Source organism: Podarcis erhardii, assembly GCF_964252035.2.
Source record: "Podarcis erhardii genome assembly, chromosome: 2".
Lineage (NCBI taxonomy): Eukaryota > Metazoa > Chordata > Lepidosauria > Squamata > Lacertidae > Podarcis > Podarcis erhardii.
In genome coordinates this window covers 3137959-3203622 of record NC_138498.1, presented here as the reverse complement: position 1 = coordinate 3203622, position 65664 = coordinate 3137959, and the positions used below count along the sequence as shown (strand labels likewise).

The 65664-nt window shown below is 46.1% G+C and overlaps 1 protein-coding gene and 1 long non-coding RNA gene across 2 annotated transcripts; both read right to left on the bottom strand.

The window, feature by feature from the left end:
- Positions 1 to 14746: 14746 nt before the first annotated feature.
- Positions 14747 to 24050, bottom strand: KRT18 (keratin 18). The gene is made up of 7 exons (XM_081851174.1): positions 23586 to 24050; positions 18906 to 18988; positions 17164 to 17320; positions 16825 to 16989; positions 16553 to 16678; positions 15786 to 16009; positions 14747 to 15000 (listed from the first exon to the last, which is right to left on the bottom strand). Exons 1-7 carry the CDS (start codon positions 24006 to 24008, stop codon positions 14883 to 14885), a joined length of 1296 nt encoding a protein of 431 aa, XP_081707300.1. The 5' UTR covers positions 24009 to 24050; the 3' UTR covers positions 14747 to 14882.
- Positions 24051 to 34816: 10766 nt separating this feature from the next.
- LOC309335258 lies at positions 34817 to 37731 on the bottom strand. The gene is made up of 3 exons (XR_014153428.1): positions 37387 to 37731; positions 36880 to 37003; positions 34817 to 34970 (listed from the first exon to the last, which is right to left on the bottom strand). It is a non-coding gene; the product is annotated as an uncharacterized lncRNA (long non-coding RNA).
- Positions 37732 to 65664: the final 27933 nt, after the last annotated feature.

The following is a 65664-nucleotide window of genomic DNA, read 5'->3' as shown; positions in this document are numbered from 1 at the left end:
ATACCGCCTTTCACCGAATGATCTCAGAGCAGCTCACAACAGAAAAACAACAAAGTACATAATACCCCTCCCCTCCCACAAACACATTTAAAAGGATATGCTTCGTTGGAGCTGGTGACCCCCCCTCCCCAGACCCCCGCAATTTCCCCATTCAAGATGACGGAAGTAGCAGTGGCACCCTGCAAGGAGAAAACTAGCATGCGGGGGGGGGGGGACTTTCTCGCTGATGATGTGCTGATTTTGTATTCAGTGCCAGTGGGAGGTTTTTAATTTGTTTTAAATGTTCTGTAAAGTTCTCTGTTAAGTTTCAGGGCTCTTGCTGAAAACTCAAGTCTCCCCTGCCATATTTGGAAAAGTTATTTTTAAAAGTGGAGGAAATGTTGAATTTTATGTTGTTTTATGTAATCTGTGTTGTCCACTTCATATTTTGTGCCACATAAATTGCATAGAATCCTACGATTGTAGGGTTGGAAGGGACATCAACGGTCATCTAGTTCAATCCCCTGCAATGCAGGAACCACAACTATCTCAGTTCTTTCAGCTTTAATCAACAGCATGAGAACTGCTAAATAGATTAGCTATGTGGTGTGGAAAAGATGGTCGTCCCTATGTTTCTAGTGATAAAAAAACCAGAGCAGCCTCCACAGACCTGGAGGGGAAGAGGAGCCTTCTCTCAAGCAGTGTACGGACTGGGGCCAATGAGAATTGTAGTACAGAATATCTGAAAGGCACTAGGTTGGAAAGGATTAATTTGAATGATCTTAAGGTTGGTGTCCAGAAGCAAGAGATAATACTCATGTACTATCAGGGTCCACCCAGATAAACAGTCAGCATGTCAGCCTCTTTCCCCCTGCAAGAGGCTACTGTTCTTCATCTCTGCGTCATCAAGATCTGCTCCAGCTCTCTGCCAGCAAAGTCTGAAGATCTGACATGTGAGAGCGGATGGGAATCTGCGTTTTGTACCTGCGTATCTGTCTCTGCATGTGTGTGCAGCTACAGCCAGTACAGTATCTCTCGGAACCCACAAGATAAGGGATGGGGAGCCTGTTCTCCTCCAGATGTTGTTGGACAACAACTCCCATCATCAGTGACTCTTGGCTGAGGATTACGGGAATTGGAGTCAACCTCTGGGGTGGCACAGGACTCCCATCCCGGTCCCAGTTATTTCACTTCTAGAAACCTAAAATCTCCCCCAAAAGCAGTAATGGGACAATGTTTTACAGGTGCTAGCTAGAAAAAACGAACCCTTCCTGGAAAATGTTGCATTAGTTAATTTTTATGCCATCTTTCTACACAATGGTATTCAAAGTGGTTAAAATACAATATAAAACACAACAGAAAAATGAAATACAACATAAAACAATCCTATAGAATATAACAAAACAGATAACAAAACAGATCAAGGATAAAACAATCCAATATTGACATTATACTGGGGCTAGAGATACGCCACTGAACAGATGCTGAATTCAGTAAGTGGCTCAGCCTGGGAGAGGCGGGGGGGAAACAGTCAGAAAATAAAAATATGCTGTGAAAAGGGCACATACACCCTGTTCTGTGCCTTTGGAAGCACTGCCATAGCCCACCAATCAGGAATTGTGTCAGCAATGACACCCACAGTTCTTGGAGTAGGGTTTATGTACTAACAACGTAACACTAGGCATAAAATTCATAACTAGCACAACTATCTTAATCACAAGCCAACAACTATAGAAGTCTGTTCAGCCTTCCAGAAAAGCCTCTAAATTGGAGCTGAGCATAATACAAGCTAATTGTCCCTAAATGGGTCGAGCAATCCTATACTCCACTTATGGGGCAGCCGGCAAAGTCTGATGGGAGTCTTAGAATCATAGAATCATAGAGTTGGAAGAGACCACAAGGGCCATCGAGTCCAACCCCCTGCCAAGCAGGAAACACCATCAGAGCACTCCTGACATATGGTTGTCAAGCCTCTGCTTAAAGACCTCCAAAGAAGGAGACTCGACCACACTCCTTGGCAGCAAATTCCACTGTCGAACAGCTCTTACTGTCAGGAAGTTCTTCCTAATGTTTAGGTGGAATCTTTTTTCTTGTAGTTTGGAACCATTGCTCCGTGTCCGCTTCTCTGGAGCAGCAGAAAACAACCTTTCTCCCTCCTCTATGTGACATCCTTTTATATATTTGAACATGGCTATCATATCACCCCTTAACCTCCTCTTCTCCAGGCTAAACATGCCCAGCTCCCTTAGCCGTTCTTCATAAGGCATCGTTTCCAGGCCTTTGACCATTTTGGTTGCCCTCCTCTGGACACGTTCCAGTTTGTCAGTGTCCTCCTTGAACTGTGGTGCCCAGAACTGGACACAGTACTCCAGGTGAGGTCTGACCAGAGCAGAATACAGTGGCACTATTACTTCCCTTGATCTAGATGCAATACTCCTATTGATGCAGCCCAGAATTGCATTGGCTTTTTTAGCTGCCGCGTCACACTGTTGGCTCATGTCAAGTTTGTGGTCAACCAAGACTCCTAGATCCTTTTCACATGTACTGCTCTCAAGCCAGGTGTCGCCCATCTTGTATTTGTGCCTCTCATTTTTTTTGCCCAAGTGCAATACTTTACATTTCTCCCTATTAAAATTCATCTTGTTTGTTTTGGCCCAGTTCTCTAATCTGTCAAGGTCGTTTTGAAGTGTGATCCTGTCCTCTGGGGTGTTAGCCACCCCTCCCAGTTTGGTGTCATCTGCAAATTTGATCAGGATGCCCTTGAGTCCATCATCCAAGTCGTTGATAAAGATGTTGAATAAGACCGGGCCCAAGACAGAACCCTGTGGCACCCCACTAGTCACTCTTCTCCAGGATGAAGAGGAACCATTGATGAGCACCCTTTGGGTTCGGTCAGTCAGCCAGTTACAAATCCACTGAGTGGTAGCATAGTCAAGACCGCATTTTACCAGCTTCTTTACAAGAATATCATGGGGCACCTTGTCAAATGCCTTGCTGAAATCAAGGTAGGCTACATCCACTGCGTTCCCTTAATCTACCAGGCTTGTAATTCTGTCAAAAAACGAGATCAGGTTAGTCTGACATGACTTATTTTTCAGAAATCCATGCTGACTATTGGTGATCACAGCATTCCTTTCTAGGTGCTCACAGACTGTTTGCTTAATGATCTGCTCCAGAATCTTCCCTGGTATTGATGTCAGACTGACTGGGCGGTAATTATTTGGGTCCTCTCTTTCCCCCTTTTTGAAAATAGGGACAACATTTGCCCTCCTCCAGTCTGCCGGGACTTCGCCTGTTCTCCAGGAATTCTCGAAGATGACTGCCAGTGGTTCTGAGATCACATCTGCCAGTTCTTTTAATACTCTTGGATGCAGCTCATCTGGCCCTGGAGACTTGAATACATCTAAACTAGCCAAGTATTCTTGTACTATCTCCTTAGTTATTCTGGGCTGTGTTTCCTCTGCTGAATCATTTGCTCCAAATTCTTCAGGTCGGGCATTGTTTTCTTTATCGGAGAAGACTGAGGCAAAGAAGGCATTGAGGAGTTCAGCCCTTTCTGTGTCCCCTGTTTGCATTACACCATCTTCTCCTCTGAGTGACCCCACTGTTTCTTTGTTCTTCCTTTTGCTACGAACATACCCATAAAAGTGTTGCTTTTAACCTCTCTAGCAAGCCTGAGTTCATTCTGTGCTTTAGCTTTTCTGACTTTGTGTCTACACGTGCTGGCTATTTGTTTGAATTCCTCTTTGGTGGTTTCCCCCCTTTTCCATTTTTTGTACACATCCTTTTTTAATCTTAACTCAGTTAAAAGTTCTTTAGATAGCCACCCTGGCTTCTTTAGGCACCTTCCATGTTTCGGTCTCATTGGTATTGCCTGAAGTTGTGCTTTTACTATCTCCCTCTTAACAAACTCCCAGCCATCATGAACTCCCTTTCCTTTTAATATTACTGTCCATGGGATCTCACCCAGCACTTCCCTAAGTTTTATAAAGTCGGCTTTCTTAAAGTCAAGAAATTGAGTCCTAGTATGCTTGGCTGCTCCTTTCCGCTGTATAGTAAACTTCAGAAGAGCATGATCACTCGCGCCTAATGATCCTTCCACTTCTACCCCACTAACCAGGTCATCAACATTGGTTAGGACCAGATCTAAAATGGCTGTTCCTCTTGTTGCTTCTCCCACTTTCTGGACAATGAAGTTGTCTGCAAGGCCAGTGAGGAATCTGTTTGACCTTATGCTCTTGGCTGAGTTTGACATCCAGCAAATATCCGGGTAATTGAAGTCCCCCATTACTACTATCTCCCTTCCTTTTGCATGCTTGGCCATCTGTTCCAGGAAGGCATCATCTATGTCCTCCGTTTGGCTTGGGGATCTATAGTAAACTCCCACAATGAGGTCCCTGTTATTCTTTTCTCCCTTAATTTTGACCCAAATGCTCTCACTTTGGCTTTGAGGTTCTAAATCTTGGATCTCTTCACAGGTATACACATCCCTGACATATAACGCCACTCCTCCTCCTTTCTTGTCTGGTCTGTTTCTCTGAAATAGATTGTAACCCTCCATTATTACATTCCAGTCGTGGGACTTATCCCACCAGGTTTCAGTGATGCCTATTATGTCATATTTAGTTTGCTGTACCAAGAGCTCAAGCTCATCTTGTTTATTACCCATGCTTTGCGCATTAGTGTACAGACATTGAAGTCCATTAATCATTCCCCCGTGTCTCTTATTTAAGGATTTTTTCCTCCCACCACTGGGTCTGCGTGCTGTTTGCTCCATTTGGTCTATGACATTTGGATGATCATCTTCATCAATTGATAGAATCCTACCTTCAGGAGCACTGTCTTCCTCCCCCACATTAGTCAGTTTAAAGCCCTCCTGATGAGGTTTCTGAGATTTTTGGCAAAAACATTCCTCCCAACCGTTGTGAGGTGCAGCCCATCTCTTGCCAGAAGTCCATCTTCAAGAAACTGCAGTCCGTGATCTAAGAATCCAAACCGTTCCTGTTTACACCATTTGCGAAGCCAGCTGTTCACTTCCACTATTTTTCTCTCTCTCCCTGGGCCACGTCGTTCAACTGGGAGGACAGATGAGATGACAATTTGTGCATTTAATTGCTTCAATTTCCTGCCCAGAGCCTCATAGTCTCTTTTGATCTTCTGGAGGCTATTGCTTGCAGTGTCATTGGTTCCCACATGAACCAAGAGGAAGGGGTATTTGTCAGTGGGTTTTATGATTCCTTGCAGTCGTTCAGTTACATCTTGGATCTTAGCCCCGGGGAGACAGCACACTTCCCGAGACATCTTGTCAGGCCCACAGATCACTGCTTCTGTTCCCCTCAGTAGGGAATCCCCTATCACCACTACACGCCTCCTCTTAGGTTTGGTCGGGGTTCTTCCGTGATCTGTCCGTTCCAAGGTCGCCTGCACATTCCCTGAGGACTGACTTTGCTGCTCGTCTTCATATACCTGATCGACTGTAACGAGGGAGAGATCCTCAAATGGAGTCTGCTCTTCGTCTTCCATTCTAGGGGAGAGGACCTCAAAGCGATTGTGTATTTCTAAACAATCAGAGCGAACCCTCCGCCTCCTACTTCTTTGAGTCACGTTTCTCCATATATCTGGCTCCTGTGTTGGTGAACCAGCCTCCTTCTCAGGGGAGTCCCCTGTCTCCTCCTTGGTGGAGACGGTGTGCTCTGTTGCTTCCAAGAAGAGCTCCAGCTCTCTAATTCTTTGGAGCGTAGCTACACGTTCCTCTAGTTGCTGGACTTTGTCTTTTAAGAGGGCAATCAACATGCAATTGCTGCAGGTAAAGCTGCCTGCAACCTTTGGCAAGATGGCAAACATTGTGCAGGAACCGCAGGCGACTGCAGCTGTTCCCTCACTCTCCATCTTGAGAACGTGTCGTTGGGGCTGGCTACAGTGGTCCTCCATCATAAGAAGCATGCAGACAGGACAAGTAACTCCCCCCCAAAAAACCCTAGGTCTCCCCCAAGAAACGTTTGAGACTAGCTCCTCCAAATCTAAAGATAGATCAAATTGCGCGCGCCACTAGGCGCGCGCCGCTGCCCTACAAGCTCTGATAAGCTCCTCCCACAGCTAATCACCTACCTCAACAGAAACCCTGCCCCCTCTGACCTTTGCACAGGGAGAGCAGCTAATCAGCCACAAGAAACACACACAGGAGAAAACCCTTTTTGCTCCTTCTTCAGCCGCTGCCCTACAAGCTCTCTTCTTCATTATTCTTAAGGAAATTCTTATACATGTGGAGGGGAGAAAAATCATAGTTTAATCAATGCATGAATGAAATGGGCATATGCTTCTGAAAGTGATACATCCATAGAAATCATTGCCTTCTGATGTGATTGTCTGCCCTTAGAGAAAAAAAATGGTACATGGGCTTAGAAAGCAGAGTTCAGGCAAATAGGCAGCTGACATTATTTCAGCAAATAATAACAGAAGAAACAAATACATCTGAAGGAGAAACATCAAAATTACATGAAATATAGATTAGGAGGTGGGCATAACAAAAATGTATGAGATTCTGATCTTAAATGTGAACATTGATATGAATACATGAAATATCACATGAAGTATAAAAAACCTCTTAAAGGTGGAAATAATTCAATAAAATTTGTTTGCTGATGATATAACACAGCAGTTAAGTAAATGGAACTCAACCCCCTTTCTTCTGGAGAAGGTGTATAAAGGTGTATAGTAAGGTAAAGGACCCCTGAACAGTTAAGGCGACTATGGGGTCATGTTGCCAGCATGACTAAACTGCTTTTGGTGCAACGGAACATCGTGATGGAAGCCAGAGTGCACAGAAACACTGTTTACCTTCCCATCGTAGCAGTACCTATTTAGCTACTTACACTTGTATGCTTTCAAACTGCTAGGTTGGCAAGAGCTGGGACAGAGCAATGGGAGCTCACCCCGTCACACAGATTCGAAGCGATAACCTTCTAACCGGCAAGCCCCAAAGGCCCAGTGGTTTATAGGATGGACATATCCAACAGTAATTTTATTTTGGGAAGCAATTTTCAAGAAGTAGAAAAATACGATGCCAAACTAATACAAAAAAGAAAACTAAGAACTTAAAAGTAAAGAGCTAATAAGGGTTCATACCAAAATTCCTATAACTAAACAATTACCATAACTGGGTTTAAAAGGAGCTAACCTAAAAGATCACACAGAAAAGATCCTCTCACTTCTTATATACTCTACATATCACTATACTCTGCAGGAGACAGTTTACTGAAGATACCAGTTGGGCTGTTTGTGTGGTGGTACCTATTCTTTGAAGACAGGTGCTGTCTCAATTATCTTTTCAGTGCCTATCAAAGACCTTCCTTTTTCAACAAGCCTTTTAAGTGGAGAGTTTTTTCGCAAACTGTAACTGTATTGGATTTGAAGTTGATTTTTATATATGTCTCTGTTGTTAAACCACTTCGGGATTTTCATGAGAATAGATGCAATAAATTAATTAATAAAAGGACAATGTAGAAACAACACCTTGGTCACATGGCACAAATTCATTTTGTGTTCAAACAGGAAAAGAAGGCAGGGGTCCATCATCTTACAACTCTAAAATACTTGAGGAATAAGCAGTGTAATACAAATTAGAGACACAAACCCAACCTGTTGAAGGCAGTTTTCTGGAACCAAATAAAGCTGTGAACTCTGTAGCTCTGTCTAGCATTGCATTTGAAAACCATGTATATAATAATGAGTTGAATACCTGGAAAGTAATACAGAAAATATTATGCATGTTTTTAATTTTATTGTGAGCATATTATTATCTATCTAACAAATTAGGAAACAGTAGCATTGAAAAATATCCTGTTTATGTTTGGCCTCCATTGTGTATTGTCTTATTTAGATATTATATTATATTTAATACTGTTGTTGAATTATATTCCTAGGGAAACTCACTTTGTTTGTTTGTTTTCTGGACTTTCAATGGGTCCTACTCTGAGTAGGAGTAGGATTGGATACAGCCCTTATTCCTGAGTGGACAGCATTTCTAATTTGTTTTATTTATTTAAAGCGGATTGTGCTTTTACATGTCTGTGCTGCTGCTTTTAGATTGTTAGTGTTTTTATGAGATGGGGGGTGGGGCACTATGCTGGAAAATAATAAATAAATAGAGCACATACTTCATGATCCATCTGCTGCACCCAGAGGCTGCTTATAGCTCTGCAATCTGAGGTCATCCTGTCACTTTGACATTGAAGCAGTGTAAAACAATAGGAACTCTCGGTGCTTCGGTCTCCAGACTATTGTGAAATGGTTCTTTACGGGTCAGGAAGATGTATTGGTCAAACAAACAGAGTGTTAGATTTGGTCATGCTCTGTCTACCCACTGAAGTTTAGAACTACGAATACCTGCAGTGGGTCTTGCAGCTGCTTGGAATTGCACTTCAGATTAATCCTGAGCTGTTCCACAGTTTGGGCATTTCCTACTGAGTCACTCCGGAACTGTCCACAATGCCATGCATCAGGGGGTGACAGTGACAAAGCTGAAGCAAAGGAGAGGATTGCATTCTCTCTTCCAGAACGTTGCAACACAGGAGTACACAATAGCTGTCATGGTGGAGAAGGCACGATGGGAAAGAGATCCTCCTGCAGAGGGCTGGCCCAAGACATTTTGACACCTCAGGCGGACCCCAAAATGGCACCAGGGAAAATCTACATTGAGATCTTCTGCCCATGCAGATCCTGTCGTTTGAGGCAGTTGCCTCACTTTGCCCTATGGGTGGGTCGGCCCTGTTCCTGCTCCTGTGCCAAAGCTTCCTTCTCCCCACCCTAGGCAATTGTCTAGGGCAGAATATAGTGCTAGCACCGCTGAATCTAGCAGTACTTTTATCACTAAGAGGAGACACAGACAGGTCTCTTTTCCTAACTGGAGAAAGTGACTACAGAGAAGTCTGTGTGCTCACCTGGTTCTGAAATGGCCACTGCAGTGCTTGATCTTAATCTGACACGAGAGGGCAGCAACATGTTGCTGCTCCTGTCTGGTTGCCTTTGCCAGTTTTGCCCTGTTGGAATACATTTGCAGTTCTCGCTCCCATTTTTAAGAACTCCCATCTACATACACACTCTGTAGCTTCTGCAAATGTCAAGCATCTTTAGGAACATAGGAAGATGCCTTATACTAAGCTAGACCATTGGTCCATCTAGCTCAGCAAAGTCTGTGACCCTCCAGGGTTTCAGACAGAGACCTTCCTGCAGATGCCAGGGGTTGAACCTGGGACCTTCTGCGTGCAAAGCACATACGCCACCACTGTGCCCTTCCCTGAGCAGAGGGGCGTGATCCTTATTCATCATATTGTTACACGCCACCCCAATCTCCATAAGCAGGGCAAGATTCCATGAGTTGTAGGCGTGCTTTCCAGGTGTGTTCTCTTTTGGGACAATGAAACACAGCGGAGTCTGTGTTGTCTTTATGGTATATGATTTACTTAAAAGGTAAAGGTACCCCTGACCATTTGGTCCAGTCGCGGACGACTCGGGTTGCACACTCATCTCACTCTATAGGTCGAGGGAGCCGGTGTTTGTCCTCAGACAGCTTCTGGGTCATGCGGCCAGCATGACTAAGCCGCTTCTGGCGAACCAGAGCAGCGCACGGAAACACCGTTTACCTTCCCCCTATTTATCTACTTGCACTTGATGAGCTTTCAAACTGCTAGGTTGGCAGGAGTTGGGACCGAACAATGGGAGCTCACCCCATTGTGGGGATTCGAACCACCAACCTTCTGATCGGCAAGCCCTAGGCTCTGTGGCACCCATGTCCCTATATGATTTACTACCACATACTGTATATACAACCTGTGTCTGGGTGGAGAGGGCATTCAGATCCCAAGAGTGTCCTGTTTCTCCCATTGCTGCAGCCTTAGATTCCAAGAAAACCCAAATGTGTCTGATCCTGTCTGCAGCATAAAACAGACTGCCTGCCTCCTCCTCTGGGCCCCCCTCTCCAGCTTGCAAAAGTGACACTTTTTTCCTGCTTGCTTACCACATCAGCCACTTCCATTCTGTCCCTCCTGAAATTAAATTTTGGCCTTTTCTCTCCACAATCTCCCACCACAGGGTGGGGCTCTCCCATTTTCTGTGAGCCCAAAAAGTCTCTGTCAATGGCCTACTTAAAAGGTTAATGGTGGGTCACCTTTGTTCTTCCATGACCCCCATCCATAAACTAAATGCAGGGGTTTCCATGTCTGGCCCAGTTTAGTCAAATCGTGATTAATTCTAACTTACTAAATCCAAGAATTATGGGTTGTCTGGCACCCAGATCCTATAACCATATAAATGTCCTCCATATGCAGAGGCATAGCAGTGTTCATTTGCAAGCTGTTCATGTGGTGCTATAGTGCTGTTAGGGCACCAGCACTATAGCAGAGCCTACAGATGACACCTGCCCCAGGTTTCCCTTAAAAAACAAACAAGCACGCTCTCTCCGGCACTTTCAGCAGTGCTGGCAACATCAGTGGAGTGTGTCTCCCTGGCGCCGCAGGTGGGCAGGCACAGAAGGCGACGTGAGCAAGTTGCAGCAGGGCAGGCTAACGCCCTTCCGTTCAATCCCATTGGGCTGATTGGTAGGGCGATGCTGCCGCCACTTCTCCTCCTCTCCCACCCCAGGTCAGGCTTGGCTCGGGAGCGAAGCTCCGGCAAGGCGGTGCTGGGTTGTTGCCAAGAAAGCTGCTTCTGCAGCTCCCTTGTTCTCCCGAGCCCAGCGGAAAGGCTGATGGGGTGGGGGTGGCAGCAGCGCTCTCCCCTTCCCTCTCGGCCAGCCCAAGGGCACACGGGCATCCCTTGGAAATTGTGTTAATTACAATCAGAATATTTGTGACAGTCACCTGGCTGAGCTGATTAGCATTAACTCTCTCCAAAAGTGAGGCTTATGCTGGTGTGAAGGTCAGCAAGAGTCATAGAATTGAGAATTGGTTGCTCCTCTCCAGGTGATGTGGCAGAGATCTTTAAACAGAACACACAGGTGACAGAAAAAGTGCATGTCCATTGAAGTAGAATTGCAAATCTGTCTTCCTCCATGGGCCTTAATTTTCTGCCTTTTTAAATCTGTATTGCAGCCATTCATGTATGTGTCAGATAGCTCATACGAAAGGCTTGGGCCCAAGGTATATGACACCACATGTTGTTGAATTCCATTCCCATCAGCTTCAGCCAGCATGGCAAGTGGCCAGGGATGACCATGGCACCCTGTGTGAGGCCAAAATTTGGCACTTCCAAATTGATCTTCTCAATTATGGATCTTCCCGGTTTTGCGCCTCCTTGGTTCAGAGCCCTGTGTGGGGTAAGTGCCTGTACCACCCTAAATCTGGCACTGGATGATGGTAGTTGTAGTCCAACAACATCTGAAGTGCCACAGGTTCCCCATTCCTGTTATATGTGATAATGGTAGACCCATCCTTTTAAATATTGACACAGATTTTCAGAGAAAAAGAGGCATGTGGGTGTGAGTTGTTGAAGCTTCCAGGGTCTACTACTTAGCTCCCCGAAGCCTCTGGGCTGGCCCCGGGGCTGCACAAAGCCAGAGTTTGGATGGGCCCCAAGTATGAGTTGGTTGTTAAAGGGTTGTGTCATTATCCTCCAGGGTCATTCTAATCTCCAAATAGTGTCCAGAATGTGCACTGCTAAATGTTCCTGGAGCCAGTAAAGAGCGGTGAAACTTTATCTAAGGGATATTAGTTGTATCTCCACAAAGATTGCTTTGTTTAAGTAATCCTTTGGCCCTTGGCATGTGTATGCCTGGTAGCAGCCGCTTCTACAAAATTTATCCTCCCAAAAATGCAGAACTCAGAAGTAAGGCGTCAAGAGAGCCAGGTTAAGTTATTTAGCGGGCTCCCAGGGCAATAATTTCCCCCCACACTCAGATGCAATGATCTTTGTGTCTTTTGTAGCATAGAGAAGCCATTAAGTCAAACAAATATTATTCTTCAATGTAGGGTGGGCAATATTAGGTCTGATCCTCACTTCTGTTTGTCCCGTTACTTTCCCCCAGAAAAGCCGACCTTTATGCCTGAGTTGGAGCAGAGGTCAATTGCGTTTACTCTGGATTAATGTTTGCTCCAATTTAGTGCTAAAAAGTTGGTTTTCCAGGAGAAAGCAGTGGAGCAAAGGCAAAACCTTTTGGACCCACGCCTAGAAAGGATAGGGCAGGTGGAAGTGTGGGTGAGGCCCTAGTCTGTTACAGAACAAGATAAAACGATTAGAGTGCTATGGAACACATTTATTATAGTGAAAGCCAGTTGTGGGGAAGCTGTGGCCCTCTAGCAGTTGCCAGAGTCCAACTCCCACCATCCCTAACCACTGGCCATGCTGGTTGGGCTGATGAGAGTCCAACAGTATCTGGAGGGCCACAGGCTCCCCAGCCCTGGCTGGGGAGGGCGGGGTATAAATCATCATCATCATCATCATCATCATCATCATCATCATCAGCTTTCCTGAACTATACGAGGTTTTTTTGAGCTTTTTATCACTGAATCAGGACTGGACATGCAGCACCAGTGAGCTGCTGTAAGCATCAGTCACCTCTTGGAGGACAGAGGGAGAACATGTCACAAAATAGGTGACTTGTGGAGCCACACTGATAGTGCTAGCCATCTGTTGGGTCCCCAAGCAAGCACAGTTGCACAATGTGCTCCACTGCTGCAGGTTCAGATCTCTGGGTTGGGCTGTTTTTTGTAGTGAGATGAACTAGCAAGTTACCCAAAGACATCCAAGCGGTGGGAGTTAATCCATTTCTCCACACAGACTTCCTCTTATCTGTGTCTGGGTTGCAAACAGCCCCAGGCTTGTATTTAAAGATAAGGCAGCAACAAGGGGCTTTTGCTTATATATGCATTTTCCATGGCAATCTGAGTTACTAATCTTCTCTACTCAAGGCTATCTCCCAGGTGATTTCCTTTTGTTGTCACACACACATAGCTGTAGGGTGATCTCGGTTCTGTCCAACTGGCTTCAAGCTCCTCCCTCTACCTTGGAAGCTTGGGGCACCCAATTCCCTATTTGGCAAGAGTCTGCCTGAGCCTTGCACATTTCGCAGTAATCGGACACTCTGCCAACATACACATTTCTCCAGATAGTCCCTCCATTCCAGACAATAAAATTCAAAGTCCACCTTGTTTCAAAAACATTCCATACAGTGAACTCATGCAGGAAAAGCTGTTGCCCTTGATGCTGAGGAATACAAGGGTAATGTTAGAGGGGCTGACTAACAGCAATATTGTCCATTCCTAGCAAATGATTCAGCTCTATGCCTTGGGGCATTGATTGCCTATAGATTGTAGATTTCTGTAAGAATCCAATACCTGAGAACTTGTGAAGTACCATTTCTTCCAAGACTGAAGATGACACACCCAGGAGCCAGTGTTGGTATAGTGGTTTGCATGTTGAAGGATTATCTGGGAAACCAGGGTTTGGAATGAGGTATGGCAGAGTCTGCAGCGTCTTTAAGAAATATGGTTGATTTACATCTGATTTTTGATGGTGGAAGCACAGAACATTACACCCAGAGTGTCTCTTGTTGCTTCTCCCTGAACTTCAGCAAGCTTGGGTCCAGAGCAAAAGCCAGCCTCTCCCAGGCAGCTCTGCACTTTCCTCCAAACGTCAGTTTTAAAAGGACACTTTTTTCCTGTGTGACATCACACCCCCTGTAACCTGGGCCCCCCTCCTCCCAGCTTCCATTATGGAACACGGAAAGCCTAAACCTGGCTTTTGTCTCTGCTCACCAGCCCCTCATGGGAGGAGGTACTGTTTGTGCCAATGGGCCATTACCTTCCTTTGTACTACATGGTGGTTCTTCTTCCCAAGCAGTTCCTTGCCAGGGAGCAGATTCAGCCTGCATTTTTACACTGCTAAGTGGTCTCTGGTGCCCAGGACTTCCCCCCAGCCCACAAATTCCTAACAGTACTTAAAGCACTTGGGACACAGGCCTGTGACATGAAAGAGTTTCTTAAAACATAGGTTTGGGAATAAATTAAAATGGTGGTTGTCTGGAGTCTCAACACTTCACTTTGCAGTACTATATAGTGGTTGGTTTTTTATAAGGGATGAAGGACAGGTGAGCCAAGGTTCAGCACAAGACCCAGGACTTGGATCCCCGTCTCTCTTGCTATAGAAATCCCCTAGTAATGAACAGGGGTGGGTAACACTTCAGCTTCCTTGGGTGGGGCAGCCTCAAAGGTAATTCATGGTAGGGGCTTGGCAGGCAAGTTGCGCAATCTTTTATGGCTGGATCCCTTTCCTGGAAATGGCCCTCTCCCTGCAAACAAATATTTGCAAAGGAGTGTTTTGCTCCCAGTAAGTAAACCGATATTCCATTCATCAGAGGGCCTGACACTGCCTTCCTGGGCGTGCTGGCAACCAAGGGTCACTTAATGCGGCTGCTGTAGATTGCTTATTACAACATAAGCTTTTATGGGCTGCAAAAACTTATGGCGTGCATCCATGCATTGTCATGGTCATTCTTTAAACATTTAAACCAGATTTCCCCTTATTCTAGAAAATCCATTTGTGTTAAGATGCATTTTCTGTCTCACAAGTGGCAAAAAGCCCAACAGGCATCAGAATGAGCATCTTAGAACATGCCTCAGTATCCACTGCAAGGCACAGGGGTGTCCTGTTCCAAGGCACACCATGTGCAAAGCCACTGAATACGGAAACCACGTGCAGGAGGATTCCCAGGGTCAGGACCAAGGGAGGGAGGGGGCTCTGCAAAATAGACGAATAGGCCTACAAACCACACCACTTCTTTTAATAACATTTCTTTATTGAATTCCATTAAGACCCACCCCAGTCCCTCCCCGGAACCCTCCAGCTCTGGAACAAAAGGTGCACAACATTAGCTGCACCGGGTGGCTATCCTTGCCACACAGCAGGTGGGATCAACGCTTCATCACTTTGCTTTCGCTCGTCTCCGACACCACTTTGCCATCAATGATCTTGGTGGTGTGGATCTTCTGAGTAGTTTGCATGGTGCTTTCCAGTAATGCATCTTTCAGGCTGAAGAGAGACAGAAGACACTGACAATGAACATGAGACACTGCTGCCAGTTCCTTGTTACCTCCTGGGGAAATCCAATCATCTTAAGCCAATTTAAGGTGGTTTAAGCAGCCCAACCTGAAGCCTCATGGGCCTAGGGGTCGCAAGGCCAGGACCAGTGACAATCCATTTCGGCAAGTGTACTTGGGAGTCTAGAATTTGTCCATCATGAAAGGGTGTCCTAGAACTTAAGAATAGAACTGTGCACAAGGTTCATCTCAAGTTGCTAAGACTGACCTGTGGCTTCCACTTAACAGGTCTACTCTTAAGTACTGTAAAAGTAAATCTCCTCTGGCATTAGTGAGCATCACACCTTCTATCCTAATTCAGTCAAGATACACACTTTAAAAGAACATTAAGAGCCCTGCTGAAGCAGACCCAAGGCTTATCAAGTCCAGCATCCTCTCTCATCCTCATTGGCCAACCAGGTACCTACAGGAAGCCCCAAAGCAAGACAGAGTACAATAGCCCTCTCCTGCCATTGTTCCCCCATGCCTGGCAGCTGGAGGCATCGAGGGGGGGGGGTGTTTCTGATCCCGAAGGTAGCATATAGCCATTGTGACTAGAAGCAGTTTCCCCTCCAAGATTGGGAAATGATGTTCCAGAGCTTACAGAGAAAGAGCAGGGAAAGGGCCACACACACCAGAGCTATGGTGATCTATAGAACATCTGTGTCTAGCTTGGGAGAGCCCAGATGACCAGTCCTGTGTTTTTGCCCCAGAAAGATGAAAGAATGAAAAGCTCACCTGAACTCATCTCCGCCCTCCAGCAGGGTTCTGTAGGTATTGATCTCAGCCTCCAGCTTGTCTTTGATGTTCAGCAGAGCCTGATATTCCTCTGCCTGGCGCTGGACATCGCTCCGCATCTGTGCCAGTTCGGCCTCGGTCCGCAGCAATAGCCCATTGAGGTGCTCCATCTGCATGCCGTAGCGGTTCTCCACTTCAAGGAGGTTTCCTTCCAGGTTGGCTTTCTGTAGAGAGAATAAAAAAGGGGACAGGATTGGGGATCAGGGTCATTGCTTGCTAAGCCAACAACACTTTTATTGTTCTTAGGTGGTATTTCCATCCCATACACTCCATATATTGCCTCCGTTTCAGGGACAGGCTGCACCTTTGCTTTACGAAATAATTCCATGCAGAGTGCCTCTCTCTCTCAATACAGAACTTAAAACACTAACAAGGCACCACAAACAAGCAAGCGCTACATTACTATATTACTGTGCTCAGGAACGGGGCCCCCTTTCAGCCCAAAGGCCATATTCCTTTCTGGGCAACCTTCCAAGGTGGTCACATCTGGGGGTTTGGCCAGACACCCCCCCCCCCGCCACCCAGGCAAGGAGCAGCTATTATCACACATTCCAGCCTGGTAAATATCACTAGAGGAGGGCAAGGTGAGGGGGCTTGGTCTGGGCAGATTCCCGAGAGCCAGGCAGAGAGGTCCAAAGGGCCACATAGCTCCCTGGACTGAGGCTCCCTACCCCTGCAATATTTGGAATGATAGGTGAAGATCATACCAGGTTGCGCAGAGACTCCAGCTCAATTTCCAGTGTTTGGACGTTGCGGCGCAACTCAGTGACAGTAGCACGGCCGGTCTCAATCTCCTTGGTATTCTGGGTGATCATGACGGTGCTCTCAGTGATCTAATGGAAAGGTGGGAAGAAATATTATTCTTCATGAGGACAGTCAGGGTTATAGTTCTGGGGACAGTAACCTCTCTCTTATTGTAAAAACCCTGAAATGCTATGGGGGCATGTCAGGATCAAGCTGCAAAAGTTATTCTGCTCACCTGCTGGCTCCAGTACTTGTCCAAATCCTCAAGGTTCTTCTGAGCCAAGGTGTCATACTGTGCCCGGATTTCAGCCATTATCTTGCCCAGATCCTGTGACTTGGGAGCATCTACTTCTACTGTCAGTCCTGAGTTGGCGATCTGGGACTGTAGCGCATTGACTTCCTAGCAAGGGAAGAGGAGGCATAAAATGAGCACAGACTCTGAAGCTGTTGTGTGTCCCAAATGTGCAAAGCCATTGATTCCATTCATGACAGGCCCCAGTCAGTATCTCCCATCAAACTATTGCTCCTGCCACCTCCATCTTGTCTCTGCCCAGTGACCACAGTAGAGACTTACATCTTGGTGGTTCTTCTTCAGGAAGATCAGTTCTTCTTTGAGGGCCTCAATGTCACCTTCCAGCTGAAGGCGGCTCATATTGGTATCATCAATGACTTTGCGGAGGCCATTAATGTCACTCTCCACAGACTGACGAATGGCCAGCTCAGCCTCAAACCTGGGTGACAGGGAAGAAGGAATGAGGTCTTCACAATAATCAGTTTGCAAACAGATGTGCACACTGGTGATGGGGGGATTAATTCAGAGTGTAAGAAGCAGGGGTGTGCACATGCCGTGAATGATCCTAGGTAAATGCACAAAAAGTGCAGGTGAATGAAGAATTCGGCTTCTTGATTTTTATTTTGAAGTTTCTAGCCCTTATTGACTCTAAACATACGCTTGAAAACATGTAATGCCTGCTGACAGTTTAGAGGCCAAAGAGGTTGCTGGGTAAGATCTCCATTGGTTAAAGGTGGATCTTTGGTGCTTTATACTGCTCCTTGTCCCTCTTCTGGGATTAGCAAAACCAGAATAAATTCATGCATGCAAAATGCTAAATAAAATAGTGAACAAATTTTGCAGAATTGAGAGAAATTGTGCAAATTTGTTGAATGTGCATAACATATGCAGGTTGGGGGATTAATCTATTCTTGGCGCAAAATTTACAGATTTTTTTTTTAAAGCACTCTGGAATACTTGTGGGTCACGAGTGGGGCCTTCCAGATATTGCTGGATTACAGTGCCCATCGAGAACATTGGTTATGCTTTTGGGGGCTGGCGGGGTGGGAGTCCAACAACAGTTCTCCCACCCACTCAGTGCCTGGTTCCTTTAAACCCTGACTTTACAGGATTACCCAAAGTCTTCTCAGCCCAGTGAATGAGTTTATGCCTTCCTTTGTCTGGACAGATGCATGGCTAGCCATTGAAACTCCAGTGTCATCCAACGACTGTATGGATTTAGGCCTTCCCCACTTAAATGCCCTCCATTGTTTTTTGGCAGCTATGGACGGTTAAGAGGGAACGCATAGAAAGGGCCTAGCAGGTGACCCCCATCTGCCTGATATTGCTCGCCCCTCAAATGGCCTCCTTCCACTGGAGACAGAAATTACCACTGGAACCAGGACTCACTGAGATTGAATGCAAGGTGCTCTGGAAGCAAACCAGAGTCCTGCACAACATCACGTAGGCAGGGATGGAGGAGACCCACTGGCCTTTGTGTTCCTCCCTTTCCGATATCTGTAGGCTTTATACATGCCTGCCACCCCATGGAAAAAGAAGAGTTAGAGGCTGCTGCTTTTGCTCTAACTACGGATACCATCATCATTAATTAAATTAATATACTGCCCTTCATCCAAAGATCACAGGGCAGTTTACAACATAAAAATATGAAATGACACACATAGAGAGATAGTGATACTTTACACCCCAAGGCAGTCTTTCTCAGCCTTGGGTCCCCAGATGTGGGACCACAATTCACCTTATCCCTGACCATCGACCTTACTGAATTTGGATGATGAAAATTGTAGACCAACATCTGGGGAAAGGTGTTGGGAAAGATGGCTCTAAGGTCCCAAAATGATAAAATCATAGAATCAGAGTTGGAAGGGAACACGGGGGTCATCTAGTCCAACTCCCTGCAATGCAGCAATATTTTGCCCAATGTGGGACTTGAACCCATAACCCTGAGTCTCATGTTCTACAGATACGGGCTTCTGGAGGGATCCCAGGACCAAACAGGACCAACAAGAAGAAAATCCACTCACTTTACACGGAAGTCATCAGCAGCCAACCTGGCATTGTCAATCTGCAGAACAATGCGAGCGTTATCCACTGTCTGGTCAAAGATCTGAGGACAGAAAGGAAGCACAAAACTTAGTAATTAATGCAGTGTGTGAAAGACATATACCAGCCTTTAGAAGAGTTGTCAACTGTCCAGAAAAAAGGGCACAACCAGTCATTGCTCCTCCAACAGCAGCTTGAGCTGAATAAACTTTCAAGTTTCATCATCAAGGCAAACATCACCTGCTAAGATCTGCAAACTGGAGTGCTGTTCAAAGGAAGAGGAGCAGGGGCTGAAATAAAAGTTGGCAACCCTCATCCTTAAGCCAACTGATCTTGGAGTAAGTTGGTGTCACTCAAAAATTATTTTCCCAGCCTTATGCCAAGGACTGCCAACTTCCTCTTTGTTTCTGGTCTAGTGAAGGCTAATGCAACCTGAATCTACTGATTTCCTGCCAGCCTACACAGATCCTATTGTTTGCTTAAGCCAACACAGGTGCAATTCACCTTCCCAGTTCCCAAGGCAACAAGAGGAGGAGCGATTCTTAAAGGGACACCTCTCAAGTTAAGAAAGTGGGTGAGACAACCACCTTCTTTCCTTTGCAAGTAGAAGCACAAGGACAAAATGGTTTCCTTGCCTTCCCAACATGATGCATCCTAGCCCACCTGTAATCTCGGATGTTGATGGATCCCCAAAGCATATTCTACTTCACTGCAGTTCTGTGACTGATTCTTTAAATTCAATGACTCTTGGCCTTTCCCTCTCTGCCTCTCATGTGAAAAGGGCCCTGCTTCTTCTCTGTAGGAAATCCTGCTTGTTTAAAGAAGCCCTTTGTTCTTAGCAGGAACAGGTAACAGGGAAGGTTGTGAGGATAAGCTCTCTGGCCATTGGCTGTGCTCCAGGCAACCATACCTTAAGGTGTAAACTATGAGGGACTTAAATGTGCTTTGGTTTCACCACCATCCTGTCAGCAGCTGCCTGGAGAACATGTAAGGCTGCAAGTGTCCCATGGTGGCCTCACAAATGCAAATGCTGCCCATGCCTGCCATAGAAGCCTGGTTTTGATTTTGTTTTTTTAAGGAAACTTTCTCTCTCCTTGTGTTTTGGGGAAGGGGCATTGCTTCTGGAAATGCATCCCTCCCCCTTGAGCTTTCCCAGGAGACCTTCCCTGCACCTCTTTCATCTTCTGCACCTGTGGCCTCTAACCCAGCCCCTTTCCCTTTTGTCCCATTCACCTGCTCTCACCAGCTGCTAAAGTCGTTTCCACTGTTATCCTTTTGTGTGCACACTTTGTTTGCTGATTGACTATACATGACTCACGAGAACAAACACATTTTTAAAATAATTAATCTACCCTCAGTCATTCTTCCCAGCACACAATTGTCCTTTGAACCCAACTGCTATAGCCTCTGGGTGTTGGTTTCCCGCCTCACAAGGTTCCAGTTTCCCAGAAGTCACAGGGCGTGAAGGAAATTGAAAGGTTCAGAAGGCTTTTCCCCCACTGCTATGTGTGCATGTTAGGATGACGCTTTGCATGTGGAATTTGCATGTTCATGCAGCGGTGGGGACCAGAACAAGATCTGTACATTTCAGTGCTCCCCTTATCTATAAACTGCTTATTCAAAGGATCCGCAGGTGCTAGACAACAACAGCACAAACAGGTGCTGCCACACTGAAAGTGCCACTCCCCACAGACTTGGAGTGTATATCCTATGTGTGGTACTTGCAGGAGGGCACGCTTTGCACATTGAAGAGGCAAGGCAGGCATATGGGGCAGGTGGGCAAGTAAACTGCTCCCAAGCTGTAGTTTAAAATGGGAATTTCGGATGGTGTGTTGCCTGCATGACAAACTACACCTACTAAGGCTGTGTAGACATCATGCATTTAAAGCTCCCCCCAAAAAATCCTGGGAATTGTAGCTTAAGGGGGCTGGGAATCGTAACTCTGTGAAGGATTCTCTGGGGGAAACATGCTTTAACTATATGGGGCACAGGCAATTCCTTCTTCTAACTGGTGTTTTAAAAGGCACAGGAGCTCTGTCCTCTATTGCATTTGGCCACCCCTGAGAAACCCACTGAGGTGGCTTCTTGTCCGTGTCACATTCAAGTCCTCATTTTTGGAGTGGAGCCTCAGCTCTCAGTTTTAACTAGAACCAGGGCAGTTTTAACTAGAGCCTTAGACCCTAAACCTGTTTCGTGTTTGAAAAATGTGTATTGACCTTGGTAGCTTAGTCAGTCAAGCATGAGACTCTTGATTTCAGGGTTGTGGGTTCCAGCCCCAGGTTGGGCAAAAAGGTTCCTGCATTGCAGGGGGTTGGACTAGATGACCCTCATGGTCCCTTCCAACACTACAATTCTATGATTCGATGCCTTTTCTCGCAGTGGCAGTAAAACATGACATATTAATTACTTGTTCACTTTGTACAGCACTGTCTCATCCGGATGCTGTTGCTGGACTCCCAGCCAGCCAGCATGGCCAATGGCAATTGATGATGGGATCTGTATTCTGGCAACAGCTGGAGGGTCACAAGTTCCCCTCCCCTGGTACTTCCTTGTTATGACCTATGACTAAATATAAATTGTTTGACTTGTATTGGGGGGGGGGGGAGGTTAGAGTGTCTTTTCCTCCTGAGTAAGCCAGACTGACACTTACTATTGGTTACCTGTTTCTTTCCTCCCTCCTTAATAAGCTTTTTGTGCCTTTACAGATGCACAACCGCCTGGATTTCTGCAGACTTTCCCTGTCCCTCTCTTCTTGCTTCTCCATGTTAGAAGAAAAGCTTCAGTTGCTTTCTATGTAGTGCACAACTGATCTCAGTGCAAGGGAGCATAGGCAGAGGAAAAGAAGTGGATAACTCTAGCCCCACAGACAGAAAGACAATGGGGTTTACAGGAATGAATGGGGGGGGGAGAGTGAATCCCGCACACCCAACCTTCTTGGAAAGGACGTGCTGCAGCTGCCTGCACTTGCCAACGTGGCAATGATTAGCCCATAGTCTGGTTCATGATTGACCTGTGTGTGCACATGCAGCTACTGAACCAGGAATCTCTCTTGGTCGTGAAACTCTTAGGAAGGAACAAGAGCTAGGTTTATGATAGGAGCAAGTGGAGTGGTTTTCTGCCTCTTTGTATGGGTTCTCTGCTACCTTCCCCTGACCTCCTGCTTCCACATGGGTCCTGTGCAGAAATTCAAAACGTGAAGCTACATTATTGGAAACACTTCACCTGTTGAACTGTCAGGAAGCAGTTAAACAGAATACAAGAGCAGCAAATCTAGACCCGTAACAGGATACCACTGGGAATGGAGTGCTTTCCTGATGTAGAAGTGTGTTCTCCTATCCAAGGATTAATTTCAAAAATTAAAATCACTGGAACTCACACTTCCATGGTACCACACTCTTAAGTTATTGAGATCTTAAATCCTATCCAAAGACCTACACGTATTGACTGAGCATACTTGGGGGCGAGAAGGGCAATCCTCACATGCCCCAAAGCACCCTTTCTGCTATTATGACAACCTGGTTTCAAGGGCTACTGAGCTCCGGTTCATATCAAGACTGATACATACAATAGTTTCCCTATACATTCCATACAATAATATCCTCAAATTTTTTTAAAAGAAAAAACCCAAAATGGTTAACTGTTTGCACCTAGCATACCTGGTATATGAACAAGAAGGTGGGGCTTGGGATACAGAGAGGTTTCAAGGGAAGCTACCAGCTGAATTAGCAGAAAATAAATACTTTGGTGGATGAATAGCACTGCTGACCTCATGAATGGAAACAAATTAGTGATTATCATTTCAGACTTGCTGAACCCAGAGCAAAACTATCGGCTAAGTTGCAGGCATTCTCTCTTCTCCACCATCAATTTGTGCCAATGTGGGTTTTTTTGCAGTTTGGGTTGCCAACTTTTCAAATAGTTTCTGTAGCTATGCCTTGATATGCACGAATTAGCAGCGGATATGGTTTCTCTCTATGGTTTGCTCTCTCTCGGTATATTCAAACCACTGTTAAAAGCTGAGTTTCAGGGATGGTTTGAAAATCTGGCAACACAGTTTGTGGTTAACACTAGGTGGCCTCTTAGTGGCTGTCTAAAGAAAACACAGTAAGCTAGTGGGAGGGAGCTGAAGCCGAAAGCTAATGGCCTCTGGCCACATCAGACAAAGCGGGGCTTCTATATTCCATGGAGCAAAGATCCATTACTGTACGGGCCAGGAAGATGCATGTGCAAAGGGCAAATTCTAATGGGGATCAAACGATGTCACTTCTGGAGAGGCACTGACTTCTCCTTGACCTTCTCTGAACCTGACACCGACTGGGTTTAAACCCTACATTCTTTTCAAGGTTGGAGCTCAGCTCTGGAACATATAAAGTTATGTTATGTACGGAGAAGAAAGTGCATCGGGGCATGTGCAAGGTGCCTCCCACCCCCGGAACAGTTCCGGCTACTTTTAACTACTCCTTGATTGTTGTTTTCTACTGAGCTACTAAGCTTGCATCTTTTAGTTTTGCAAACCTCCTCGCCGTAAACTTGGCTCACGGGCTGTGGCCTTGGCGGGGATTAAGGGCGGCGAGGGGTTCTCAGCTGCATGTACGCTCGGAGCCCCCGGCCTCTCCGGTACCGGAGGCAGGCTGCTCTCGGCGCCCCCCCCCCCCGCTCACCTGATTCTTCAGGTCCTCGATGATCTCGAAGTAGCGGCTCCAGTCGCGGGTGCTGGGCCCTTTCTTCTCCAGGTGCTCTCGGATCTGGATCTCCAGCCGGCGGTTCTCGGCCTCCAGGCTGCGCACCTTCTCCAGGTAGCTGGCCAGGCGGTCGTTCAGGTCCTGCATGGTCTCCTTCTCGTTGTGGACCACGCCGGAGCCCGAGAGGGAGAGCGAGAAGCCGCTGCCTCCATAGCCGCCGCCGCCGCCGCCGCCCCCGACGTAGCTGGAGCCGAGGCTGGACGACCGCGAGACGGAGATCCTCGAACCCGAGCCGCCGGCCCCGGCGTAGACGCTGGCCGCGCTGGCCACCGGCCCGAATCGCACCGAGCCCCCGACGGGCCGGTACGAGCTGGAGTAGACGCTGGACTTGGAGTAACTCATGGCGGCGACGGGGCGAGAGGAGGCCGACTGCGCTGCGGGCTGCAAGGGGCGAACGGCGGCGCCCGCCTCCCCTCGCGCTTTATAGTGCCGGCGGCCGCGAGGGCGGGCCTGGCCGGCGCCCACACGCCCCACCTCCGCCGGGCGCTGCGCGGAAGGGGCGGCCGGCAACCGACGCCCCCAATTCGCTTCCAAGGAGGAGCGACGGCGCGACCACTCCGGTTTTCGCAGGAAGGCACCGAGGTGTGTCCGCGCCTTCGAAAGGCTTCGGCCATCGCATCCAAGGGCTTCTTGCTGCAAGCCGAAGACGCTGGGCCAGGTGTTAAGAAGCGTCCCTTACTCCTCCGCCTCCTTACTCCCTCTCCAAAACTTACGAACCCCGAAATTTGGGACACCCTCCAAACCTTTCGTGGGGCGAACCCCGCGTTTTGTAGGACCACCCACTGAATAATTGATACATCAAACCGGGGGTCGTAGTATCAATTACTCAGGGGTTTTTTTTTGGGGGGGGGAGGATCTACCACGGGTGCCAACCTGAATAAAATATTGGAGGGGGGCACATCACATGACACGCTGCACGCACACAGTTTGAATGGTAATGCCCATCAACTTTGGGGGCCAGTGCCCCCTCAGATGTTTTATTGGGGGACTGAAGACCCCTCAGCCCCAGAAGCTGGCTCCAACCTACAGAGTGCAGGGTTTTCACTACAAAACCATACAAAACTTTGGCACAAGTTTGGAGTGAATGGGACAATGTTGGGTTTCTGGGAGATACCTATGACCCCCAGTCTGTGTGTCAATTACCCATATGGGGGGCCCTACAAAACATGGGATTTGCCCTACAAAAGGTTTGGAGGGGGTCCCAAAGTTCAGGGTTCATAGTTAATGGAGCTGCATTTATTTGGTGGTCCGAATGTGTCTCCTCAGATTCAGCGCCTGGTTTAGCCTTGCTTACGGGGGAGTAAGCCTCATTAAATGCAGTAGGACATGCTTCTGAGTAGACCTGGTTAGGTATCTGCAGCTAAGGAGTAAACCCTACCCGAATCCAGAGTGGAGTCCCTAAGGCGGTTGGAAGGTGCCTTGTTCACCTCTTTCCAGCAGCTCCTTCTGCCAAGCTGGTGCCAAACATCTCGCTCTGTTTTCCTTTGGGCCACATCAGGGTAGGCAGGGAAGAAAAGAAGGATGGAAGGAACATAGGATCATACAATGGGAAGGGATCCTGAGGGTCATCTAGTCCAACCCCCTGCAATGCAGAATCTCAACTAAGCCATACCAAAAAAAAAAAGCAAAAAAAAAAAGCTCCTTTATAGCTTATAAAGATAGACCATTGGTCTATCTAGCTTAGTACTAACTGACTGGCAGCAGCTCTCCAGGGTTTCACTCCAGCCCCACCCGGAGACGCTGGGGCTTGAACCAGGGGCCTTCTGCACACAAGACAGGTGCTCTACCGCTGATCCATGACCCTGAAAGAGAGGAATTGCTGTTTGGAAGGATCTGTGGTGATACATTGTGGCAACATTTCACAATCCTGTAAAAGCCTTTGCTGTGGGTGAGGGTGGGGCTAGGTCTGGCTGCTTCCTCCAGCGTTATCAGAGCCCCACGAGGCAGCATGGATTTCATAACCCTAAAGCTACGTTGGACTTTGTAAGGGCGTTTCTGCCCAGAAACACCCTGTGCTCTCCTGTGTTGGTTTCTTTAGCATTAAACCACCAGACCTGCCACCTGGTGTCCTCCCAAAGGCTTTCTCACTGAGTGGCCTTCAGCTGTTTGTTCTACAACAGTGATCCATGCGACGGTCATCTCCAGGCTTAACTACTGTAATTCGCTCTACGCGGGGCTGCCCTTGAAGCTGTCCCAGAAACTGCAGCGGGTGCAGAATGCTGCAGCGAGGCTCCTCGCGGGGTCTCTGCCATGGGAGCATAATCACCCAGTGCTTTTCAAGCTGCACTGGCTCCCGGTGGAGTACAGGGTCAGATTTAAGGTGCTGCTTTTGACCTTTAAAGCCCTTCATGGCCTAGGACCCTTGTACCTATGGGACCACCTCTCCCGGTATGCCCCACAGAGAGCCTCAAGGTCCATAAATACCTAGTGGTCCCGGGCCCTAAGGAAGTTAGATTAGCTTCAACCAGAGCCAGGGCCTTTTCAACTCTGGCTCCGGCCTGGTGGAACGCTCTGCCTCATGAGACCAGGGCCCTGCAGGATCTGATTTCTTTTCACAGGGCCTTTAAGACAGAGTTGTTCTGCCTGGCCTTTGGCTTGGAGCCAATTTGATTCCCTCCCCCTCTTTCTTTTTTCTTTTCCTTTCTCCTCCTGTGATGAGGCTACATTTTAATATTTTAATGTTTCAATATTTTAATTGTTGTATTTTAATCTTGTTTTTAAATTGCATTCATTCAACTTGTTTTTATTATTGCTTGTTAGCAGCCCTGAGCCTGGCCTTGGCTGGGGAGGGCGGGGTATAAATAAAAATTATTGTTATTATTGTTATTATTACAACTCCCACCATCCCCAACCATTGACCATGCTGGCTGTGATGGAAGGTAGTTGCTGTCCAGAACCTCTGGAGGGCACCAGGTTGGAGGAGGCCGTTGTAGATTCTTCATCAGCAGACCTGACTTGGTGGTGAAGCAAGATTTCCCCCCTCTTGTTAGTACAGCAAATTCAGTTGTGAAGGCTGAGGTCACACATCTTCAAGCCTCCTCCAAATCTCTCCATAGAGTCTATGTAACACAAAACAGTTACAGTGGTACCTCCGGTTGCAGACAGGATCTGTTCCGGAGCTCCAGTCGGATCCTGAGGTCTTTGCAACCAGAGGTGCTTGTTCTGCACATGTGCGCATGGTGCGGTAGAGCACTTCTGTGCATGCGTGCACGACGAAACCCAGGAAAATACTTCCAGGTTTGCCGCATGCGTATCCTGAAGGATACATAACCAGAGGTGCTCGTAAGTAGAGGTACCACTGTATTTCCCATTTTGATTCAACTCTCATCTCCAGATTCACTGGATCACTCTCAGATGCATCTCCCAGTACCTAATTTTGAGGACAAATCCTGCATTCTATACTGCAGCTCAGTTAATACAGAAAAAGAATGTGAACTAATTCCTTTGAGCATACGCAGAGTGCTTTTCCCAAGGAGGGCTTCAGGCTTTTGTGGACTTGTGAGCAGGATACTACTGTATGTAGACCCCCTCAAGCCCGCATTCACTCTGCCCACCCATGGTGGGACTTTCACCTGGGCATCTCGAAAAAGGAGGACCAAAGAAGGTACAGATTGATGAAACTTTTTAAGGAACAATTACTATAATTAAGTAAAATTATCGTTGGGAAGACTGTGGCTAGATGATGTGTAGGCCGTTTCCGAGCACAATTCAAAGTGTTGGTGCTGACCTTTAAAGCCCTAAACAGCCTCAGCCCAGTATTCCTGAAGGAGCATCTCCACCCCCATCATTCAGCCCGGACACTGAGGTCCAGCTCCGAGGGTCTTCTGGTGGTTCCCTCACTGCAAGAAGTGAAATTACAGGGAACCAGGCAGAGGGCCTTCTCAGTGGTGGCGCCCGCCCTGTGGAATGCCCTCCCAGCAGATGTCAAGGAAATAAACAACTATCTGATGTTTAGAAGACACTTTAATTGTATTTTTAATCTTTTGTTGGAAGCCACCCAGAGTGGCTTTATTATTATTATTATTATTATTATTATTATTATTATTATTATAGGCCTGCTCAGCCTTCTCTCCAGGTGCAATGCTAGCTGTTGATGGGCAAGTGCAAATGCCACACATCTGATCTTTCCCTTGATCTTTACAGGTTTCTTTATTTTTGAACCGGTCTTGGATCAGATTGCCCTTCAAACACTGCCATATGTAAAGCATTATTCTCATTTATTACATTTTCAGTACTGCCCTTTCTCCAGAAGGAGCCCAAGGCCACCTAAGCTCATGGTAGGGCTACCAGGGCAGAGGGAGAGGAGGAGGTGGGCGGGGCAGCAGGGGGTACTCCAGGCAGTGTACTTGGGGCTGATGCGAATTGTAATCTGAAGCAACTGGAGAATGCTGGGCTGGCAAAGCTAAGAACAAAGACATGAGAGGAGCCTGCTGGATCAGGCCAGTGGCCCCTCCAGGCCAGCATCCTGCTCTCACCCTGGCCAACCAGATGCCAGTGGGACACCTACAAGCAGGATCCAAGCACCAGAGCCCTCTCCCCTCCTGTGGTTTCCAGTGACTGGTACTCAAAAGAATTGCTGCCTCCAGCTGTGGGGGCAGAGCAGAACCATTGTGGCTGGTAGCCATGAATTTGTCTAGTCTTCTTTTAAAGCCCTCTAATTGGGTGGCCCTCACTACCTCCTGTGGGAGGGAGTTCCATAGTTTAATGATATGCGTGTGGAGAAGCACTATCCCTTAGCACTGCCTATGATTAGGAGATGCCAGTAGGTTTTTTTAAAATAATGTGTACAGTTGTTGGCAGCTAGCCAAATGCTTCTGGGAAGCCTGTGAGCGCAGTAGGAGAGCATCTCGCTGCCCCATCATTGTCCCCATCACCTGATGTTCAAAGGTGTGCTGCCTCTGAAGGTGGGGATTCCATCCAGCAGTCAAGGGGCCCGTCCAGAGGACAGATTTATTGTGCATTCTTCCCCACTTGCTTGTACAAAGTTTACGTGGAGGTTAGATTATATCTGGCCTTTGTCGAGCATTTCTTCCGGTCCGTTTGTTGGGAGACTATGTTGGGAGTCCCTTTTTCCAAGAAAGTGCACTTGTCATGCTAGGGTGGCAGAGCACTTTAATCCACTTTAATTGCACTAATTAAATTTCCCGGTATGTGCTTGAATCCCTTCTGCAAAATGCTGATAATCTGGAGGTGCCCATAGCCAGATATCTTCATACATGGGCAGCCACTGGGGCAAGCACTGTCCCAGAAAGAGGTGACAGCTGAGTGCCATTTTGATGGTAGTTTGCCATTTTCTCCCTACCCCCCCTTTAAACTCCCTGACTCTTTTTGTCTTGTGGAACTTTCTCATTGGCTCTTCCATTGTGGCATGTCAGCCTATGAGAACCTGAATGGGGAGTTTCTCTGACTGGAAACTTCATCTGCCCACTGTTTATAGATTCCAGTGAGGACTGAATGTACAGATTGAGAGAGGCCTTATAATTGCTCCTGAATTTATGGCACTGCACAAAGCCATAACACATCACAACTAGGGATCTTAAATGGGCCATTGACAACATACCTGTCTTTGTTAAGCCAGTGAATTTTCTTAATTTTCTGCTACGTACCCAGTTCAGTATTTTCTTGTGTAACAAACCTATTTTCATGCTTTTGGCTATGAAATGCTCTTGTTACCTACCAGAACCATTACATATACTCAGCATCGCACAGGATTATATTGTCTGTGCCCTCTAGGTTTTTTTTGTGTGTGTTTTGCTTCTAGTTCTTAATGCATGTCAACCTGTTGGTGCACCTAATGCTCTGGACAGGAATTCTTTTTGCCATGGACTATTTTTAACTGTCCCTTCTACACCTGTGCATTAACAAACAGCTTCACCTGCAGGCAATAGAATGTATCTCCATGTTGCAAAAAGCTTCAGCTGCCAATTACTGTAGCTCAGGCTGTTCTTAAAGGCACAGGAGCAGGGTGGTCCATCTTTTTTCCTGGTCAGTTGGCAACCGTATTTGAGAAAAGACTCCAATCATATGCTTCTTTAAAATGGCCTGCTGTCAGGTCCCATTCATATAAATGTAATTCCTCCCCCACATCCTACAGTTGGCAATTGGGATGTGGGTGGAGAGATGTAAAGAATCTGTGGACCAGATTTGCCCCAAGGACCACTGTTGCTGATTCCTTATCAAATAGGAAAAAAATGTTATTATTCGGGTATTGTAAGAAAAGAAGGTTCTGTGCAACCAGCGGAAGGGAGGGATTGAAGGCACCAAGGGAATTTAAATTATTTAAAGCTTTGAATATTTATTTAAGTAAAATTAAAATAAGGGAAGACCCTTACCTAAGCTCTTGGAGGAGAGCAGATGACTCAGTGGCCTGACTCTGTTTAAGCATCATCATATGCGCAAGTCTCTTTTTCGAATGGTATCAGTATTAATGGAGAGGCCAGAAGCAATGTTGGTTTGCAGTCCCTCAATAAAGAACTACTTTGCTACTATGCATTGGTCACTACTACCCATTGGCAACCTGAGTCTCTCGAGATGTCCTTGGACTCCAGCTCCCCAAAGCCCAAGCCAGCATGTGGTCCAGGATCATGGGAACTGTAGTCTGATAACATCAGCGCCACAAGTTCTCTATCCCTGGGACAAGACAAGTTTAACTATTAGTCGGTCTTAATAGCTGACCCAAATGTTAGGCCAATGATGACTATGGGTGACCAATAGGAGGATGGTTGATCCTGCCTCTTGGCTTCAACACTTGCCGGCCATTTTTGTTGTGCAATCGGAAGAGAAATTGGGAAGGAAGATTCTCCCAAGGTCTGCCAAGTGGGCAGCTAGGCATAAGTGGGCAGGACATTGTGAGAGGTATGTGAGAGGTATGTGAGAGGTACAGTGGTACCTTGGGTTACAGACGCTTCAGGATGAGAACAGAAATTGTGCGGGGGGCCACTAGGGGCGCATTGGAAGATGGCCGACAATACCATCTCTCCAACCCACACGGGGTAATTAAGAGGCTGTTATGGGAGTAGGCGGCCTCCCTTGTTGCCCCAAGGAAATGGGGTACACTGCCCTTGCCTGCTGTGCCCATAAATCACCCCCTAATTCGAAAGAAGGGGGTGAGGGCCCTAGGCAGAATGCCCCCGTGTGGATCTCGGCTCTCCTGGACGCTGTCTCTGATCGCGCACTAGCTGCAGCAATTTGGAATAATTAATTGCAAAAGAAGCAAATGCACATATTTCAAGTGAAGAAGGGGAGTGAAGTCTGCTAATTTAAGTGACCTCTGCGAAAGAAGACGACGGGTTGGAGAAACAGGAATATTTTACGATGAAGATACACCAAAGGCTGGGTATGTTGACAACGGGACTGAATGGGGGGGGGGAACCTTTTTTTACTTTCCTTCTATGTGATTTACAAGAATCCCTCCTCATTAGAATCGTCGGTTGAACTGACCCAAGCAGGATGATTAAGGTCTGTGTGGAGATAAACTTTAACCAAAAGTATGCTTTATGGAGACCGAGAAGCAATAAGAGCTTTTGGAATGGCGCAGCCATTAATTCGGAGTCACCATCTTGCCAAAGGATTTATAGCCGGGAGGAGGAACGGACCTGTTTTCAGACTGCATTCCTGGTGAATCTCCTCAGAGGTTTTGAGAAAGGAGGCAGATTGGTGAAGATTAATGACACTAAGACTGTTTTGATGTATGGAAGTGATGTTATATGGAAAACGTCTGGATATGGCTACTGGATAAAAAAAATAATATCCACGCAGCATTACAAACTGTTCTAACCAGCTTGTGGAGACTATCAGAGGTCACAAAGAGAAAGAAAAAATATATGAAAATAACAACAAGAGATGTGGAAAAACAATAAGAAAGGACTGGATAGTACTGTGAACATCATAAGGTTAGATTTGTGGACATTAAAACAGCAGTAAGAAGCAAGAAGTTGATTGGATCACCTTCGGAACTTGAAATATGGGTACCACCAACAAAAATTTAAAATTCGGCTATGTAATTTGGAATTTATGTAATTTGGTTTGATTTGATGTGATTGGTCGGTTAATAAAAAATTATTCTTAAAAAAAGAGAACAGAAATTGTGCTCCGGCAGCGTGGCAGCAGCGGGAGGCCCCATTAGCTGAAGTGGTACCTCACTGGTTAAGAACAGTTTCAGGTTAAGAATGGACCTCCAGAATGAATTAAGTTCTTAACCCGAGGTACCATTGTATATTTTTTATCAGCCAACTTGTTAAGTGTAGGTGACTAGTAATTTTACAAACCTTTATCATGTCTACTCAGAACTACTAGTTGCAACCTTGCAAGTCTTGCTTCATGAGGAAAATGTTCCACATGCTATCTCACCTCTCTGATCACCCCTCGGGAAGTCAGCAAGAAAGTGGTTGAGCACAAACCTTGAAGATGGGGAAACACGAAACCCTGTCCTTATTCTGAGAAGGTTAATGTTCTTGTAAACCATTGTGAGATTTACTTGACATACAGATAAGGCCTGAGAGTTTTAAACAATGTAGAAAATTCATTAGTCAAAGATTGAGATGGGAGATGGGGATCCACTTACACCTGATCCCTAGTGGAAATGTATCCTCTTCTGATAACATTGTAGTGAATAGTTGAAGAGGATTCCCCAAACAATAGATAATTCTACTGGTGTCTTTTAATCTGGGGAACCCCATACCGTCATTAAATAAAGGCCATAGCCATAAAATTGGTTAACAGCAGGGAAGTTAACTGATTGTGTCAGATGTTGGCAATGAGGACCCCTGTATCTGGCTTCTCAAGGCTCCCCCCCCCCAAGTGGTGGCACGTGGATCAGTTGTCACGGAGAATGGGCCAATCTGTCCATTCCAGTTCTCTGTCTTTCTCATTTCCCCCATTCTTAAATTCAGTTCTCCAAAAATCCTCATGATTTTTCATCAGCATTTTAGTGCAGATTCCTCCTAATAAGCATGTAGTCATGCACAGCTTTGTCCAACAGATACATTTTTGCAAGCAGTTTCCCCTAATAGAATACTTTTTTGTATGTTATTTTCATGAATATATTTGTGTTTTTAGGCATGTTTCCCCACCTCATATGTATGCATTTTGTACATAGCATTTGGTTTGAGAACTACATCGTAAAATTTGGAGAAGTGTGAATTTCAAAAGATACCTGTTTCACTTTGTGAAGTGCAATTTAGATGGTTGCTCATTAAAATGTAAACAAAATCCCTAGTCCTGCCAAAGTATATGTGGAGCAGTCATCACCTTCACCAACTTGCCTGTTTAGCTGAATCTACCTTTGTGAAAAGGAGACCTGTTGAGCAATGCTGTGGCCAATACTTAACTTTTCTCCAGAACTGTGCCCCACAGCTCAGGGACAGAGCACACCTTTTTACATCCTTGGTTTAATCTCTGGCATCTTCAGACAAAAGATCTAAGACTTCAGGGTTGGAGAGAACATGGGCCTGAGTCAGTATCAGGCAGGTACAACTTCTCTCAAAGCTCCTAGCAAGAGGCATATTTTTTGATGTTTCTAGTATTTACAGGGGCCTGAAGCCAAACACAAAGCCCTGCCCCCTCCCAATCCATGAATAAAATCTGACTGGGACAGCAGTAAAATCTTCCTTCAATGCTGGTGATGGAATAGCATCCTCCACCATACCTGAGGGTATCTGGCAAGCTTGAGGGACAGAGGGCAGGCCATGGGGCAGACACAGCTCTGCCCTCCAACACCTCACAGTTGCTCCTTGCCCACCAGGCTCTACTGCATGGAGCAGCCGCCATACATTTAAAGCGCATGACTTTCCCTCAAGAATCCTGGGAACAGTAGTTTGTTAAGGGTGCTGGGAACTGAAGTTCTGTGAGAAGGAGTAAACTACAGTTCCCAGGATTCTTTGGGGAAAGCCAAGCCTGTTAAATGTTCAGTGTGTATGTTGGATCTGCATAATGTAGGCCAACCCTGTGTTAAACTTCATGTGTATCAAAATGGTGATATATAACATCATTGGGTGGAACCAGAGCCAATAGCGGGTCTTTTTCTTGCTTTCTCCCACTTTTTTTCAGTCTCCCCTCTTGCCTCCCTATGTTGCTGGGGGATGGACAGATCATTCTTCCAAGAAATCTCATCTGATTGCTCGCAGGGGGTTTCTTCCTCCTGCTAGCCTTCCATATGTTTTGGCTCCCCCCCAGGTTCTCCCTTTCTTTCCCCTGTGCCTTTGGCCTCTCCCTCTGGCTCCCTCCACCCCCTTGAAAATAAGTTTGAGGGCCACATGAAATTAGGCTAAGGGCCACACACAGACTCTGAGTTGCAGGTTCCCCTGAGGTACCACTAATGCCTTTGCAGTTTTGCTGTCAGGTGTCAGTGAGAGAGTGAGTCCCAAGTATCTTTCTCTAGAGCAGGGATGGAGATCTGTGGCCCTCTAGAAGTTGTTGGGCTCCACCTCCTATCAGCCCCAGAGAGCGTGGCCAATGGTCAGGGGCAATGGGCATTGGGGTCCAGCGGCACCTGCGGGGCCATAGATGTTCCCCATCCCTGCTGTCGAGGGAGCCTTGCTCACTTGGTGCATCTTTTTCCTGACTTCTGTGGGCTGCCACACCCCACCTGCGGAATGTAGCTGTTTGAAGGAAGGAAGCGCTCCAAGCGGTGTGGTCCCACCCTCTGTCCTGCCCTGAGGAGCAACATGCTGATAAGCAGGAGGCTGTGCTGTGCGCACGTACAATCCTGCTGGCCCTCCAGTTCAGCAGGAAGCCCACACCTTTTGTCTGCCATGGGGCCCACCGCATTCCTGGTTTATCACAAAGGCATCAGATGGAGAGACATGGCCCTACACCAAGACACCCACATCTCTCCCCCCCCCCCCCGCCCACCCACACGGTGCTCTGTTCACCTTTTGTAGGGACAACACTGCCAATTGTCACTGGAGTACAAAAGGTCACAGGCCAATACACCCAGGTCCTTGCATGCAGGGGTGAGCCATTCAGGTCTCATCTTCAGGGATCATTGTGGGTGCACGGAGAGGTCGCTTTACAAGGCACTTCTGGGCTAATTGCAAACTCCAGCCCATTCCTGCTCCAGGGGTTGGTTACCTCCTTAGCTGTCTCTTTGATCTCTTCTGTGGAGGAGGTATTAGGGCCATCAGTTCAAAATGACCGGCAGAAGCATCACCTCCAGCTTTTTCAGCAGTATTTATTTACCATGTCCTCCCTCAAACAGCAAACCTTGAGGCCCTATGCTGAGCCTTCAAACAGGGCAACTCCCAGGCAAAGTAGGGTTTTTTCTTGCATAATCGAGGGACTCCGGAGGTATGTGTGGAATATGGACTTTTAATTAAAAGAAAAGGAAGAAAAAATGAAACCAAATTAACTCATTGGCCTCTAGGAGCCATGGGCAGTTGAATGTCAGATTAGCAGGGAAGGCAACCAGGGGAGCAATATCTTTTGGAGTGAATACTGTGGATCCCCATCATATGCTCAGCCTGTATATATGTGTAAATCAGGAGTGAGGCATCTGTGGTCCTTCAGGTCTTGGTGGACTCCAGCTCCCATTAGCCTTGGCCAGCTTGGCCAATGGTTAGGGATGATGGGAGATGAAGTCCAGCAACATCTGAAGGGTGACAAGTTCCCCACCCCTGGTATATATAAACCTTTTCATATAAGGTTTATATACACCAGAGGTGGAGAACACCCTGGGCTCTTTTGGGAGGAAGGGTGGAGTATAAATTTAATTAACATATTACCCAAATGCCATAAGTCACCAGTGATCCCATTCAAAGGGAACCAACCCAGGATATGCACTGGAACTCCTGAGGTCCCGTTAGATATTAGCTTGCTTGTAACCGTATCATTATCTTCATCTTCTTAACACAAAGTGGGCAGGCATTAGATATCTCAGTTTGGGTGCCAAAATGTCTTGGGCTGGGGTGAGGATGTGCTACTCAGGAGAAGGACAGGAACTGGCAGCAAAACAATTGTAATGTGGAGGCTGGTGTTTTATGTATTGATTTGATTGTTCCCATTTTTATTGGTTGTAAGTTTTTTGTAAGTTTTTCGACTGGGTTGAAAGTCACTCAGAGATTGCCCTGTGATAGGCAACTGACTGACGATATTGTGGTTTCACAATTTTCTGATTCTTTTTGAGTATTTATTGCTGTCATTTGCACTGAGCTCACTTGACAATGATAATAAGCAAGCAAGCAAACAAACATTTTTGCTCGGATTTGCTAAGCCCTCTCCAAGGTGACCTGGCTGGGGTAGAACTGGTTTTCTTCTTTGGGATGCAAGAACTGAGACACATGAAGCAATAAGGAAGTAAAGTTAACACCTGAGTGTGTGCAGAATCCTTTCCCTTCACCATCAAGTCATCAAAGACGTTTTCATACATTTATTTACTTATTTTCATTTATTATTGCATTTGAACCCCACCTTTCCTCTAAGGAGTTCAAGGTGGTGTACATTAAGGTTACCAGACGTCCCTGTTCCCCGGGGACAGTCCCCAGATTTACAAACCAGTTCCCATATAAAATCCATTGAAGTTGAAAAATGCCCCCGGATTCATTGGAAAAAATCTGGTAACCTCAGTGTACATGCTTCTCCTCCTCCTCATCTTCTCCTCACAACAACCTTGCAAGGTAGTTTAGGCTGAGGCACATCCCCAGTCTTCCCTGGCTGGAGTCGATGGATTTTTTTGTCCAACATCATCTGGAGGGCCGATAGTGAACTACCCCTTCCTTGCCTCCACATTTTAGACCTTTTGCCTCTCCTTTTAGAGACTGAGCACAGCACGGCTCTATATTGCATAAGGTGCTCCACCATGAGAACCAACACAGGAAGCAGAAGCTGATAAGCTTATCAGTTATGACATACTAGACGGGAGAACTCACCTTGAGGGCGCGCCCCATAGAAAGGGACTAGAGCTGAAACGAGGGTTTGTGAATGGGGCCTTAATTTTGGGCGCGCCTGGGTGTGGACTTGCACTCCAGTCGGAGTGGGTGGCTGGGGGGGGGAGTGGGGAGTGGTTGTCAGAGTTGGCAAACGGAGCAAGCAGGGGCAACAACCCCTAGTAACGCACAAAAATAAAGCCCAACCAATCAAGAAAACAGAGCAAGAATAATAATCACAACAGCATCAAAACATACAAAATTGTCCAGCGCTAGAGAACAACAAAGTGAGAAAAATTTAAGTGCAGCATCCAATATCACTAAAAAGCACAGTCCAGAGGAGTGGTCTTTACCTTCTGCCTGGAAACTCTGCTACAGGAGAAAAGTAGAGCCAAAGCAATCTGGGTCCCATCACTGAGGAGGCCTCTGCACACGTCCTTGCACCCTGAACTTCACATGACAAGTGCGAAAAGTCTCCTGAAGATCTCAGAAGTTCATACGCGAGGGAGTGGAAACAAATCAGGGGGACTTTAAATTACACAAATCTTTGGGAAGGGCCAAGGCTCAGGAGCAGAGAATCTGCTTTGTGTGTAGAAGGTTCCAGGTTCAATTGCTGGGTTGGGCTGGGAGAGTGACCCCTGCCTGAAACCTAGGAGAGCCCTTGCAGACAATTCTGAGCTAGGGGGACCAGCTTCCTATGTTCCTGTAAGTTTAACATACCAGGCCAGCTTCCAGGGGCCAGACTCCTCTTTGCCTGATGCATGAAGTGGTTGTCCTAATGGACAGTAGGGCTGGTTTTAAGTTAGCCCCCCCAATGTTCCCCTTATATTATTGGCCCTCTCCAATGTTGGTGTCCTTACCTGGTGGTGATGGAGGAATCAGTAGGGGCAGTGCTGTGATTTGTGCCAGCTTGCTGCAAGCCGCCTGCCATTTTAAATTTCCCACAATGCATCTGAGGTAGCCTCTCTCCAAGGCGTGTGGGGACTTTGAATGGCAGGGACTGCAGATGTCAGCGGCAGGTTCTTCTGGAACACTGGGGCTTCCACCAGCAGCTCCCTGAGAATACTGCTTGTTGATGCAGGTCCTGGCGAGTGTACATATACATATATATCTCCTGAGTACAGAGATTAGAAGGGGAGTGGAAAATGTATGTGTGCATTTCTAAGCCAAGTAAAGCCAAAAGGTCGAGCAATACAAGTCATAGCAATAGGTGTCTCACACTACTGTGCAGAGCATTCCATGCTAGTGGCCTCTGAAGATGAATAGGCAAGCAAGATCAATATTGTAAATACATACCTAAAAAGGGACAATGACTTTCCATTGGGAGCTTGCCACTCCCAGGATTTGTTGAGCCCCAAAACCAGAATGTATGATTTGCTGGCAAGTTCCAATGTGACACTTTTTTGAGGTGTAGTGTGGGTTAAAGTACGACAAGGTTAAGACCTTGGCTTCTCTCCCCCACTCCCAATTTCTGAGTGCTACCATTTTTAGATCCCTATAGTGTCCACTTATCCTCTTCCTTGCAGACAGTTCCATTTAGCCGCTGGCAAGACATGATGAGAATTGTAGTCCAGCAACATATGGTAGGCCATAAGTTCTCCATGTCCTAAAATAGGTGTTTGTTCAGATTTTTAAAAGAAATGGGTCCCCAAATCCATATTTGGATTAAAGGCGGTTTCTGGGCCTGAAATGGTTTGAGGATGTACAGCAGGGTTTCCCAACCTTGGGTCTCCAGCTGTTTTTGGACTACAACTCCCATCACCCTTAGCTAGCAAGACCAGTGGTCAAGGAATTGTAGTCCCAAAACATGGGAAACTCTGATTTAGAGGGCCACAGGCTCCTCACTTCAGCTGTATGGGAACCTTGCCTGGTATCAGGCTCTTTGCCCTCAGTAGTAACCCGCACTGCCTTCTGCAGCTAGGATAATATCCTGCTGCCGCATTCCTCTCTTCGTTGTGAGATGGTCTACTTTGCTCTCCCCTCCTGGATTTTGCAGTCTCATCACAGATCTTCTCCACCACTTCCCTCACCACACCCATCACGGCCAGCTCCACTCCTTTCTGAGTGTTTATACTGCAAATATTTGCAATCTCTCTCTCCCTGGTCAGCTCCTTTGTGCAACCGGACAGATTTGTTTCTTGATCTTCTCATCCCTTGAGCATTTAAAAATGCATGTTAAGCTGTTCTTCTTTTGGATAGCCCCACAGGTTTCGGAGAGGTCAAAGAGTTGCTCAGAATAATGCATAGTATTCTGGGGTGCGTCCACAAGCAATGTAAAGAATAAGGCTTGACCTCTTGTTTCTGGACAGCACAAATAATGGAAAGTGCCCAGAACTGTATTGTTTTGTTATATTTGTTCTCTTCTTAAAAGGCCACGAGAATTGCCTTGCCGTTTATCCAGCAGCTCTTTTCCAACAACAGCCCAGCCAGGTGTCCTTGGAAAGCTCACAATCAGGGCCTCGTGGCCCCTCTCCAGGTGTTGTTTTTTTGCCCCCAGCAGCTGGCATTTAGAGGCATTCTGTGTGTGGTACATGATGGGTCATTGTAGTTTTCAGTGGGATAAGCTTCCGTCTCCCCAAGCCTAATTGCTCCATGGGAAGATGGCAGAATCTTCCTGGATATTACAGCTGGGAAGTCAGTCTGGATGTGTGTGTGAATGAATAAATGGGAATGGATGTGGATAAATGGATGTTTATATGCCTGTGTGTGGTTGTGTATGATTGGGGGGGGGGTGCTGGCCACTTTGCTTTGGCCCTGCTTCCTATTGTCATGTGGCCTCTAGCAGGTTAGCCATGAGGGAATGCAGCTCTCAAGCAGAAATAAGAGATTGCTCATTCCAGTTCCAGGAAATCTCTCTCTCTCTCTCTCTCAAATCTGCCACCAATCCATCTTGCAGTAATGAGTTCCCCAAATTAACCATGTGTTACAGGAGGAAGTACTTTTTTGGGTCTGTCCTGAATCTATTGCCTATGGTCTTCATTGGGCTATACTATTATGAGAGAAGCAGAAAATGGTCTTCTCTCTATACTGTACAGTCATACCTTGGAAGTCGAACACCTCGCAAGTTGAATGTTTTGGCTCCCGAACACTTCTGCAGCTTCCAATTGGCTGCAGGAGCTTCCTGCAACCAATTGGAAGCCACGCCTTGGTTTCTGAACATTTTGGAAGTCAAACGGACTTCTGGAGCAGATTCTGTTCGACTTCTGAGGCATGACTGTAATTTTATAAACTTCTAGCATACCCCCTCCCCCACCATGTTTGTATTCAAATGATACTCATAATCATTCCCCAAATGGCAACTTACCATGTTGTATATTAGGGATGCAATCATATACAGTTTCCTGGGAGTAAATCCCATTGAACTCAATGGACTTATTTATGAGTAGACATGCATAGCATTGTGCAGTAAATCACTTAGCAAAATGGCAGCATTGTCCCAAGTGGTGAGGAGCGTTTGCCCTAGTTGCTTGCTTCTTTAGATTTCTGCCAGAGTGTGTTTATATGGTGAAATTGCTCTGCTTACATGGCAATGTATCACTGACCACGCACATTCCACAACAGTGCTGAAGTCTGCTCTTAGTTCTTTGTTTGCACAGAAGCCTGAAACACAGCACCATCAGATAAATTCAAAAAGAACTAAAGTGTATATGCCCTTGAACTTATTTTATACGTCAAAACAAGCATTAGGCTATTTCATATCATATATCTGCATGACTGCAGGGCTGTCCTCTTCAGGATTCAAAAATATTTTCTCTACACTTGGTAATTTGTCATTTGAGTTCAGCAGGGATGACCAGTTATTCACCATTTTCTGGTTAATCGTCACATCTGTCTTGGTGTTAAACTCTTTCCTACATTACACATCAGCCATCACAAAGTTTCTCCCTCTCATTCAGTGGCAGCCCACCAGTCTTGAGTGCTGGATGAGTGAACCTGTATGGTACAAACTTCTTCAAGTATTGGTCCATCACATTTATGCTTTACATTTTGAGATCAATACATTTACAATACACTTACATTTTGTCTTAGAGACAAAAACAAGGCACAGTTCCCTTAATTTCCTCCCAGACACACACACCCATTTATTTGGGTCAAGGCAGTTGGTGGAAGGGAGCTGTTTGCTTGTGTTTTAATTATGGGGCGGCTATATAAATGAAGTGAGTAAATAAATAAGCCCACCAACCACATTATTTCCCTGATCATCGAAACCTCCCTCCCAGAATCTGCTGCTAGCCTGGCAAATACCTGTATGGTGCCATACTTTTTAAAATCTGCTGTGCGTATAATATCAGCTTCAGAGGGGCAATTTTGATCAGGGAGCCAGTGTGAGGGCATGGGTTGTTTTGTTTGTTTCATTTCATGGATCTAGGGTGGCCTCGTGAGCAAGTCAACTGATATCACTGAGTCTACTCTTAACTTAGGTGGACAGCACCCTTCTATTCCACCCTTCATCAAGTTCTGGGGTGAAATGCTCCCTTCCCCAGTGCTCTGATACTGAGCCCCTGCAACCCACATACTGCTTTAACTGGAGGCCAGGAAAGCAGCTCTGATCACGGACCTCCAGACTTGCATCAGTTTTAGCCCTCAGGTGTGCATGAAATAGCTTTCACTCAGACATCCCTCCCCGGAGAAGATCTCTGGCAGATGCCTCTGGGGTTAATTCCCTACATTTCCTTCCTCGTAGCTTTGCACAACCAGTGACTGTGGTTCTCCCTGATTTATGGTCTGAGTGGAAGCTGGGACTTCTCACTCTCATTCCTGGGTGAAGTCATGAAGCATTCCAGAGAGAAAGATTTATCAGTTCAGCAACCAGCCCCCAAATTCTACAAACCCCTAGATGGGAATGGCAGAATCTCACCTCAGTGAATACTGTCAAGAGGCAGCACCTGGCCATAGCAGTGGGGGTGCAGGGTGAAGCCTCCCTCCCAACGTGGGTGGTTTTGCTGCGGAGGCTGAGGCGGTTGCAAGGTTGGGCCATTGGGCTTTTGCTAGTGGGATCATGGCCAGTCTGGCACTCCCTCTGGGGCTCACTGCCATCCCTCCCCATCCCAACAGGCAGCAGCAGATTATTTATTTATATAATTTACTCAAAACATTGATAGGTAAAGGTAAAGGTACCCCTGCCCGTACGGGCCAGTCATGTCCGACTCTAGGGTTGTGCGCCCATCTCACTTAAGAGGCCGGGGGCCAGCGCTGTCCAGAGACACTTCCGGGTCACGTGGCTAGCGTGACGAAGCTGCTCTGGCGAGCCAGCACCAGCACAGCACACGGAAATGCTGTTTACCTTCCCGCTAGAAAGCGGTACCTATTTATCTACTTGCACTTAGGGGTGCTTTCGAACTGCTAGGTGGGCAGGAGCTGGGACCGAAAGACGGGAGCTCACCCCACCACGGGGATTCGAACTGCCGACCATGCGATCGGCAAGCCCTAGGCACTGAGGTTTAACCCACAGCGCCACCCGCATCCCAAACATTAATACCCTGGCTTTAAAGACCCAAGAACGACTCCCAGTGGATCAAACCAGAGGCCCATCTAGTCCAGCATCCTGTTCCCACAGGGACCAAACAGGATGCCTCTGCGAAGACCACAAGCAGCACCTGAGGGCAACAGCACTTTCCACGTTCCCTGAGCAACTGGTGAGGTCACTCCCACGCCACCTGTTTGAAGCACATGACTTACAACCCTGGGAACTGCGGTTTACCCCTCACAGAGCTTCAATTCCCAGCACCCTTAACAAACTACATTTCTCATGATTCTTTGCGGGAAGCCATGTGCTTTGCATGTAGGATGTGGATGTGGGCCCACTGCCTCCGGTGGTGAAGATATCACTGTTAGCCAACAATCCTTCTCCTCCATGAATCTGTCTCATTGTATTTTAAAGCTGTCCAGTCTTTGCTGCACGGCGGCTTACAGCATCAGTTAAATATAGATCTATATGATAGAATAATGGTAACAAATAATAAAAGAACAATATCTTCCATAACTTCATCCAAGCTGCTGCCCTTTTCTGATAGGAGCACACAGAGCAAGAGCTTGCAGAGGAAGGAGTTGGTGGTTGCAGCACCACGGAGAGCTCCAAAGGTCAGAAACAAACCAATCCCTTCTGAGTCCCTGCCTTCAATTTACCTCTCCTAGGCTGTGCCCTGGGGAGCCAGCCCTCTGGGCACTTGTCAAGAAAGGGCATTTATCCTGCATTCCAGGGCCTCCTGGCTGGTGCGTTCTCTGCCTAGGTGGACTAATTGTGGGAGGCACACAGTTCCTCTGGTCTAGGGGAAGGCACCCACCAGGACCCTGGCTCCGGCTCTATGGGTCCTGGTGTTGTAGGAGGTGGTTCAAAGGGCTCCTCATCTTCCAGTTTCAGTACTCTCCTGATGCAATTTGCTCATTTGCTTAGAAGCAATTGTACTTCTGCAAATTTGCACTGTTCTCTGCTTTGACTGCCCTATTTAACTCAAAGTAGGCTGCTGTCCGTGTTCCCCCACCCTCTTTCTCTCTGTATTTTTGTTGGAAGCCACTCGGAGTGGCTGGAGCAACCTAGGAGGACTGGGCAAAAGACTGGCCACCCTGTCTAGAGTCTCTGATTTTTTTTTAGTTTCCCATCTGGTGTACAGAACCAGAGAGATTGTAGAACCTGAACTTTCTTTGATCTTTGTCGCAATGGGTGGGGCAGAATCTCTCTCTCCGATCTAGCCTCCTTTGTTTGCACATTCCTGTCTCTTTGTTGCCTCAGCCTCAGATTGCAGCAGGCTGCCAAATAAAACAAAACAATAATAACAATTATATTTAGAAAGTCTTTCCCAAACTAGAAAACCCAAAAACTTGAATGTGATCAATCCAGAATGCCCTGCTGGTTGACGAGGGGAAGGGAGACTCTTGGCTCTTTAGCCTTTCTCTTTTGTGTGTGATTTGAATGTTTCAGCTTCTGGTTTTGAATGTGGCTTTTTTAGGAGTTCAAAGAGTCTTTATGTACCCACAGATGGTGCTAATACATTGCTAGCAGATGCATCACCCTTATTCCAAAGCTTTCATAGTGAAATACAAGTTTCCTTTTCTTTTTCTTCTTTGCAAGTTACTTTGCTTCCCCTACCACGTTTTCTCCAAGGAGCAGGTAGTTTGCCTGTCTTCCATTTTATCCCAACAACAACCCTGTGAAGTAGGTTAGGCTGAGATATAATGACTTGCCCAAGGTCAACACAGGAAGCTTCACAGCTGAATGGAGATTGAATGATAGTCCCAGTTCTAGTCTCTCAGTCCACTCTAATGTGTCTCCTGATCTACCTGATTTGGGCTTCATTGAAAGGGGAGCAAATGAAATTTCATATTAGTGCACTTTTATTGCTACAGAGGGGCACATGTTGGATTTTTTGTCCAAGGCGCCAAAATAATTTAACTGGCCCCCGGGGGAGGACACAATTTGTTGCTTTACCTCAAGCTCTGATCACTCTGTGGCCACATTTCACACCATACATTTAAAGGACTATGATACCTCTTTGAACAGTCATGGCTCACGGCTTCCCCCAAAGAATTCTGGGAGCTGTAGTTTGAATTTCTCGGGGGAGGCATGAGTGTTCCAAGTGGTATCACAGTGCCGTAAATGTATTAAGTGAACACTCTACTTGCCAGTGAATCCAGGCTCTACCCAGCATTGCCTCTTTCCCATCTGGTCACCGTGTATGTTGTAGTCAACCATTTGTGGTTGTCAGATGCTGTCCAGAAGGATGTGATGGAGATGCCAGACCTACCAGTATATGGCAGAGAGTGTCACATTTAGTCCATTGACAGCACTGTGCCATATGGTGGACTAGGCCACTAGGCCAAGTGTTGGGAGGGTGGTGGAAAACTGAAGGGGGGATCCATAAATCACAGGCGGCCCATCCCAGCTTGTTAAGAGGAATGTTTCCATTCTTCATGTCACCCATAAAGTTTATCTCTACACTCTCCAGGTCACTGGAATTTATTTAGAGGAAGGGTGATAAGTCTTAGAGAATTTTTTTCTTTAAAAAATTGCCTGAACTCAGCATTGTTCCCCTAGGTGTGGCTGGAATGCATGGAGGGGGGTAGCCAGGGGCTGTTTCAAGAGAGAAAATGTGCTCTGCTGAAATGCGATGCTTGGCTCAAAGACTAGTTTTTGCTGGTTGGTGTGGAGAGGAAACAGGATCCCATTCCCCAGCTCTTCTAGCCTGCAAGGTTCCTCTCTGGGACCTGTGTGAGCAGGATGAGAAACAGATGCAGGTGATGCAGCACGTAGCTTTGGCCCAAACCATTTAAGGCTTTAAATCAGAGATGGGGATCCTGTTGCTGTAAGATGCTGTTGGACTCCAGCTCCCACCATCCCTGACAATGACTGAGACTGATGGGAACTGGAGTCCAGCAAAATCTGGAAGGTCACAGGTTTGCCATCCATTCTTTAACTTTTAAAACCAGCACTTTAAACTGGGCTGGAAACCATTGTGGCTTGTGCAGCAAAGGCATTAACAAAACTGCCCACCTCACCTCCATCATCGCGGCCACATTCTGCACCAAATGAAGTTTCTGAACTGTCTTTAAAGGTAGTCCCAGGTTGGGTGAATTACAGTAGCCAAGCCTGAATGAACATTCTACGGACTAAAGATCTGCAAGACAATCAGCCAACACACACACACACACACACACACACAGGATTGGAGCGGGGGGGGGGGGTAGTAAGAAGGCAATAACCAACATGACTGCAAAATGTTGGTGACATGTCCACCCCCCAACCCTGTCCTTGCACATAGAAAACTAGCTTGTTAGGTAGAAGGCTAAAGCAGACCAGTGTAAGAACCAAATGGTGGACTAGATGAGCCTTTGGTCTCTTTCCCCCTTCTTCTTATATGTACTAACTCAATCTTATGCATGCCGGCTCAGAAGTAAGTCCCATTGCATGTAATAGGGCTTATTCTAGGTAAGTGTATATAAATTGCAGCCAAAGCTGAGTCCCCACACAGAATTGTGTGTTGTTGGTTTTTTTAAAAAAACACTGGGATTTTTTATTCTGTTGGGCTTATAACTGCCTTTTTGGGTGTTTCATGGACTAAAGACAGTATATCAAATCAATAAATCAACTTACTCAACAAAATATGGAGTGATTGGTCTTGCTTTCTGGAATGTATGTTCTAATGAAAACGTCTCTTTGTTGAGTCTTGACTTTTGAGATATATAAAATAAATACATTGTTGTACTCAGTTATAGACCTGGCATGGAATTTTCTGCAATCCAAGAAACTTTCTTCCCAAGTGTGCATTGGGATTGCAGCCATATAAACACAAAAATAAGTCTCAGTAAATAGCCAGGATAATTTTCTATCCTTACCTGCTGCTTTTCCTAGATCTCCCACTCTAAGGGATGCCAACAGAGGCAGGGGAGTGGACAGAGGCTCCATAGGGTGAGTGCTGCAGAACAGCAATAAAATATGGATGGAGAAACAGGCCAAGTAGGCACCTGGGAAGTCAGAATCTGACTTCAGTCCCATATGCACCCACAGCAATGAACATGCACCATGGATTATGCTGAATGCTGTAGGGCAGTTTGCTAGTGTGGTGTGCACGTGCAAGAATTCAGTAATTTGCAAAAACTCTGCTAATTTAATGCACCTTCTAAGCATCAACACTAAAAAGTATAGAACAAGGATGTGGTCCTCTAGATGTTGCTGGGTTCCAGCTCCCATCAGCCCTGCCTCAGCCAGGGGAGAACTGCAGACCAGAGAAGCGGGTATAAGTTGCAATTTCAGCTGAATTTGGGGGGACCACTTGAAGCATCTGTTGTGTTGAGCTATTTCAATTGCTTTTGTTTGATTTGCAAACAGCTGAAAGTCTGTAAATTTTGATAATAGACCCGATTTGCAATGGGGGTTGAATAATATTGATTGCAACTGTATATATATGTTGTGTGTGTGTGTGTGTGCGTGTGTGTGTGCGTGCGTGTGCTCTTATTTGATTTTGGTTTCCATTTCTTGTCACTTTGCTGTTTGCCATCCTGGGTTCCTTTGGGAGGAATGGTGAGATACAAATTCAACAAACAGACATGTACACTTACCTGGGAATAAGTCCCACTGAACTCAATGAGACTTAACTTCTGAGCATAGGCTTGCACATTAATGGTCCTGCTGCTCTAGAGCATCTCTATGCCAACCAGGCATTTTGCAAAGACATTTGTTTTTCATTTGTATAAATAAATGCTTACGCTACCACAGTGTCATGTCACACTCAAATGAAGTCAAATAACCTTCTGGGTGAGTGCAGAATAAAAACTCAAGTTTTTAAGACAATGTTGACAATACCAGAATAATCAACATCAAAACGCCCTGCTGAAGGACTGACATTATGGAACTATTTGCAACAGTTCTTTAGCCTAACTGCACAGTGTCCATGTTGATGGATTAGACAGTGAACCCGTTAAAAGGCCTGCCTGGCTATGGGCATGAATGAAAGGGTGTTACCTTGGGTGGGATGCATGCTGACTGGGCGAGGCAGGTAAGTAAACCGTCTTTTGCCAAGCTGAAAGTTGATCTGTCAACACGGCACGTTCCAGTATTTTGCATTTGCTTTTGCTTAAGCAAATGAATGAGCTACCTATGAGAAGCCAATAAACCATATATTACTCATGAAATGACATTATTCAGTGTCTCAGGAATAGGGATTGCCACTGGGGTACTTTGCATTTTTTATGTTGGTTTCATCAGCTGGAGTTAGATTAAAAATTAACAAGTCACTGGGTCTGGGTACATACCCCCACGTCTAGCACCAGCCCTTGGTCAGATTGGGCACTAGCCAAGGGCCCCAGGACTCAGAAGGGGGCCTCACCAGCTCAACCTGCCACTCCCTTGCTCATTGCCAGCTCCTTCCTCTCAGAGCCTGGCATTCTGGGTGAGGTGGCTGAGGTCCAGGCTGAGGTCCAAGTTACATGAAAGACCATATTCCCTCATACGAGTATGATTCTATCTAGAGTCTGAGATGCTCCGGAGAGGCCCTTCTCTTGGTCCTACCACCTCTCAGTCATGCTTGGTGGGAATGCAGGAGAGGGCCTTCTCAGTGGCTGCTCCCAGACTTCCCTAGAGAAGCTAGACTGGCTCCTTCTTTGTCTTGCTGCCAGCAGCTAATGACTTTCTTGGTAACTGATTGCTTTTCATGAAAGGTCTGGTGCCATGCTGTTTCACATTGGTCAGAGGCGAGAGGTGGAAGGGCAGTTGGGTTACAGGGAGCCTCCAAAGATCATGAGAAGCAGGACGTCCTCTGTGGAGGAGGGAAGCCACGCCTCTAGTGGGGAAGGGGCGCAGGGCTCGGAAGATGCAAGGGAGAGACAGAGCACCGTGCATGAGCAAAGCGGGGGAGGAGGCAGGTCCCCCTTTGGCCATGCCCTCTCTGTGCAGTCGGTTTACGTGCAGAGAGGGGAGGCGTAGGATGGGGGTCAAGAGACTACTCTGCAAGGACCGCCCCACTCTCAGATTCTGCTAGTGACTGAGCAAGACATGGAATTGGGACGCTCTGCACTGTGAATGTTTTTGCACTGATAATAAAGCCTTTGAAAAGACCAGTGGGAGTCTTGCCTGTTCGCTCTCGAGCAACCATGCCCGCAGGCATTACAGTATGGTTTTAATAGATTTTATACAGTGGTACCTCAAATTACAGACACTTCAGGTTACATATGCTTCAGGTTACATCCGCTAACCCAGAAATAGTACCTCGGGTTAAGAACTTTGCTTCAGGATGAGAACAGAAATCGTGCTCCGGTGGTGCGGTGGCAGTAGGAGGCCCCATTAGCTAAAGTGGTGCTTCAGGTTAAGAACAGTTTCAGCTTAAGAACAGAGCTTCAGAATGAATTAAGTTCTTAACCCGAGGTACCACTGTATATGTATATGTATATGTATATGTATATGTATACAGTTTTAATTCTAGCAGTTTTATAATGATTGTTTTTTCCTATGTTTTTAGCGGTTCTTATTTTTATCTGTAAACTGCCTTGAGTTCTGTCAGAGGGAAAAGGTGGATATTAATAATTCCCTGTGCCACTACGACAGTTTAGTGTGCTGGCTGGAAAGACTTTAAAAAGGTATGAACATATACTGTACATTCTAATTAAAAAGTCCTCCTCGGCTCTGCAGAAAACCATGGTGCCAACCCAGGAGCTCTCCTGGCCACCTTAACACCTGACTTCTGAAAGCCTTCTGCCTTGGCCCTTTCTCAGAGCCCAGGTGCTGAGGGAAGTGGCAGAAACGTCACCATGGGAGGAGGAGGAGGAGAAGGAAGAGGAGGAGGAGGAGGATTGGTGGTGCTGCCACCACAGATATGACAGTTGTTGGCTGGGGGGTTAGTGGAGGGGCCCCATTGGCTGGTCCATGCACGGGCCTCATGTGGTCTGGTGCTGGGCCTGAGGTGGCAGCCTGTGGCAGCAGGTACTAGGAGCCGGCAGCAGCCGCCCCTAATTCCTCCCGAGCCACCCCAGGCATTACCCTCTGTTCCCACATAACCTGTCCTGAGCCCCCTAACGTGCCCCGATGCCTCCCTTCATGTGTGGAGGAGGACCCCATTCCATCCCCTGTGTTGATGTAAGATTCAGCTGCCAGTGCAGAGGGCTTCTCTACAGGGAACGCGAGAGAGAGGAGGAACTGTGTTCTTTGTTGCTTCAGGCAACAAAATGATTTGGGCCACCCCTGGCTAGTTCTGAAATGAATGCTGTTCTCATTTGTAGTCCTTTGCCACTTATTCATGGGGTAGAGGGCGGGCTCACCTTCCTTTGGTGGTGGAGGTGACGGGCGGCGACAGCAGGACTCATTCTGACAGCTGCTCTGGGTGGCGGCTCTTTCATTTCCCCAGAATTTATTTGATTTGATTATTTGCCTCTGCTGGTTGAGGCAATATGCTAGTTACTGGGAATTGCCAGTGGGGAAACCCCCCCTCTCCTTCTCCCTTCTTTCCCAGTGGTGTTCTGGTGGAACTATGTTAAACTAGGACCTGGGATGTCAGGGTTTGAACCCCCCCCCCGGCCATGAAGCTCACTGGGTGCCCAGGAGCCAGTTGCTCTCTCTCAGCCTCACCTTCCTCACAAGGTTCTTGTGAGGATGACATGGGGAGGAGGAGAATTTTCTACACCACCTTGAGCTCCTTGGAAGAAAATGGGGTATATAAATGGAGGAAGTAAGTAAGTAACCCAAAGGCCTGCTGCTACCCAGCTGAGGGGAACTGCAAGTGGGGAGTGCATTGGAGCACTGGCATCCTGCTTGTGGTCTCCCCACAGGCATCTGGGTGGCCTCTGGGCTGGGCTGGGCTGTTGGCCTGATCCTGCAGGGCTCTCCTTATGTTCTTACCTATATCCCACTTTTCAAGGCACAAGCAGTATAGCAAGGCAATACAGATACAGTTTGCAAAAACAAGAAGAAATCAGTAAAAATAATCAGTAAAAATAAGGGGAAATGCATGATCTTGCTTTGCACCTTCCTTGCCTGGATGGAATGAGTCCTTGAACTCTGATCATGTCTTTGGCTTGCCAGGATGGAGGACAGAGGTAGGTGTGTGTGTGTGTGTGTGTGTGTGTGTGTGTGTGTGTGTAGAAACTAGCCTAGTGTCCAAAAGTAAATTTTACATTCATTCTGCAGCCTGATTTTCCCCTCTAATCCTACCCACCACTGGTATGAGGCCCCCAACAGATTACCTAGAAGAGAATGTGGCCCTAGGGATGGAAATGATGTCCTCCTCCTGCATTAGAGGCCAAAATATTAACTGGATAATTCCATTTCATTTTTAGTTGCAAAGAATATTGGAGCATATATGGGGAACACTCCTCCAATCCCGCAATGCACACCTATTCTGAAGGGCTGCTTGGAGTAAATGTTGTGTAAGAGATCTTTGTTAGGGGTAAGGACGGGAGCAATGATCCTCATGACTGCAGGACAAATCAGATGTGACAGTGCTGGTGTTTTCCTCAAGGGAAGTTTTTATACAGAGGGAAAGACCCTATTGGGGGCCTTCACTGCTGCTACACTTAAGTCAGTGATAACGATTAGGAGTTGTCAGCTGATTAAAACAATTTTAGTGGGCTCACCTTCTTTATAATTAGGGCTGAAACCCTTTCCTCACCAGTTTTCAGACCCATTTGTGTGTGGTGAAATGGGATGGGGGCAGCGGCGGCAATGGTGTCACTGAGTTTCAGAGTAGCTCAAAATCCAGGGCTGTGGAGGCAAAACACACCCACTGTCTCTGGATCTCCTTCTGGTGGCTGCCATTTCCCCCCATCTCAAAAACTTCTGTGACCAATACTGATCAAAATTTGACCCCCCCCAGCTGATATTTCCTTCCTATCAATTCATCAGCAAAAGCTTTCTGCTCCTTTCTGTGACTATCTAGTGCAGAACCACTTACTGACAATATAAGCAAACATATGGAAATAATTGGATTTGCATAATTGATTTGCATAATGTCAGCACACAGCAGGACCCATCCTTCCTTGGTGCAGAACTTGTAGTATGTTGGCCAAAGTCTGGAGGTGAGCCGCTAAAGCCTGGCTCATTGCACTGTATCACCAGAAGACACTCCGAAACAGTGGTGTGGGCTGTGCATGCTGCCCTCAGAGGTGGTGGGTGCTGTGTTGAAGTAAAATTCTGGTTTCTGTGTGTGGAATAGAGGAAGGCATCACTTTTTCCTCCGACAGGCTCAAGCGGCAAAATGCCTTGGACCAGCCCTGCTTTCATGATACCCTAAAATCAAGAGCCAGAGGCAGCTACTCCACTCTACCTAATGACAGGACTGGCTCAGAGCCATTGTTGGACAAGTTTGGAGAAAGGAAGAATTAATAAAGCAAAGAGGGTTAGCCATGGTGGTTTCTAGCATGGAGGCCATTGGGCTCTGTCTATTTCCCAGGGACATCCTTAAGAGCATGATAGGGTTTGATTCTGGAATCAAGTCAAAAGTCCCTCTCCAGTAGTCACTGAATATTCTTGAAAATCAAATCAGTTGATTTTACTAAAGAAGACCAATCCAAATCAGGCGAGGCGGGGTTCACCTATCACTGCTTACAGGAACATAGGAAGAAGCTACCTTGCAGCTTGTCAGACAGCTGGTCCATCTAGGTCAGTACTGTCCACAGTGTAGACTCCACACACTGACTGACAGTGGCTCTCCAGTGCTTCAGGCAGGGGACACTCCCAGTCCCACCAGGAGATGCCAGGGATGGAAGCTGGGGCCTTTGGTAATGCAAAGTGGATGCTCTACCCACTGAACTTGTGGCCTTCCCAAAAATGGAGCTGGTGAGGAACACCGCCTTACAGAGGCCCATTAAAAACCGTGAGCCTAACGCAAACATGGGGGTATTTTGAGAGAAGTCCTTGTCAGTATATCCAACTTCACAACAGTATAACAAAGCCCCCAAAGAAATAGGGGTATGTATTCAGCAGCCAGCCCTTCCCAAGTTCCCATCACCTCTCTCACTATGCAGAACATTCCTCTGTCCGCCCTGCCTCACTCCTAACTGCCAGAGAGCAGTTTGTCTGACTATGCCAAGAATAACAGGCACTGTCTTTATCCCTCCTAATAGCTGCTGTGTAAATATTGCTTCTCCTCATATCTTAATGTCTTCAGACTAAGCACTGTTAAATTTGACAAGCTTTATGAAATCTTGGAAAAACAATTGGAGGAAAATCCCCGAGCGATGGTCAACCAGGATAGTCTAATCTACAGAGCTATAAGGGATACTATAGCTGATAGCAAGTTGCAAGTCCATAGAAGCGTCTCTGTATCTTCTGGGTCACAATGCTGTGGACGTGATTTAGGCTGAGAGCTTCTTGAACAGAAGCTGCTGTGTTGGAGTCTTTAGTGCACCTTCATTTAAAAAACCTCAAAAGAAAGGTCAGAGAACCTTCATCTGCCAACAGGACTGTTCTGCTGCAGGAGGTCACTCACCAGGCTCATGTGAGGGGCAGGGCTGGGAGACAGCTTCTGAAATGTTGATGTGTGTGCCTGTCTGCTTGAGGCAAGCTGGTCAGTTTTTTAAACTCTTGAATTTTATTCAAGTAATTTATATACCACTGTATATTTCAAAGAAAATTTCAAAATGGTTTACAACATCCTAAAAAAGACCACGAATAAAAGCCTTTAAAATAAAAAAACCCACATTCTAGAACACCACAATTAGACAAGATCAATTTAAACTAGAAACAACTGGCATAGGAGGAGCATAAAACTACTAGCAGATCCAAATTACAAGAGACTTTCAGCCCCACCCACCAAATATGCAAGCATTCATTTTCAGGTAGTGGCAGGGCTCTCAGCTGCTCAGTTTTAGTTTACTGGGTGTGTTGTTTCAGCACTTTAGCCACACAACCACACCAAAGTCCAAACGTTGCAGTGTGGCAACATTCAGATTGCTGCACCAGCATGATGGTCTTGCATGGCACTGGCCCAACTGCCCTACCAGGAGGGAAGAGGCCTTAGGAGAGTTAACAGCACCCCCAGACCCTTCCTGTTCATGCCCCACTTCTATGGAAGGCTTTTCTCATCATTGGCCAGAGCAGGATGCCTCCACTGTGAAGTTTCACCACCAAGTTTGATCCCGGGTGGCTACACAGGCTGGTTAATTAGGCAGTGAACTACCAGGGTGATGTGGCTATACTTCTGCACACCGTGTTCTGTCGGTAGGAGGGATTCAAGGAGGGCCTGCCCAAGACATTTTGTGACCTGAGGGGAAGGACAAGATGGCATCCTCCCCCAGGGCACATACAGAAGCCAATTGGATTGGCACTCACAGCTTGGTTCATTCACTGCACTTCAACACCTGCAGCCTGAGGCAGCTGCCTCGGTCTGCCTCATTGCAGGACTGGCCCTGATGCAAGTTCCTTGGGTTTGCTTGGCCTGCCAAAGCTCCTCATTCCTAGAAGGGCAAATTGCCCCTCTGTTGCAAGTATCTCTCTGTTTATATTGTTCTTCAGGGAACGGAATCAGGACAGTGCAGTCTCTGCAGCTGGCTTGCCCTGCCTTTCTCTTGCCCTTCATTGTGTGTTGTGGCTATCATAGTTGAAAGGCAATTCCGAAATGCTCCTGCATTACCCCACCCAATATTGTAGAATGAATGAATGAGACATGTTTTCCTTTTGTGCAAAGTGGAGAATGTCTCTAAAGCTTTGCATACACCACCAATTTAAAGCACATTTAAAAGCTTTGCATACACCACCAATTTAAAGCACATTTAAAATATTCCCCCAAAGAATCATTGGAAATTTAGATTACTCCGATATAGCTACAATTTCCAGCACCCTAAAAACACCGCAAGTCCAAGGATTCTTGGGGGGGGGAGGGATGTGCTTTAAATGTTTGGTGTGTATGCAGTCAATTTAAGCAAGAATGGGGAACCTGTGGGTCTTTAGATGTTGTCAGACTCCAACCCCCACCATCCCTGATCACTGGCCATACTGGCATCCTGAGCACATCCAGCCCGAGGAGGACAAATGGCCGGTTTCATCCTTAATTGACAAAGCAAAGCGCTTACAGTAGCTCCTAAGGTGCACTGAACACACACACATGCAGTTGGCAAGTAAGTAGCTGGCATCTTCTCGCCAGGCTTGCACTCTGAACTGGATTGTTGAAACAACAGCGCGACCACGTTGCCCCCACCCAAAATTAAGTGCCCTTGTCTAAACCTGCGACTTCTCCTCCACAGAAGGTGCTGTTGTGCCTGCCTCCTCAAGACCCCCTGGTCCTTGGAAACAGCAGGAAAGAGGATGGCAGAGATTTTATGGAACCCCCTGCCTCTGCCACCCACTCCTCAGAGCCCTGCCAGACCCTGACAACTGGCCAGCGCTGAAAGGAGTTGGAATCCAACAAACATATGGAGGACCACAAGTTGCCCCTCCAGCCTTAGACACTGCTTGGACCTTTAATTTATGGGAGATAATGGGGATTGCTGTTCTATCAACTTGGAATACATATCACACCTTCTTGCTAGCATGGGGGACAGGATCTGTTTTTGTCTTGAGAGTGGACACAAAAAAGCAGCAGGGTGACTTTGGGCTCCAGTGTGTTGAGGTTGCTTTGAGGCAGTACGGCTGCCTGCCCATGTGCTTGCCTCTCCACTCCCATAATTCCTGCTCAAACTGGTAGATTTGTAAATAAACAGAAATCAAATTCACCCTGCTGGTGGGAAATGCACCAGAACTCTAATGCAGCCTAACAGCCTTGCCTGCTGTTTGCTAAACACAAGTTAGACCACACCTTAATCCACATCTAGTAGCAGAAAACCAGGGGTGGCTGCCCTCTTCTCGTTCTTCCTACTAACTCTTCTGCCAGGTGAATAGTTATCTGCACAGAAGGACAGAATTCTCACTCCAGGGAAGCTGGAGCTGCTTCATAAGCTTTGGCTGAGAAGTGGAGAATACATTCCACAAATAAGCTGAGTTCCTTGTTTCAACCATTTGCCACCAAGTGTACGCTCAGAGTAGAGCTGCAGACAGACCTGCCTGACAAGTGTGCAGCTGTGTACACAAATGGCAGTTTCAGGTGGACTTGATGCATCCCAGGTGGGCATGTTTTTTCATCCACAGCTGCTGCCCTCATCCAAGTGGCAGATTGTACTTTCCCTCCAGTTAATTTTCTCAGTCCAAGGATAATCTGATAAAAGAAAAAGATCCAACATGCACCTCAAAGGTCCATCTCCCCTTCCTTGCACTTCATAGCATCTGCCCTGGCATTCTCCACAGCTGCTCATTAGCGTTATCACCACTGCCTGCTGAGCAATGCTATTTGGCAAAACACAGGCCTAGGGGAGCTGCTTTTATCCAGCTGGTGCCAGGCTCCTGTTTGGTTTGGTTGAAAAGCAGCCCCACGCCTCCTCTGCACTCCATCTCTCTTAACAAAGAGATGAGGAAACTGATGGACTTTAAGAGCAAGCAGTTCAAAGCAGGCTGATCAAAGCAGCATTCCTTTTGAAAACATAGAAATAAATCTTAGCTGAAGCTGGAAATTCCCTCTCCATTAATCCAAGGCTGGTTCAAGTTTGTGAAGGGAGCACCCCCTCACACACACCTGCTAGTACAGAATTAATTTGGGGTGTGGAGAAAGTGGGGAGTAGATTTGTTTAATGGGGCACAGAAGCTTCTTGGTCCCAATCTGATGCAGGATTGTGATGTTATTTGTAAATTGAGTTCTTTTTCTTTTTAATGGCTGCTCATGTGAATTACATTTTCCATGCCTGTGGAGCTATGTTGCTGCCATTGGTGTGGACTGAACGAAGCAGGATGTGTCCATCAAAAAACTGCATTACCTCCAATAGTGTGGGAAGTCCACTGCAATTCCACTTGCAGTTCACAGCAGGAGAACAATTCTTAGGAAGTTCTAGGAGCTGCTTGTCTGGAAGCATTCCTAGCTGCAAATTGTTCAAGGAGATGTACAACTCAACACAGCTCACCTAAGAAGGCTGTTGGTGCTCTACAAAATAGTCAGTGGGATGAATGAAGTTGGTTTAGTTCTGTACATGACACTATAAAACTATGGCTTAGCATGAATGAGTAAACGTGCAGGTTCACAGAGTGAAGATTGCAGCCACAGTGCCCCTATTCTGCTCCTGCTGCTGCTATCCTCCCCAGGGATAAGCCATGGTTTGGCTTAGCATGTACATCCCAACCTGGGCCCAGGCAAATCATGAGCTTTAAGAAAGGTTTGCGCTTGGTTTACTGCTCATGATTTGTCTAGAGGAGACAAACCATAAGCCTTGGTTCAGCTACAGTTATGTATACTTGACTTGCAAAGGAACCATGGTTTGCCCTCTTAACCGGAGTCTGTGCCAGTGCATGATTAATTATTAACATTTAGAAGAGAGGGGAGAATTGCTCTAGAGTGGGAGGATGGGGTGTGCATCCATAGGTTGGCTCCATGATTTATAGGGAATAGCGATGTGGGATAGATCCGTTCATTTGCATTTATTGTGAACCTGTCTAGTTTGCACTTCTGGAACCAGCCTGCAAATTGAAATGGAGCTAATCTTTGAAATTTTCACTTCTCCAAATTTTGTGATGGTTATGATTAATTACATTTATTAACTGCCCTTCACCAGCAGGTTGCAGGGCAGGTTACAACAATTTAAAATTCAGAATTAAAAGGAGTTAAAAACAAATTACAGTCACAGGAATAGGGTGGGTCCTGAAAACACACAGTGTTAAAAGCCAGTGTAATTGCAGTTTCCCAACAGTTTTACAAAAATGTTTATAGGGACACAAAAATGTGTATATTAGTTAAAATAACATACAAATTTGCATCATATTATGACAGTGTTTGTGCTCAGTGTAGCATATGAACAAATTTGCTGAAATGCACATATCCGTCCATCTATTCCAGTGAACCAGAATGACAACTACGTCAGGCCAAAATGTCATCATGACCAAACCGGCCCTCAGTTTCACCTTGAAAGCATGCCTCAGTCAGATCAGGGTGCAGGCTTAATCCTGCTTTGTTTTCTTCAGATGTAATCTGGATTAGCAAATCAAGATTCACTCAATACAACCCAAATGTTATTGCAGATGAGCACTGGCTCCTTCCCGGCTGGGACAACCCTGGTCTGATTAGGTGCTCATTTATGAGCGAAGGTTGCACAGTCCTGCTTCCTTTTATTGGCCTGTCAAGCCTAAACTGCTGGGACCCATCAACTGGATGAAACCCAAACATCAGATAAACCTCAGTGAATCTCTTCTGGGTCTGCTTCTGCTTCAGTGAGACATTTGCAAAGTCAAACAAGTATGTCCCCAAACAAGAAGGCAAGTTGAGAGTGAGTAAAGCCACCCTAGAATGAATTTATTGGACCTTTGTTTTTATTGCCAGGATGTGTCTGAAGTGTTTTGAATGTTTGAGTGACATCCCATCTTGTATGTTTCATAGAGAGGAAAGCCCTGTGCAGATAATTAGATCTATTCTATTTTATTTCCTTAAGAAAATGATAGTGATCTTTGGTCTTAACAAGCTCCCAGCCCTGGCAAAAAAGTGGTTTATATAAAACCTCAATGTAGCCTTACCTGTAAATCTTGCAGGAGCTGCTGCTTAGGAGGCCTGGAGACAATGGGGATTGTTTAGGAATTTCTCCCAGGTTCTTCAGTTTTTTTTGCTCTATTGTTATAAAATTTTGTACCTTTATTGTTGAACCCTATTGTGAATTATGTGAGGATTGCTTAATTTTATTGCTTACTTATTCAGATGTTTTTGTTCATTGCTTACGACTATTTAAACTTGGTTCTGTTTTTGTAATCATGTAGATCTTTCCATGTTGTGAGCTGCCTTGAGCCGTTTAACTATGGAAAAGTGGCATACAAATAAACAAGGATGGTGGTGATGATTACATTGACAAAACCAAACTCCATCAAGTAACAAGAACTAAACCTTAAACAAATGGAGCAGAGTTCAATACAATGACAAGAATCCACCAATGATGTAAGAATCATAGAATCATAGAGTTGGAAGAGACCACAAGGGCCATGGAGTCCAACCCCCTGCCAAGCAGGAAACACCATCAGAGCACTCCTGACATATGGTTGTCAAGCCTCTGCTTAAAGACCTCCAAAGAAGACTGGGAAAATGAGAAACAGAGTGAGCCACACAGATCCTTCACAGCAAGCAATCTGGCTGGTGCATTTTGCAGCAGCTGCAGTCAGTGGCATAGGAAGGGGTTGTGTGTGGCGGGTGTGGGCCACCCCGGGTGTCATCACTGAGGGGGGTGACCGCGGGGCCTGACCTGCAGCGCACCTGAGCCACATGTCTCTCATGGGGAGTGACGAGGTGGCTTGGGTACCTGCAGGCTCCGCACTGCCCAAAATGGCAACGTGGGGATTGCGGACTCCGTGGAGGTTCTGCGCAGCATGCTCTGCCCCGGCTTGCCCCACCCCTGGGTGCAGGGCATTTGCACCACCCCAGGCGCCTGAGCAGCTAGCTATGCCACTGGCTGCAGTTTCAAGACACTTGCCAAGGGCAGCCCCATGTCAAGCCCATCACAGTAATCAAATTGGAAATTGACCAAGGCATGTATCACTATGACCAGATCTGCCATTTTAGGAAGGAGCACAGGCTGATGCACCAGTCAAACTTTTGATCTCTATGCATTGATGGTCAGTGCATATTGAACAAGTTTAATGGAAACTTGAAATTGAGAATATAGACACCCACCCCCAAGAATCTACTGTTGCTGCCTGGCCAGATCCAGCCTATGAGATTAAGCAATTGCCAAAATTTGGCCTCTTCTTTCTCCAGATTCTGGCATATCCAAATAATTATGGAACATTGGAGCGGGACTCCATTGGGGCAGTCTTAGACACATTTATGATCCATATCTCATGGAGTTTTTTGGTAAAAGGTTTTGAACATTTATTATTGCCACTGACTTTATTAGCAGCTAGGTTCTAAAAGTTTTGCATTTTCCCTGCACTCATATAGCAGGTATCAGGGAGGCCCTAAGCTTGCATTCCGTGGCCATACTTCTTTCCAGCTTAGTGTGAATCAATTAAACATAGCTGCCAAAGGGCATCTGAGCAAGTGGAGATCAGTAAAAGGTGTCATACAGGGTTCTAACACGAGAGAAAGTGTAGGGTGTCTTCAGAATGTTGCAGCTACTTGATAGTAGGTTTTTGAGTCATCCCAAGAAAGGGGGCTTCTTACTTGGGCTTTGAAAAGTTCTCTGTTCGCAGGGAGATAGCTTTGCAGGTGGTTATCTGGAGGCAATTTCCATGTTGACATGCCCACTGAAGAATCTTTACATGTCTGCCATGGAGCTTATGTCCATTGCTGGATTTGGGGTGGGAAGAGATGCATATCCGAAGGTAGGGATGGGAAGACATCACGTTTCTTTGATCTACTTGGTTCCCACCCCCACCCTCCCGAATCTACCCACCACTATGTAGAACCAAATGGTGGAAATGTTCCAGGAGGCCTGTAAACGCCATCTTGGTAGTCAATTTAACCCCAAGACTAATTGGTAGTTGCTGCAAGAATGAGCTCACATATCTTTATGCCCTTGCTTTGATATATGCTAATTGGCTTGCTTTGATGTGGTGCCTATCTGTGGGCTTGGGATGCTTGGTTATTGGCAAAGGGAGGGGAGCTATCCATTAGCAGGTGGACTGATGAGAGGCTCTGGCCAAACTGATTTGGCTGTTTTTTGCATAAGTAATGCCTAAACGCGGGTTTAGACGCGGGTTTAGACGCGGGTGGCGCTGGGACACGGGTGCACTGTGGGTAAAACCTCAGCACCTAGGACTTGCCGGTCGCATGGTCGGCGGTTTGAATCCCCGCGGCGGGGTGCACTCCCGTCATTCGGTCCCAGCGCCTGCCAACCTAGCAGTTCAAAAGCACCCCCGAGTGCAAGTAGATAAATAGGGACCGCTTACCAGCGGGAAGGTAAACGGTGTTCCGTGTGCTGCGCTGGCTCGCCAGATGCAGCTTCGTCACGCTGGCCACGTGACCCGGAAGTGTCTGCGGACAGCGCTGGCTTCCGCCCTATAGAGTGAGATGAGCGCACAACCCTAGAGTCTGTCAAGACTGGCCCGTACGGGCAGGGGTACCTTTACCGTTACCTTTTTAATTTTTTTTATATTTTTTAAAAAAAGATTTTTATTAAAATTTTAAAGGTTACATAAGTAATAAAAAAAAAATAACAAAAAAAACACCCAATTAAACCAAAAAAGAAAGCAATACATAAAAACAAGTCACATCAAAGAAAAAAGATAAAAAATGGAAAACAAACAAAAAACAAGAAAAAAAGATGCATAGAATCAAGGGGGAAAAAAAAACAAATCAAACCTTTACATGACTTTCCTTCTTTAACTTATTTCCTTGACCTCCTCACACCTCCCCTCTTTGTATTCTGGTTCAGTTAGATATTTCAGCAAATCCTTCATCTTTGTTTTTATCCTAATAATTTATCTTAATATACTGTAATTTAACATTCTCTTCTTTCACCAATTAATCATCCATTTTTACTTTATTTAATCTTGTTTCTCATTAAAACTAATATATTGAACTTAATCTCTTAAGACATTTCCCCTAGGGTCATAAAAATTTCATTCCACGATTTTTCCATTTCTCATTAATATTTTTTTTTTTTTTTTTAAAAATCTCCTTATATACACTTTAAATTCCTAATTTCTTTCCTCCGTCTCCCCTCCCCGGTCCCGGCCCCTGCCGTCAGTTCCATCAACCTTCCAGCGTCCATCAGCCTGGAGATCTGATATCCGAGGCTCTTAACTCTTCTTTATTTCCCTTCTGCCGATCTACTTGATAATCTTTAGTGCTAAAAAGCAGATCTCGGGGGAGCTCCAACCCAACGATGCTTATATTCCTTCTTGACAAGTCTGCCAGGTTTCCATAATTAAAGCTAGGGCCCATAAAGTATTCCAAACCTTGTTTCACAATTCTTCCAAGTCCAAAGGCCCCCGAAGCTCCAGTCTCCTCCTGGCTCAAATTCATATTCCAAAAGTCATTTGATCCCTGCATAAAGGGATCTCTCCACTTTCCCTTTTCCAGATCAGGCCAGGCACCCATCTTCAAAAACTGGCTTCTCCTAATTACAGTCATATAAGGCCTCAAGTTGTAATCCTCCATTTGCCTCTTTAGGGTTAGGGCTCCCCCATATTTTGCTTTATGTTCAACAACAGCAACTTTCTCCTTCTCTAATTCATCAATTTGTTCAGTTAAGAGAGATTCTTGTGCCGGGTTCTTGTCGACTTCTATGCTGATGCCCACTTTTATTCCCAAGATATCAATATTAGTAGCCATGGCATCTATCTGTTTATGCAGCTTTCCCAGCAGATAAATTGTCCTGTTCAGAACAGACGCTACTTCTTCCTTTACCGACATTCTTAAGATGTTCAAGGTCAAAGCTAGTTTCTCACAGTCCTTATCTTCAGACCAATTTCGCAGCTGCACACTTGTAACAATGTCCCAAAACTCCCTCTAGAGGGAAACAGTCTCAATTTGTATCAATCCTTTCCAGCACAATTCCAAAAGTAAATTACCGTATTTTTCGCTCTATAAGACAAACCAGACCACAAGACGCACCTACTTTTTGGAGGAGGAAAACAAGAAAAAAATATTCTGAATCTCAGAAGCCAGAATAGCAAGAGGGATCGCTGCACAGTGAAAGCAGCAATCCCTCTTGCTGTTGTGGCTTCTGGGATAGCTGCGCAGCCTGCATTCGCTCCATAAGACGCACACACATTTCCCCTTACTTTTTAGGAGGGAAAAAGTGAGTCTTATAGAGCAAAAAATACGGTAATAACAGTTCCCAGTTACTTTTTCTTCTTTTTAAGTGCAGAAGCAGACAATAGAAACAATGTCTTTCTTTTAAAGCTAGCTGTCAAATTAATGCCAGCTGTCAAATTAAAGCTAGCTGTCAAGTTAAAGCTAGCTGTCAAATTTGTCCTGTTTACCGTCGATGGACCTTTTGCAAACCGTTCCCAGGTTCAGAGACGTGATGCTTCAATTTTTAATTTTCCACCTTCTCCTGCAAGTTCACTTGGTCAGAATTGATGGTTTCAATCAGTGGAGTTTTAATCCTTTACGTGAGACATTCCAAAACCTTAGTTAATAACTACTTTGCTTCAGTCTATTTACAGAAAGGGAAGGTGGACTTCCTGTTTAGACCTTCCCCATTCGGTGCCAAATTAAATTATTTAAAAGCTCAATTTCCCATTCTATTCACGGGTTGTTGTTTAGAGTCCAATTGTCCACAGGAAAAAAGTCAGCGCTCTTCAACAGCGGCAATGCAGCTTCGCTCCGTGAAATAAGCGGTCGATTCAAAGCACCGCGCCTCTCACCCCACGTCGCTCTGGATTCCCGATACCGGGTCTCCCCGCGAGTAGGAGGGCGCTGAAGGTGCCAGCCGAATCCCAGGTTCACAGACTTCTCCCGTCTGTGATTTCTAAGGGTCTCTGCCATCGCCGTGGCGGTCAGACCCTGTTTTTCACGGAGCCGGTTCCTCCCGATCGGAGGAGCTCCGCCATTGCCGGAGATGCTAACCCGGAAGTCCTTACCTTTACCTTTTTAATGCCTAAATGCTTTCCCAGGTGTGGACAAGTCATGACAGCTGCTTGCTGTTTCGGTGTTCGCCCTGAGTCTGTAATTGCGGCAAGACTTTGCAGGCTCTGTTGTAAGATGATTCTTCTAATTAAGCACTAGAACTGATCACTCTGGTGTTTTTGACATCCTTCTTTGGTTTCCCTGCACGAAACCACTCACATGGGGCCTGTGGATCAGGACAACCACAGAGCCATGTGAGGGACTGTTAGAAATAAAGAGCAGGGTACTTCTGAGCACATTCAGAGCCTAGGGTTTTGTTTTAAATACCAGAAGTGCACTGAGTACTGCTCACCACCCTTTCACACAAAAGTGTTCCTCATTTCAGCAGCCTAACGTAGGTGTGAAAGGTCATTTTGTTCTTGCTGTTCTTAAGCAGTTGCTTTTATTCTGATTTTCTACTATTTTAAAAATGTTTTTTATTAAAGTTTTTCTTGGTTTACAGAAGTACTGTATGTGCATTGTCTCTTTTTTCAGGTTGTAAAGTCTTTTCTACGGATCAGTTACATTTGTTATAAGTCATTAGTGTTGAGTACAGTTTAAGGTCGGGGAAGAAGGGGGGGAGAGGAGGGGTGGTGCTGAATCTTATACTCTTTTTTACAGTGTATGTGTGGGGATTATCTACTATTGTTGAAAGCTACCCTTGGCTCTATGCTGTGGAGTAAGGGTGGGATTTAAAACTATTTTAAAAAACGATATAATAAAACAAACAAATAATCTAAACAAGTGGGAGTCAGAAACCTTTGCCGACCAGCCTTGCAAATCACCTAGAGCACCAGTAGACCCCAATCCCCTATCTGTCCAACCCTCTCTTAAGGCACAGTTAATATGGGCCAGGCCTGTCGGACCTCACGGTTGCTCTTTGTAACAGGAGGGTGTGCCTGAGAACGCTGTGTGCTCTGATGTGCATGTCATGTGCAGTTTCAAACCTACCATTCTAAGCAACTTGCTCTTTGTTTGTTTGTTTCATCTATTAGGAATTGCTTCCTATGAAGCATCTAAAGCGAATTCAATGGCTGTGCTCAACCTCCACTGTCGGAGGCAGTGGGCCTCTGAATGCCAGAGGCTGGGGATCCCAAGTGGGGCAGAGTGTGGTTGTACTCAGGTCCTGATTGCGAGCTTCCCCTAGGGGCATCTGATTGGTCACTGTGAGAACAGGATCCAGCAGGGCTCCTCTGGTGGTATTTTGCAGTGCAATGAACACATATACAAAACACCATACCTGAGTATGGATGCCAAGTGATGGATGATTCCACCCAACCTAATTACATTGTCAGTGGGTTTTGGGCAAATCATGCCCACCTTTCCTTTGCCTGATGTCATATCTGATGTCCAGCATGGGAAACTTGGCTTGAAATTTCAAGCTGTGGCTAAAATGAAGAAGCCTACTATATGTGTGCTCCTGATTCTTTGCATCAAAAAGATGTGCTTCCCGAATTTGGCACTGTTTTCTGTCACTCTGCAAATAATCAGAAGTACACTTAGAGTCCGCTCTCGATTCTTCCTTTGAAGTGCTAGTTTGAATTCAAGCCGACAATATAAAGGATCTACCTTTGCAAGCATAGCTTGAGCAGCATCTATAAAGGACCCCCACCCCCAAATTAGGAACTCAAAATCAGACTTGTTGTGTCACCTGACATCATGGTGACACCAGGTGATTGACAGGTGGGCAGCCCTGCCCACTTGTCAAAATGGCCCCAGTGGGAGCCTACATTTACCTTGGAGTAAACTTCATTAAACTTGGCAGGACCTACTTCTGAGAAGACACTGGTTGTATTTTCAGAGATTTTAAAAAAAAAGCTCACTTTAAATCAATTATTGCATTACCAGCATCATAATAGAGGCCCCTTTTTGAGATATTGAATGATACCCAAATAGCTTAAAATGTTATAAATGAAAGCTATGGCTCATTGCTAGACTGTAACCTTTTGTTCATCTCAACATTCTGAGTTTCATCTGGGATCCCCAGATGAAGGACGGTCTAGAAACTTAATAAATAAGAAAATAAAATCTGAAACAAAAACATTCCTTAAAAAATGGGCGCTGAATATGTAGCTCTCCTATTTACAATTTGCCATCAATGATTAAAACCGAACCTTGCCAATGAATCAGCTAAAGCTGTAGTTGGTTGATTTACAGGTTAAAATTCCCGCAAGTTTTAATTTAGCTTTGAGATATGTTTCCTAAACCCAAGTGTTCAGTGAGGTTTACTCACATATAAGTGTGAATAGGATTGGCAGCCTCAAACTTTGTGGCTATGAGGTCAATCTTTCTTCCTCGCACCCCCCTGGTTCCCACCTTCTGAATACAGTCTTGAGAGATTAGTCACCTATGGATGGCCTCCTGTAAGTTTGCTCATAGTTGCAGGTGTGGCGGGGTCACCTTTTAAAGCCTTTATTACAGACTGATTCTTTTCGCAAGAAATTTGGCTTTGGAAGTGGTGAGACAGACCTTATCTGGACTCATTCCATTCAGACAAATAAAATGGTGATTAATTCATTTACAGAAGTACAGATGTAAGCCGTCTACAAAGGCACCAAACTGCCAAAAAATAAAAATAAAATTCTTTTTGAGATAGGAGTTAGGAAAAGTCAGCAAAGGTTTAACTTTCTCCCCCGCCCCTTGAGGCATGAATTAGGGAGAGCTAAGGAGGATCCCAAAAGAGGTTTTCATGCATTACGTTCAAGGGTGACTTGTTCCAAGAGTAAGAGTCCGTCACCGCAGTGAGCAGCGAAGTGAGCATTGTCAGAATCTCAGCTTTCATTTAAAAAACAGTCACATTTTAGCCCTTAAGGGTGCAAAGACCAGCTTTTATAGGCAATCCCTTGGAAAATCTTAGAATGAGGGGTCAGCATGACTTCAAAGGGCGGGACACCAGAGTTTTCAGTAACTCCTTTCCTACCCCTTCCAGTGCCTAGCAGAAGAAATATTGTGTCAAAGGATATATGCAAATTTGCACCAATTATGTAAATGACAGATTTCAGCCATTTGGGGGTAAATTTAGAGCAAAGGAGTGCGCGCGTTTGCATGGAGTAAACCCTGTTCCAGTTATGATCTGTCTGTGATCAACAGTCAGTCCTTCATTTGCAACTA

What these genes read in the sequence shown, in the direction of transcription:
- KRT18 (XM_081851174.1), bottom strand. Translation starts at nt 24,008, where the DNA reads ATGAGTTACTCCAAGTCCAGCGTCTACTCCAGCTCGTACCGGCCCGTC. An exon ending in TGAAGAAGAACCACCAAGAT is followed by an intron (nt 16,990 to 17,163) that starts GTAAGTCTCTAC and finishes TTCCCTTGCTAG; the next exon opens with GAAGTCAATGCGCTACAGTC. An exon ending in GAGGGCGGAGATGAGTTCAG is followed by an intron (nt 15,001 to 15,785) that starts GTGAGCTTTTCA and finishes GTCTCTCTTCAG; the next exon opens with CCTGAAAGATGCATTACTGG.